Genomic DNA, 72,089 nt, shown 5'->3' with positions numbered 1-72,089 from the left:
GGCAGGCAGGCAGGCAGGCAGGCAGACAGACAGACAGACAGGCAGGCAGGCAGACAGACAGACAGACAGACAGACAGACAGACAGACAGACAGACAGACAGACAGACAGACAGACAGACAGACAGACAGACAGACAGGCGGCAGCGTTTGAACCCTGCCCATGAAGCCAACAGACTCCAGACACGTTTCAATGTTCTTCCAACTAAACCACACCATTCTTTGTAACAACACGGTTGTGCAATATTATGGGGGGGGGGGGGGGGGGGGGGGGTTGACCTGACGACCGGGTGGTTAGAGGGTCATTCTGGGGGGTTGACCTGACGGCCGGGTGGTTAGAGGGTCATTCTGGGGGGTTGACCTGACGACCGGGTGGTTAGAGGGTCATTCTGGGGGGTTGACCTGACGGCCGGGTGGTTAGAGGGTCATTCTGGGGGGTTGACCTGACGACCGGGTGGTTAGAGGGTCATTCTGGGGGGTTGACCTGACGACCGGGTGGTTAGAGGGTCATTCTGGGGGGTTGACCTGACGGCCGGGTGGTTAGCGGTTCATTCTGGGGGGTTGACCTGACGACCGGGTGGTTAGAGGGTCATTCTGGGGGGTTGACCTGACGGCCGGGTGGTTAGAGGGTCATTCTGGGGGGTTGACCTGACGGCCGGGTGGTTAGATGGTCATTCTGGGGGGTTGACCTGACGACCGGGTGGTTAGAGGGTCATTCTGGGGGGGGTTGACCTGACGACCGGGTGGTTAGAGAGTCATTCTGGGGGGGGTTGACCTGACGACCGGGTGGTTAGAGGGTCATTCTGGGGGGTTGACCTGACGACCGGGTGGTTAGAGGGTCATTCTGGGGGGGGTTGACCTGACGACCGGGTGGTTAGAGGGTCATTCTGGGGGGGGGGGGGGGGGTTGACCTGACGGCCGGGTGGTTAGAGGGTCATTCTGGGGGGGGGGGGGGGTTGACCTGACGACCGGGTGGTTAGAGGGTCATTCTGGGGGGGGGGGGGGTTGACCTGACGACCGGGTGGTTAGAGGGTCATTCTGGGGGGGGGGGGGGGGGGGGTTGACCTGACGACCGGGTGGTTAGAGGGTCATTCTGGGGGGTTGACCTGACGACCGGGTGGTTAGAGGTCATTCTGGGGGGGGGGGGGTTGACCTGACGACCGGGTGGTTAGAGGGTCATTCTGGGGGGGGGGGGGTTGACCTGACGACCGGGTGGTTAGAGGGTCATTCTGGGGGGGGGGGGGGTTGACCTGACGGCCGGGTGGTTAGAGGGTCATTCTGGGGGGGGGGGGGGGGGGGGTTGACCTGACGGCCGGGTGGTTAGAGGGTCTTTCTGGGGGGGGGGGGGGGGTTGACCTGACGACCGGGTGGTTAGAGGGTCATTCTGGGGGGTTGACCTGACGGCCGGGTGGTTAGCGGTTCATTCTGGGGGGTTGACCTGACGACCGGGTGGTTAGAGGGTCATTCTGGGGGGTTGACCTGACGGCCGGGTGGTTAGCGGTTCATTCTGGGGGGTTGACCTGACGACCGGGTGGTTAGAGGGTCATTCTGGGGGGTTGACCTGACGGCCGGGTGGTTAGAGGGTCATTCTGGGGGGTTGACCTGACGGCCGGGTGGTTAGATGGTCATTCTGGGGGGTTGACCTGACGACCGGGTGGTTAGAGGGTCATTCTGGGGGGGGTTGACCTGACGACCGGGTGGTTAGAGAGTCATTCTGGGGGGGGTTGACCTGACGACCGGGTGGTTAGAGGGTCATTCTGGGGGGTTGACCTGACGACCGGGTGGTTAGAGGGTCATTCTGGGGGGGGTTGACCTGACGACCGGGTGGTTAGAGGGTCATTCTGGGGGGGGGGGGGGGGGTTGACCTGACGGCCGGGTGGTTAGAGGGTCATTCTGGGGGGGGGGGGGGGTTGACCTGACGACCGGGTGGTTAGAGGGTCATTCTGGGGGGGGGGGGGTTGACCTGACGACCGGGTGGTTAGAGGGTCATTCTGGGGGGGGGGGGGGGGGGTTGACCTGACGACCGGGTGGTTAGAGGGTCATTCTGGGGGGTTGACCTGACGACCGGGTGGTTAGAGGTCATTCTGGGGGGGGGGGGGTTGACCTGACGACCGGGTGGTTAGAGGGTCATTCTGGGGGGGGGGGGTTGACCTGACGACCGGGTGGTTAGAGGGTCATTCTGGGGGGGGGGGGGGTTGACCTGACGGCCGGGTGGTTAGAGGGTCATTCTGGGGGGGGGGGGGGGGGGATTGACCTGACGGCCGGGTGGTTAGAGGGTCTTTCTGGGGGGGGGGGGGGGGGGGTTGACCTGACGACCGGGTGGTTAGAGGGTCATTCTGGGGGGTTGACCTGACGGCCGGGTGGTTAGCGGTTCATTCTGGGGGGTTGACCTGACGACCGGGTGGTTAGAGGGTCATTCTGGGGGGTTGACCTGACGGCCGGGTGGTTAGCGGTTCATTCTGGGGGGTTGACCTGACGACCGGGTGGTTAGAGGGTCATTCTGGGGGGTTGACCTGACGGCCGGGTGGTTAGAGGGTCATTCTGGGGGGTTGACCTGACGGCCGGGTGGTTAGATGGTCATTCTGGGGGGTTGACCTGACGACCGGGTGGTTAGAGGGTCATTCTGGGGGGGGTTGACCTGACGACCGGGTGGTTAGAGAGTCATTCTGGGGGGGGTTGACCTGACGACCGGGTGGTTAGAGGGTCATTCTGGGGGGTTGACCTGACGACCGGGTGGTTAGAGGGTCATTCTGGGGGGGGTTGACCTGACGACCGGGTGGTTAGAGGGTCATTCTGGGGGGGGGGGGGGGTTGACCTGACGGCCGGGTGGTTAGAGGGTCATTCTGGGGGGGGGGGGGGGTTGACCTGACGACCGGGTGGTTAGAGGGTCATTCTGGGGGGGGGGGGGGTTGACCTGACGACCGGGTGGTTAGAGGGTCATTCTGGGGGGGGGGGGGGGGGTTGACCTGACGACCGGGTGGTTAGAGGGTCATTCTGGGGGGTTGACCTGACGACCGGGTGGTTAGAGGTCATTCTGGGGGGGGGGGGGGTTGACCTGACGACCGGGTGGTTAGAGGGTCATTCTGGGGGGGGGGGGGTTGACCTGACGACCGGGTGGTTAGAGGGTCATTCTGGGGGGGGGGGGGGTTGACCTGACGGCCGGGTGGTTAGAGGGTCATTCTGGGGGGGGGGGGGGGGGGGGGGTTGACCTGACGGCCGGGTGGTTAGAGGGTCTTTCTGGGGGGGGGGGGGGGGTTGACCTGACGACCGGGTGGTTAGAGGGTCATTCTGGGGGGTTGACCTGACGGCCGGGTGGTTAGCGGTTCATTCTGGGGGGTTGACCTGACGACCGGGTGGTTAGAGGGTCATTCTGGGGGGTTGACCTGACGGCCGGGTGGTTAGCGGTTCATTCTGGGGGGTTGACCTGACGACCGGGTGGTTAGAGGGTCATTCTGGGGGGTTGACCTGACGGCCGGGTGGTTAGAGGGTCATTCTGGGGGGTTGACCTGACGGCCGGGTGGTTAGATGGTCATTCTGGGGGGTTGACCTGACGACCGGGTGGTTAGAGGGTCATTCTGGGGGGGGTTGACCTGACGACCGGGTGGTTAGAGAGTCATTCTGGGGGGGGTTGACCTGACGACCGGGTGGTTAGAGGGTCATTCTGGGGGGGTTGACCTGACGACCGGGTGGTTAGAGGGTCATTCTGGGGGGGGTTGACCTGACGACCGGGTGGTTAGAGGGTCATTCTGGGGGGGGGGGGGGGGTTGACCTGACGGCCGGGTGGTTAGAGGGTCATTCTGGGGGGGGGGGGGGGTTGACCTGACGACCGGGTGGTTAGAGGGTCATTCTGGGGGGGGGGGGGGTTGACCTGACGACCGGGTGGTTAGAGGGTCATTCTGGGGGGGGGGGGGGGGGGGTTGACCTGACGACCGGGTGGTTAGAGGGTCATTCTGGGGGGTTGACCTGACGACCGGGTGGTTAGAGGTCATTCTGGGGGGGGGGGGGGTTGACCTGACGACCGGGGTGGTTAGAGGGTCATTCTGGGGGGGGGGGGGGGTTGACCTGACGACCGGGTGGTTAGAGGGTCATTCTGGGGGGGGGGGGGGGTTGACCTGACGGCCGGGTGGTTAGAGGGTCATTCTGGGGGGGGGGGGGGGGGGGGGGTTGACCTGACGGCCGGGTGGTTAGAGGGTCTTTCTGGGGGGGGGGGGGGGGGGGGTTGCCCTGACGACCGGGTGGTTAGAGGGTCATTCTGGGGGGTTGACCTGACGGCCGGGTGGTTAGCGGTTCATTCTGGGGGGTTGACCTGACGACCGGGTGGTTAGAGGGTCATTCTGGGGGGTTGACCTGACGGCCGGGTGGTTAGCGGTTCATTCTGGGGGGTTGACCTGACGACCGGGTGGTTAGAGGGTCATTCTGGGGGGTTGACCTGACGGCCGGGTGGTTAGAGGGTCATTCTGGGGGGTTGACCTGACGGCCGGGTGGTTAGATGGTCATTCTGGGGGGTTGACCTGACGACCGGGTGGTTAGAGGGTCATTCTGGGGGGGGTTGACCTGACGACCGGGTGGTTAGAGAGTCATTCTGGGGGGGGTTGACCTGACGACCGGGTGGTTAGAGGGTCATTCTGGGGGGTTGACCTGACGACCGGGTGGTTAGAGGGTCATTCTGGGGGGGGTTGACCTGACGACCGGGTGGTTAGAGGGTCATTCTGGGGGGGGGGGGGGGGTTGACCTGACGGCCGGGTGGTTAGAGGGTCATTCTGGGGGGGGGGGGGGGGTTGACCTGACGACCGGGGTGGTTAGAGGGTCATTCTGGGGGGGGGGGGGGTTGACCTGACGACCGGGTGGTTAGAGGGTCATTCTGGGGGGGGGGGGGGGGGGTTGACCTGACGACCGGGTGGTTAGAGGGTCATTCTGGGGGGTTGACCTGACGACCGGGTGGTTAGAGGTCATTCTGGGGGGGGGGGGGTTGACCTGACGACCGGGTGGTTAGAGGGTCATTCTGGGGGGGGGGGGGGTTGACCTGACGACCGGGTGGTTAGAGGGTCATTCTGGGGGGGGGGGGGGGGTTGACCTGACGGCCGGGTGGTTAGAGGGTCATTCTGGGGGGGGGGGGGGGGGGGGTTGACCTGACGGCCGGGGTGGTTAGAGGTCATTCTGGGGGGTTGACCTGACGACCGGGTGGTTAGAGGGTCATTCTGGGGGGTTGACCTGACGACCGGGTGGTTAGAGGGTCATTCTGGGGGGTTGACCTGACGGCCGGGTGGTTAGAGGGTCATTCTGGGGGGGGGGGGTTGACCTGACGACCGGGTGGTTAGAGGGTCATTCTGGGGGGGGGTTGACCTGACGACCGGGTGGTTAGAGGTCATTCTGGGGGGTTGACCTGACGACCGGGTGGTTAGAGGGTCATTCTGGGGGGTTGACCTGACGACCGGGTGGTTAGAGGTCATTCTGGGGGGGTTGACCTGACGGCCGGGTGGTTAGAGGGTCATTCTGGGGGGGGGGGGGGGGGGGGGGTTGACCTGACGACCGGGTGGTTAGAGGGTCATTCTGGGGGGGGGGGGGGGGGTTGACCTGACGACCGGGTGGTTAGAGGGTCATTCTGGGGGGGGGGGGGGGGGGGGGGGGGGGTTGACCTGACGACCGGGTGGTTAGATGGTCATTCTGGGGGGTTGACCTGACGACCGGGTGGTTAGAGGGTCATTCTGGGGGGGGGGGGGTTGACCTGACGGCCGGGTGGTTAGAGGGTCATTCTGGGGGGGGGGGGGGGTTGACCTGACGACCGGGGTGGTTAGAGGGTCATTCTGGGGGGGGGGGGGGGTTGACCTGACGACCGGGTGGTTAGAGGGTCATTCTGGGGGGGGGGGGTTGACCTGACGACCGGGTGGTTAGAGGGTCATTCTGGGGGGGGGGGGGTTGACCTGACGACCGGGTGGTTAGAGGGTCATTCTGGGGGGGGGGGGGGGGTTGACCTGACGACCGGGTGGTTAGAGTTCATTCTGGGGGGGTTGACCTGACGGCCGGGTGGTTAGAGGGTCATTCTGGGGGGGTTGACCTGACGGCCGGGTGGTTAGAGGGTCATTCTGGGGGGGTTGACCTGACGGCCGGGTGGTTAGATGGTCATTCTGGGGGGTTGACCTGACGACCGGGTGGTTAGAGGGTCATTCTGGGGGGGGGTTGACCTGACGACCGGGTGGTTAGAGAGTCATTCTGGGGGGGGTTGACCTGACGACCGGGTGGTTAGAGGGTCATTCTGGGGGGTTGACCTGACGACCGGGGTGGTTAGAGGGTCATTCTGGGGGGGGTTGACCTGACGACCGGGTGGTTAGAGGGTCATTCTGGGGGGGGGGGGGGGGGTTGACCTGACGGCCGGGTGGTTAGAGGGTCATTCTGGGGGGGGGGGGGGGTTGACCTGACGACCGGGTGGTTAGAGGGTCATTCTGGGGGGGGGGGGGGTTGACCTGACGACCGGGTGGTTAGAGGGTCATTCTGGGGGGGGGGGGGGGGGTTGACCTGACGACCGGGTGGTTAGAGGGTCATTCTGGGGGGTTGACCTGACGACCGGGTGGTTAGAGGTCATTCTGGGGGGGGGGGGGGTTGACCTGACGACCGGGTGGTTAGAGGGTCATTCTGGGGGGGGGGGGGGTTGACCTGACGACCGGGTGGTTAGAGGGTCATTCTGGGGGGGGGGGGGGGTTGACCTGACGGCCGGGTGGTTAGAGGGTCATTCTGGGGGGGGGGGGGTGGGGGTTGACCTGACGGCCGGGTGGTTAGAGGTCATTCTGGGGGGGTTGACCTGACGACCGGGTGGTTAGAGGGTCATTCTGGGGGGTTGACCTGACGACCGGGTGGTTAGAGGGTCATTCTGGGGGGTTGACCTGACGGCCGGGTGGTTAGAGGGTCATTCTGGGGGGGGGGGGTTGACCTGACGACCGGGTGGTTAGAGGGTCATTCTGGGGGGGGTTGACCTGACGACCGGGTGGTTAGAGGTCATTCTGGGGGGGTTGACCTGACGACCGGGTGGTTAGAGGGTCATTCTGGGGGGTTGACCTGACGACCGGGTGGTTAGAGGTCATTCTGGGGGGTTGACCTGACGGCCGGGTGGTTAGAGGGTCATTCTGGGGGGGGGGGGGGGGGGGGTTGACCTGACGACCGGGTGGTTAGAGGGTCATTCTGGGGGGGGGGGGGGGGGTTGACCTGACGACCGGGTGGTTAGAGGGTCATTCTGGGGGGGGGGGGGGGGGGGGGGGGGGGTTGACCTGACGACCGGGTGGTTAGATGGTCATTCTGGGGGGTTGACCTGACGACCGGGTGGTTAGAGGGTCATTCTGGGGGGGGGGGGGGTTGACCTGACGGCCGGGTGGTTAGAGGGTCATTCTGGGGGGGGGGGGGGTTGACCTGACGACCGGGTGGTTAGAGGGTCATTCTGGGGGGGGGGGGGGGTTGACCTGACGACCGGGTGGTTAGAGGGTCATTCTGGGGGGGGGGGGTTGACCTGACGACCGGGTGGTTAGAGGGTCATTCTGGGGGGGGGGGGGGGTTGACCTGACGACCGGGTGGTTAGAGGGTCATTCTGGGGGGGGGGGGGGGGGGGTTGACCTGACGACCGGGTGGTTAGAGTTCATTCTGGGGGGTTGACCTGACGGCCGGGTGGTTAGAGGGTCATTCTGGGGGGTTGACCTGACGGCCGGGTGGTTAGAGGGTCATTCTGGGGGGTTGACCTGACGACCGGGTGGTTAGAGGGTCATTCTGGGGGGGTTGACCTGACGGCCGGGTGGTTAGAGGTCATTCTGGGGGGGTTGACCTGACGACCGGGTGGTTAGAGGTCATTCTGGGGGGTTGACCTGACGACCGGGTGGTTAGAGGTCATTCTGGGGGGTTGACCTGACGACCGGGTGGTTAGAGGGTCATTCTGGGGGGTTGACCTGACGGCCGGGTGGTTAGCGGTTCATTCTGGGGGGTTGACCTGACGACCGGGTGGTTAGAGGGTCATTCTGGGGGGTTGACCTGACGGCCGGGTGGTTAGAGGGTCATTCTGGGGGGTTGACCTGACGGCCGGGTGGTTAGATGGTCATTCTGGGGGGTTGACCTGACGACCGGGTGGTTAGAGGGTCATTCTGGGGGGGGTTGACCTGACGACCGGGTGGTTAGAGAGTCATTCTGGGGGGGGTTGACCTGACGACCGGGTGGTTAGAGGGTCATTCTGGGGGGTTGACCTGACGACCGGGTGGTTAGAGGGTCATTCTGGGGGGGGTTGACCTGACGACCGGGTGGTTAGAGGGTCATTCTGGGGGGGGGGGGGTTGACCTGACGGCCGGGTGGTTAGAGGGTCATTCTGGGGGGGGGGGGGGTTGACCTGACGACCGGGTGGTTAGAGGGTCATTCTGGGGGGGGGGGGGGTTGACCTGACGACCGGGTGGTTAGAGGGTCATTCTGGGGGGGGGGGGGGGGGTTGACCTGACGACCGGGTGGTTAGAGGGTCATTCTGGGGGGTTGACCTGACGACCGGGTGGTTAGAGGTCATTCTGGGGGGGGGGGGGTTGACCTGACGACCGGGTGGTTAGAGGGTCATTCTGGGGGGGGGGGGGTTGACCTGACGACCGGGTGGTTAGAGGGTCATTCTGGGGGGGGGGGGGGTTGACCTGACGGCCGGGTGGTTAGAGGGTCATTCTGGGGGGGGGGGGGGGGGGGGGTTGACCTGACGGCCGGGTGGTTAGAGGGTCTTTCTGGGGGGGGGGGGGGGGGTTGACCTGACGACCGGGTGGTTAGAGGGTCATTCTGGGGGGTTGACCTGACGGCCGGGTGGTTAGCGGTTCATTCTGGGGGGTTGACCTGACGACCGGGGTGGTTAGAGGGTCATTCTGGGGGGTTGACCTGACGGCCGGGTGGTTAGCGGTTCATTCTGGGGGGTTGACCTGACGACCGGGTGGTTAGAGGGTCATTCTGGGGGGTTGACCTGACGGCCGGGTGGTTAGAGGGTCATTCTGGGGGGGGGGGGGGGTTGACCTGACGACCGGGTGGTTAGAGGGTCATTCTGGGGGGGGGGGGGGGGGGTTGACCTGACGACCGGGTGGTTAGAGGGTCATTCTGGGGGGTTGACCTGACGACCGGGTGGTTAGAGGTCATTCTGGGGGGGGGGGGGGTTGACCTGACGACCGGGTGGTTAGAGGGTCATTCTGGGGGGGGGGGGGGTTGACCTGACGACCGGGTGGTTAGAGGGTCATTCTGGGGGGGGGGGGGGTTGACCTGACGGCCGGGTGGTTAGAGGGTCATTCTGGGGGGGGGGGGGGGGGGGGTTGACCTGACGGCCGGGTGGTTAGAGGGTCTTTCTGGGGGGGGGGGGGGGGGGGTTGACCTGACGACCGGGTGGTTAGAGGGTCATTCTGGGGGGTTGACCTGACGGCCGGGTGGTTAGCGGTTCATTCTGGGGGGTTGACCTGACGACCGGGTGGTTAGAGGGTCATTCTGGGGGGTTGACCTGACGGCCGGGTGGTTAGCGGTTCATTCTGGGGGGTTGACCTGACGACCGGGTGGTTAGAGGGTCATTCTGGGGGGTTGACCTGACGGCCGGGTGGTTAGAGGGTCATTCTGGGGGGTTGACCTGACGGCCGGGTGGTTAGATGGTCATTCTGGGGGGTTGACCTGACGACCGGGTGGTTAGAGGGTCATTCTGGGGGGGGTTGACCTGACGACCGGGTGGTTAGAGAGTCATTCTGGGGGGGGTTGACCTGACGACCGGGTGGTTAGAGGGTCATTCTGGGGGGTTGACCTGACGACCGGGTGGTTAGAGGGTCATTCTGGGGGGGGTTGACCTGACGACCGGGTGGTTAGAGGGTCATTCTGGGGGGGGGGGGGGGTTGACCTGACGGCCGGGTGGTTAGAGGGTCATTCTGGGGGGGGGGGGGGGGTTGACCTGACGACCGGGTGGTTAGAGGGTCATTCTGGGGGGGGGGGGGGTTGACCTGACGACCGGGTGGTTAGAGGGTCATTCTGGGGGGGGGGGGGGGGGTTGACCTGACGACCGGGTGGTTAGAGGGTCATTCTGGGGGGTTGACCTGACGACCGGGTGGTTAGAGGTCATTCTGGGGGGGGGGGGGTTGACCTGACGACCGGGTGGTTAGAGGGTCATTCTGGGGGGGGGGGGGGTTGACCTGACGACCGGGTGGTTAGAGGGTCATTCTGGGGGGGGGGGGGGTTGACCTGACGGCCGGGTGGTTAGAGGGTCATTCTGGGGGGGGGGGGGGGGGGGTTGACCTGACGGCCGGGTGGTTAGAGGTCATTCTGGGGGGTTGACCTGACGACCGGGTGGTTAGAGGGTCATTCTGGGGGGTTGACCTGACGACCGGGTGGTTAGAGGGTCATTCTGGGGGGTTGACCTGACGGCCGGGTGGTTAGAGGGTCATTCTGGGGGGGGGGGGGTTGACCTGACGACCGGGTGGTTAGAGGGTCATTCTGGGGGGGGTTGACCTGACGACCGGGTGGTTAGAGGTCATTCTGGGGGGTTGACCTGACGACCGGGTGGTTAGAGGGTCATTCTGGGGGGTTGACCTGACGACCGGGTGGTTAGAGGTCATTCTGGGGGGTTGACCTGACGGCCGGGTGGTTAGATGGTCATTCTGGGGGGTTGACCTGACGACCGGGTGGTTAGAGGGTCATTCTGGGGGGGGGGGGGTTGACCTGACGGCCGGGTGGTTAGAGGGTCATTCTGGGGGGGGGGGGGGGTTGACCTGACGACCGGGTGGTTAGAGGGTCATTCTGGGGGGGGGGGGGTTGACCTGACGACCGGGTGGTTAGAGGGTCATTCTGGGGGGGGGGGGTTGACCTGACGACCGGGTGGTTAGAGGGTCATTCTGGGGGGGGGGGGGGTTGACCTGACGACCGGGTGGTTAGAGGGTCATTCTGGGGGGGGGGGGGGGGTTGACCTGACGACCGGGTGGTTAGAGTTCATTCTGGGGGGTTGACCTGACGGCCGGGTGGTTAGAGGGTCATTCTGGGGGGTTGACCTGACGGCCGGGTGGTTAGAGGGTCATTCTGGGGGGTTGACCTGACGGCCGGGTGGTTAGATGGTCATTCTGGGGGGTTGACCTGACGACCGGGTGGTTAGAGGGTCATTCTGGGGGGGGTTGACCTGACGACCGGGTGGTTAGAGAGTCATTCTGGGGGGGGTTGACCTGACGACCGGGTGGTTAGAGGGTCATTCTGGGGGGTTGACCTGACGACCGGGTGGTTAGAGGGTCATTCTGGGGGGGGTTGACCTGACGACCGGGTGGTTAGAGGGTCATTCTGGGGGGGGGGGGGGGGTTGACCTGACGGCCGGGTGGTTAGAGGGTCATTCTGGGGGGGGGGGGGGGTTGACCTGACGACCGGGTGGTTAGAGGGTCATTCTGGGGGGGGGGGGGGGTTGACCTGACGACCGGGTGGTTAGAGGGTCATTCTGGGGGGGGGGGGGGGGGGTTGACCTGACGACCGGGTGGTTAGAGGGTCATTCTGGGGGGTTGACCTGACGACCGGGTGGTTAGAGGTCATTCTGGGGGGGGGGGGGGTTGACCTGACGACCGGGTGGTTAGAGGGTCATTCTGGGGGGGGGGGGGTTGACCTGACGACCGGGTGGTTAGAGGGTCATTCTGGGGGGGGGGGGGGGGGGGTTGACCTGACGACCGGGTGGTTAGAGGGTCATTCTGGGGGGTTGACCTGACGACCGGGTGGTTAGAGGTCATTCTGGGGGGGGGGGGGTTGACCTGACGACCGGGTGGTTAGAGGGTCATTCTGGGGGGGGGGGGGTTGACCTGACGACCGGGTGGTTAGAGGGTCATTCTGGGGGGGGGGGGGGTTGACCTGACGGCCGGGTGGTTAGAGGGTCATTCTGGGGGGGGGGGGGGGGGTTGACCTGACGGCCGGGTGGTTAGAGGTCATTCTGGGGGGTTGACCTGACGACCGGGTGGTTAGAGGGTCATTCTGGGGGGTTGACCTGACGACCGGGTGGTTAGAGGGTCATTCTGGGGGGTTGACCTGACGGCCGGGTGGTTAGAGGGTCATTCTGGGGGGGGGGGTTGACCTGACGACCGGGTGGTTAGAGGGTCATTCTGGGGGGGGTTGACCTGACGACCGGGTGGTTAGAGGTCATTCTGGGGGGTTGACCTGACGACCGGGTGGTTAGAGGGTCATTCTGGGGGGTTGACCTGACGACCGGGTGGTTAGAGGTCATTCTGGGGGGTTGACCTGACGGCCGGGTGGTTAGAGGGTCATTCTGGGGGGGGGGGGGGGGGGTTGACCTGACGACCGGGTGGTTAGAGGGTCATTCTGGGGGGGGGGGGGGGTTGACCTGACGACCGGGTGGTTAGAGGGTCATTCTGGGGGGGGGGGGGGGGGGGGGGGGGTTGACCTGACGACCGGGTGGTTAGATGGTCATTCTGGGGGGTTGACCTGACGACCGGGTGGTTAGAGGGTCATTCTGGGGGGGGGGGGGTTGACCTGACGGCCGGGTGGTTAGAGGGTCATTCTGGGGGGGGGGGGGGGTTGACCTGACGACCGGGTGGTTAGAGGGTCATTCTGGGGGGGGGGGGGGGTTGACCTGACGACCGGGTGGTTAGAGGGTCATTCTGGGGGGGGGGGGTTGACCTGACGACCGGGTGGTTAGAGGGTCATTCTGGGGGGGGGGGGGGGTTGACCTGACGACCGGGTGGTTAGAGGGTCATTCTGGGGGGGGGGGGGGGTTGACCTGACGACCGGGTGGTTAGAGTTCATTCTGGGGGGTTGACCTGACGGCCGGGTGGTTAGAGGGTCATTCTGGGGGGTTGACCTGACGGCCGGGTGGTTAGAGGGTCATTCTGGGGGGTTGACCTGACGACCGGGTGGTTAGAGGGTCATTCTGGGGGGTTGACCTGACGGCCGGGTGGTTAGAGGTCATTCTGGGGGGTTGACCTGACGACCGGGTGGTTAGAGGTCATTCTGGGGGGTTGACCTGACGACCGGGTGGTTAGAGGTCATTCTGGGGGGTTGACCTGACGACCGGGTGGTTAGAGGGTCATTCTGGGGGGTTGACCTGACGACCGGGTGGTTAGAGGGTCATTCTGGGGGGTTGACCTGACGGCCGGGTGGTTAGAGGTAATTCTGGGGGGGGGGTTGACCTGACGACCGGGTGGTTAGAGGGTCATTCTGGGGGGGGGGGGTTGACCTGACGACCGGGTGGTTAGAGGGTCATTCTGGGGGGGGGGGGGGTTGACCTGACGACCGGGTGGTTAGAGGGTCATTCTGGGGGGGGGGGGGGGGTTGACCTGACGACCGGGTGGTTAGAGTTCATTCTGGGGGGTTGACCTGACGGCCGGGTGGTTAGAGGGTCATTCTGGGGGGTTGACCTGACGGCCGGGTGGTTAGAGGGTCATTCTGGGGGGTTGACCTGACGACCGGGTGGTTAGAGGGTCATTCTGGGGGGTTGACCTGACGGCCGGGTGGTTAGAGGTCATTCTGGGGGGTTGACCTGACGACCGGGTGGTTAGAGGTCATTCTGGGGGGTTGACCTGACGACCGGGTGGTTAGAGGTCATTCTGGGGGGTTGACCTGACGACCGGGTGGTTAGAGGGTCATTCTGGGGGGTTGACCTGACGACCGGGTGGTTAGAGGGTCATTCTGGGGGGTTGACCTGACGGCCGGGTGGTTAGAGGTCATTCTGGGGGGGGGGGGGGGGGGGGGGGGGGTTGACCTGACGGCCGGGTGGTTAGAGGGTCATTCTGGGGGGTTGACCTGACGACCGGGTGGTTAGAGGGTCATTCTGGGGGGTTGACCTGACGACCGGGTGGTTAGAGGGTCATTCTGGGGGGTTGACCTGACGACCGGGTGGTTAGAGGGTCATTCTGGGGGGGGTTGACCTGACGACCGGGTGGTTAGAGGGTCATTCTGGGGGGTTGACCTGACGACCGGGTGGTTAGAGGGTCATTCTGGGGGGGGTTGACCTGACGGCCGGGTGGTTAGAGGGTGCATACCGGTATGCATTTTTAGATAAACTGTTTCCCTTTTAAATGTGTTATTCTGTATTATTTATGTAGGCCTATGTTAGGGCATTAAGCAACTAGTCGACTAGTAAATCCACTAGTGGACCTTGTTGGTACTAGTTGACTAGTAGCAGTACTAGTTTTTTTCCCCCGATTTTGTAAGCCTCAAGATTAGGTAGATCATAGTTATAGTCACCAATGTACACAGTTTTTTTTAACATAATCGACTAGTAAAGATTTGTGCCGCATTTTCACGATTTAAAAAAAATAGCAGACCTACAAGTTCGTAGCGCGGCACTCGGTGCCGCACTATGAGCTTGTAGATCTGCTATTTTTCAATAGCTAAACTATAACATAATGCTTAAAACACCAAAAGTGGTTCCCGCCCAAAAATGAGAAGAAACCAATTATTCTGGGTGATCTGGGCTAAGTCAGACGACCTTGCTCTCAGTCTCAACAGTTTCATGGAATAATTTGTTTCTCTCATTCTAAAACCAAAATGTTTTAGTAAATAGCTGAAGAATCCTAAACTGTTGGAGACTCCCTGGAACCCCCCCAAGAACCCCTGGGGGTCCCTGGAACCCCCTCAAGGACCCCTGGAGGTCCCTGGAACCCCCTCAAGGACCCCTGGAACCCCCCCAAGGACCCCTGGGGGTCCCTGGACCACTGAAATAAAGTGCTTGAGGTGACATTTACCACCCACTAGAATAATTATTCTCATGTCTAGAACACAAGCACCACCTACTGGTTAAAGATGATAATGCATGCAAGAGCGCATTACAAAGCTCTTGTGTGAGATGGAAATAAATTCATTCATATTTTGTATGATAATTAGAGTCAGCCTCGACGACCTTGCAGCCGTATACAAAGGCTAACATTATGTAATTTAGATAGCATTATTACGTAGACATACTAGTAGGCTATACTCTTGTAGCCTACTATGTCTACAACGTACACTAATTATTGAGTGGCATGGACCACAATGGAAACTAGGCATTTTGTTTTATCCTTTTAGCATAACTTTTGACTCTACTCATGTCAGTGTTAAAGGGATATTCTCACACACACACACACACACACACACACACACACACACACACACACACACACACACACACACACACACACACACACACACACACACACACACACACACACACACACACACACACACACACACACACACACACACACACACACACACACTTTTCACCCCTTTTACAACCAGATCATGTCATGGACACAGAGCTCACTTCCTTCCTGGACTACAATCCCCATACTGCTTTTGGTCCACTGCTCCTCCTTGTAGTCCAGGAAGTAAGTGAGCCCAGTGTCCATGACATCATGGAGCCCATGGACACGTTTGTCCATTTCTGACCACGGTGAAATGTTCAAAACGAGTCAGGGTCGCTCGCGTTTAGGGTTTAGGTGTAGTATAGGTATAGCATAGTATAGCATAGTATAGTATATATGCATAGTTAATATGTATAGTGTCATTATATAGATATGTTCTAGTTACGTTCTTAGCTTACGCATGTTTCTTGATAAATGCATTTTATATATGTGATGTATTCCCATACTTTTGTTCCTGCCTAATGTAAGTCGCTCTGGATTAAGAGCGTCTGCTAAATGCCTAAATTGTAAATTGTAAATTGTAGTCGACTAGTCGTTTAGGGTTTAGGTGTAGTCGACTAGTCGTTTAGGGTTTAGGTGTAGTCGACTAGTCGTTTAGGGTTTAGGTGTAGTCGACTAGTCGTTTAGGGTTTAGGTGTAGTCGACTAGTCGTGATGACATTTTCCAGAGTCTGTTGGAGTGATGACATCATCGAGTGTCCTATGTAATGACATCACCACAATGACTTCATCGCCACCGTGTCCTTTAAAATGAAACGTAAACTCAACTAAATGTAATTTGGACGCTTTTAAAGACGCAGCCTAGACGGAACCTGCACTGGACTGGTTGGTGTTGTGCTCGCGATCAATTCACTTTCAACTTCCTCGAGTCACCAGACTCGCTGTCTTTGTGTCTTAAGACGCCACTGAACCTGATATAAGCGACGGCCCGCGCATCAGGACTCTTTTAACCCTTAGACAGATTACTACTGGAAAACACGTGGAGTTTTGCATTAGTCTTTTCTGCCCTGTACGTGATTTTCCGTAGTTCTCTTTTTTTATTAATACCAATATATTAATTCGGTCCGCACCTCTGTATATAGTATTGAGCATAAATATCAACTACATTTCCCAGAATTCCCGTGTCACGTGACACACGTGTATGCTTTCCTATTGGAAACTGACGCCCAGCCCCCAGTGAACAGGGGGGTTGGTTGACTCCTCCGAGGTGGGCACTGGAGGAAGAGTTTTTCAGCCAGGTTTGCAGTCGCCGCAAAAAAAACAACCTGAAAAATGATCCATCCGTGTCCAGTGGCATTCTCCAGTCCCAGACCGTTGGCCGGGCTGCAACATCCACCCTCGCGGATTACACGTGTGCAATGTTTTTTCTTCTCCCCACCGGAGTTACCACCAAGGCTGATGCCTTCGCTAAAAGGTAATTTTATTGTATTCGAAAATGCCCTAATATGACATGTCTAGTAAGACGATCCCTATATTTGGCCCGAGCCGACCTAGTGCTGATATCAGATAGATGTGGTAGAACCATATATGGATAGATCTAACTGGTTTAGTCATCGTGACATGCATAGTCGGAGAATATATAACAAGGGTCGGTACTATAGGTGATCGACGTAGCTAACAAAAACATCTGATCAAATGAATGTATTGTACTGTGTCTTTGTGGGCCGAATCGTGGCATCGTGGCATACAAATAGATGTTTGTATAATTAGTATCACGATAAAATAATATGGCGACGTTAGAATGACACCACCAATGAGTGATCGCGTGTAATGTAGCTGCCCAGCGTATATCCAGCACCATCACGTCACCACATTCCACTGGCTGTTGGCTAGTAGTAGTTGCTAACAAACACTGCACAAATGGTACTGGCTATTGGCCGGGCCACAAGCCCGGGCAATAGCCAGTACCAATGTTGCTGGATGATTGCGACGCAATGGTGCTGGATATACCCTGGGCAGCTAGCTACATTACCACCGATCACTCATTGGTGTTTCATTCTAACGTTGCCATATTATTTTATCGTGATACTACTTATACAAGCATCTATTTGTATTTGTCATGCCACGACTCGGCCCACAAAGACACTGCACAATAAAATCATTGATCGCCAGCAGCCGGGTAAAACGCCATGTAATAGTAGCGTGCACTGACTACAGCTAAAATGTTTATTTCTTTTTATATATTTAGAACTGGCATCAGATGAGGAGGAGGAGGAGGAGGATGAAGAGTCAAGACTGCGATGGCGTTCTCCGACACTGAACCGGATTCATTCATTCATTCATTTCAGGGGGGGCAGTTTTTGGGTGTTTTTTTTATTTAGCCTACTCACACATAACCTGACTCCGCCAGATGGGGCAGCAGAGAGTACACTGGGTTCCCCCCTCCTGCTCCCATCTGGGAACTCTCAGGCAGACTTGATGCCCGGCCACAAAACGGCCTGGCCAATCAGCAGCAGCTAGAAGCGAAGTTGCTCACAAAACGGCCTGGCCAATCAGCAGCAGCTAGTAGAAGCTAGAAGCTGCTGCTAGAAGTTGCTAGAAGCTGCTGCTGATTGGCCAGGCCGTTTTGTGGCCGGGCATCAAGTCTGCCTGAGAGTTCCCAGATGGGAGCAGGAGGGGGGAACACAGTGTACACTCTGCTGCCCCATATGGCGGAGTCAGGTTAACTCACACACACACACACCGTCAAGGACTGGGTTTGGGGACATTTGGGAGGAGTAGCTCTGATCCATAGCTCTAAATGCGCATTTAGAGCTATGGATCAGAGCTAGGGGAGGAGTAACTGTTTTGTATGTAGGCCTATTTATTTTCTGTAATATTTATCATTTTATTATGTTAGTAGTCGTAAAAAATAAAAGACGCTTTTACAATGAGTTAGACCTGTCATGACTATTTTGTTCACTATTGTGAGGTTTATTGTATATGACTAAGCAAGTTTCAACTGTGATTTACTCTGTAACGGTAGATGGTAATAACTCAATTTCTTTTTTATAATACAGTATACATTCAAGTCTATATTTTGATACATATCATGGGCACCAAGTCATATCAAAACAATGTCCTTGGATGTGTTTTTTATCAAAACTGTGTTTCTTCATAACAGGTTTTTGAGATACATGCATGAATAGACAAGGTACTGGTAAGACTATGTAAACATGGTATATATCAAAATGTGCGTTAGAATGTCTAATTTTACCCCAAAAAAGAATTGAGTTTATATGATGTTCCAATTTCAGAGCTATGGGGACTTTTAGCTGGATAGGTCAGATTGATCATGACTGACCATGCTATTTATAGATGGCAAAATATCTACAGTGGTACATGTGAGAAACTTTTTATTTTATTTTAATTGAACTAGACAACTCACCCTTTAAAATGAGATATTGCATGGCTATGTATGCCCAGCAGAAAAAAAGTTATTTAGAAAATAAAACTTCAACCGGGCATAACTTTTTTTGGTTGTCCTAGAAACAGAAACAGTGTAAATGCAGGCTCTTTTAAATGGCTTCCAACACAAGAACTAAACATTTTATCAACTCAGTTAATTTTTTTCCTGTAAGCAGACAAGTCAAGCTTTCTCTGAAGGTCTTTCGTTGTCACACATTCACAACAGAGAATTTTCAATAAATCATTCAAAAACGCCATTCTGGCCATAGAGAAGTCTACCTACTATATAGAAATCCTTGAAACGCTCAAAGAGTTAACGGAGCGAGACTTCAACCGGTCGGTGTGAGAAATGTTCTGCTGGACGCTGCATCTGAGGGGAGGAACGGAACGAGACGATGACGCTGCCGTTGCAGTGGAGAACAAGGTGTACTGCTTTGGAGGATCCTACCATGGCGACAAGAGTCAGATTGAGGTGAATGTCTTCAACACAGTGACTTTACGCTGGAAGAAGTTGCCCCGAGTGACAGGTGGGGGAGGAGAACGCCACCTTGAGGTTCCCTCCTGGCACCACGGCCACACAGCTGTGTTGGTAGAAGACACAGTCTACATCTGGGGAGGATATAACAGCGTTAGCAGGGAGGACGTCAGCGTGCTCTATGCCTTTGACGTGGACGACCACAGCTGGTTTAAACCCCAGGTTGCTGGGACTGTTCCGGAGGCGTGGGGGCGGAACCACTCAGCGTGCGTGTTGGAGAAGGTCATGTTTATCTATGGAGGAGACACCAAGCGGGCTAGTTGGACTGATGACATGTACAAGTTGGACACCAGCACAATGGTCTGGTCTTCAATTAACACCAGAGGAACTCCACCTCCTGCTACAGGATGTCACTCTGTCACCATCATCGGGACAAAGATGTTTGTATGTGCGTTTTACGACAACAGCATCAGAGTGTTTGACACAGAGAACGACCTCTGGCTGAGCACACCTTCTGCACAGCTTGTTCCAGGACGCTGTGGTCACTCAGCATTTACCTACAATGGAGAGCTGTACATATCTGGTGGCTGGAGGCAGGGCCAGGCCCTCAACGATGTGTGGAAATTCAGTCCAGAGACCTTCACCTGGAAGAAGGTTGAGCCCAAGGGGAAACCGGGTCTGATGCACGGCAATGCGGGCTGTTGCATTGTGGGAGATCGCATCATCCTCTTTGGAGGACATGACCTGCATATCTTAGACTTGAGTCCTAGCCTGAAGACGTTATGTGAGCTAGCAGTTATCCAGCACGGTCTGGAGCAGTCTGGGCTCCCACACAATGTCAGATGGGAAGTAGCGGCCATGACTAGTACCAACAACTGACAAAATAAAATAAAATAAAGAAAGAAAACAGTTCACTGCAGAAACTAACGAGGATAAATTGCATATTCGTTTGCCGTTTGTGATAATAGGGATGTTTTTTTTCCCACTACTCAAGCTCATCTCTTTTTTATATATATATATATATATAATTTTTATCCCACAATTTTGTAACCCCTTTTTCACCCCTGTGTCAATTATCTAATGTGATCCTGGGCTCTACACACCCTCCGCCAACCTGGGGAGAGCAACGGACTTGAACTCATGCTTCCTTCATGCATGAGTGTCCTTTACACCTGACAGGGGGGAGTTATTCCAACCAGTTCCTTTCCCCTCCATCAGGCGCCCCGGCTGGCCAGGGGGAGGAAGATTAGTGACCAGGATTACTGCATGTTTTTTGTGAGGGTACCTACCCTAGGGGACACGGGGAGAACATTATAACACTTTTCCAAGTGCTCAAAGCGCTTTGAAATGGTTCTTTCATTCATACATTGGGAGGTGAAGCGGCGAACAGTCGACGCCAGCGTCCTCACACATTCACACATTTTGTATTTAAGCATATATATTTTAATATATTACTGGTATTTTTGTGTTTACATGTCCGATTCATGTCCGATTCTTGAAATTAGGGGAAGTTCTTGATAAGCCTTTTGGCCTTGAACTTCTCCTGCACAATAATAATACATGTATGTATGTATGTCTACACGTCTTAGCACGGAAAGCTGCAACACGATAACTCTGTCATTTCTTGACCGTTTCGGATGCGGGAAGGCTCACCGGAACAGGCCCGGCCCCTGGCTGTGTTCCTGGGGGCCCGGATGTTCCGGGGACCCCCACACGGTAACTTTGTCATTTCTCGACCGTTTCGGACGCGGGAAAGCTCGCCGGAACCGGGCAGGTCCCCTGGGTGCGTTCCTGGGGGATGCACACACAGATTAGACACACCAACGGACCGACATGCGGAAACAACGATCGGACATGCGCTGCTCCCGTGGTTGCGGTTAGAGTTAGGTTAGGGTTTGAGGTAGGTTGTCGGTCTAATGACAGTCGGACCAATAGTATGTCTAAACCAGAGTGTAGAGTAGGAGAGTAGCGACACTCTTTGATCTCGCCGCAAAGCGGGTGCCTATGGGCTATAGTTCCAAACATTGCTCCTATGGCTGGAACTATCCCATTGAGACAAAGCGGGTGCCTATGGGCTATAGTTCCAAACATTGCTCCTATGGCTGGAACTATCCCATTGAGACAAAGCGGGTGCCTATGGGCTATAGTTCCAAACATTGCTCCTATGGCTGGAACTATCCCATTGAGACAAAGCGGGTGCCTATGGGCTATAGTTCCACACATTGCTCCTATGGCTGGAACTATTCCATTGAGACAAAGCGGGTGCCTATGGGCTATAGTTCCGAACATTGCTCCTATTGGCTGGAACTATTCCATTGAGATAGAATGAGCACTTCCGCATTCCATTGTTACAATGGGAGTCAACGCTAGTGTCGCCACTCTCTTACTAGATTACTCTGGTCTAAACTAAAGCCTGTACCCGTTCCTGGGGGTCTGGATGTTGTGGGGACCCCCCAGGGACCCCCCCGGGGGACCCCCACACAGTACAGTTGCACCGCTCACTTCACACAGGTGTGATTTCTAATCATTAAATGCATCATTAACCCCTTCAGTGAAGAACAGTGCTTTATTGAACGGAATCTCCTCCTCAGACATACATTCATAATGTACTTACTGTACATACTTAACACTGTACAGTAGAGTTCAGTCATCATATTCATAAGCAACACAATCTCACAGAAATACGTAAATATGTACAGAATAGCAATTCCGTGGCGTGGCTTTCACTAGTATGGAAGTGCTATAGAGCGTTGCAGTCCCGCCCCCTGTCATGATGACGCCAGGCCCAGTCCCGCCCCCTGTCATGATGACGCCAGGCCCAGTCCCGCCCCCTGTCATGACGACGCCAGGCCCAGTCCCGCCCCCTGTCATGACGACGCCAGGCCCAGTCCCGCCCCCTGTCATGACGACGCCAGGCCCAGTAAATATTTCCCAATGCATTTTCCCCATAGACATTTCAAAACGTATTTATTTAAAGACCTTATAAGTGTCGTACAAAGCCAACTGGAGTTGTGACAAATCATGACAACAAACACAATATTTTGGACCAAACAAATAATTACAAAGAATAAAAACACAAAAAGTGTTGTAACCTGCAGTTTGCAAAACTGCAAAACTCAAGTTGGCTTTGTCCGCAGCGTAAACGTCTTTACATAAATACTTTTTGAAAAGTCTATGAGGTCTCTTGAGGGGGCGGGACTGCGACACTCTATTTCAGGGGTTCTCAACGTTTTTGGCCGGGGACCCCCGAAAATGCTTTGGCAACGTCTCGGGACCCCCGCCCCGCCCCCTCCCGACCCCCAATATAAATTGACTGCTACAATAACCTTAACCCATTTTGGGCGGGAACCCCTTTTGGTGTTTTAAGCATTATGTTATAATTTAGCCATTGAAAAATAGCAGATCTACAAGCTCATAGCGCGCCACCGAGTGGCGCGCTATGAGCTTGTAGGTCTGCTATTTTTGAAAACTCGTGAAAATATATATATATTTTTTTAAATAATTTGGGGACCCCCTACAATAATTTGGCGACCCCCCGAGGGGTCGCGACCCACGGGTTGAGAACCCCTGCTCTATTTCACCGTGGCTGGGTCGGGCTGGGTCGGGCTGGGTCAGGGTGGGTCGGGCTGGGTCGGGCTGGGTCGGGCTGGGTCGTGGCTGGGTCGGGCTGGGTCGGGCTGGGTCGGGCTGGGTCAGGGTGGGTCAGGGTGGGTCGGGGTGGGTCGGGCTGGGTCGGGCTGGGTCGTGGCTGGGTCGGGCTGGGTCGGGCTGGGTCGGCACGATGAGTTCGGGTTTCACATAAATTTGCTATTCTGTCCATATGGGGTTCCGACTCGGACGGTGCCGAGTCGGCTCTACCTGAACTTCACAACGCTCGACACGGTGGCGTCTCCCACTGCGTGAAAAGAGGAGTTAACGGGAAATTATGGGCACTAGATTTGCCCGTAAACCTCAAGTTTAGCAGCATATACAGTTAATATAGGCTACAGGTGTGATGGTACAAATCGGGAGTTTATACCGGAGTTTGTTGGAAAGTTTAACGGGAGTTTCCTGTAATATACACATCACTTTTTTGGGCACTTCCGTCAGGCTTCAAAGCTTCAAAGCTTCAAAGCTTGTCGGCTTTTTTGGTCACTCCCGTGGCTCAAGTTGGGTAGAGGCGGCGCCCCTCCGTCATCGTCTACGGGAAGGATTTCAGTGTCATACTGTATGTACAGTAGATTTTGGCGCGTATGTATGTACGGAATTACAATTCTGTACATATCTACGTATAGTTCTGAGGGACTGGGTAGCAAAAACACACAGTGTTCATCAATCAATGCATACAGTCAGTCAGTCCAACAACTAATAACAGACTGTGAACACAGTCCTGTTGGAAAGGCCTCTTCCCAGGCGCTCTGGAGGCTTTACCACGGCGCCATCTAGTGGTGGAGCAGTGGTCAAGTCCCCGTTGCATTTGTGGGTTCGATTCCAACATGATGCATCCAGCTTTGTAAGGCGTCACCGCGAACACATTTCTCAAAATAAAGAAACCTTGAACCTTGAACACTGATTGGCCCGAGTTCGGGGGAGGGAAGCCAGGCGGGGAGGGCGGTACAGTAATCTTATGGGCTTGGGGGGGAGGTATACATTGGCATAATTACTACATTGGGGAGAAAGAGGACATAAAAATATATTTGACTACTCGAAATAAAAAAATAAAAAAAACATAAAAAATAAACAAGGCCTCTTCCCAGGTTGTGGGCCATACTGGACCCGGTCCATTTCATTCAACATCAGGGCTTTTGCCTTTTATAACCAGTAGAAAACACTGGTTCTCAAACATTTCCGTGTGAAGGACCCCCATATCGATGGGTATTTGGATGTGCCAGGGACCCCCATATCGATGGGTATTTGGACGTGCCAGGGACCCCCATATCGATGGGTATTTGGATGTGCCAGGGACCCCCATATCGATGGGTATTTGGATGTGCCAGGGACCCCCATATCGATGGGTATTTGGACGTGCCAGGGACCCCCATATCGATGGGTATTTGGACGTGCCAGGGAGCCCCATATCGATGGGTATTTGGACGTGCCAGGGACCCCCATATCGATGGGTATTTGGACGTAGACCACCGTTGGGCCAGGGAGGGACCCTCATAAGACAATACCTGTCGACTCTCTAAGGCAATCGTTTGTGTTGTGCATAATTCCAGAGCAGGTCTCCATCAGCGAGAGAAGAGGTTTAAGGAGAAGGAGAGGCAGAACAGACTACAGACGGATGGACAGAGAGAGAGAGGGACGGACAGAGGGACAGACAGACAGACAGACAGACAGACAGAGAGAGGGACGGATAGAGAGAGGGACGGACAGACAGAGAGAGGGATGGATAGAGAGGGATGGACAGAGGGACAGACCGACAGAGAGAGGGACAGACAGACAGAGGGACAGACAGACAGAGAGGGATGGACAGAGAGAGGGACAAATGTGATTATTATTATTATTGGGGGGGGGGGGGGGGCAATTCAAATATGATTATTTTGGGTGGTCACGGCCAGGAAAGGTTGAGAACCAGTGAGCTCTGTAATCAGTCCTTCTGCTACTGCTTTGGGATCACTTAAAATCGTGGAGTTAGTTTAGTTTATTTCTTTTTTGCTGCTCTCTCCCTTCTCTGCTGTCGTCTACGACTTCACAACTAAATTCAACTACAATGTATTTTGGCGGGCCTTGATGGCATCGTAAATGGCAGGTTTTAGACTTGGTTGCATGCTGAAAATAGCCGATCTACAAGCTCACAACACGTCGCACTTCGACGCGTTTTGACTTGTGAGCTTGTAGATCGGCCATTTTCAGCACGCAACCAAACGTAAAATGACTTGTCTTTTTAGTTCTACTGGATGCCTTTTCTCCACTAGTCCCTCTCTAACATGTCCCACTAGTCCCTCTCTAACATGTCCCACTAGTCCCTCTCTAACATGTCCCACTAGTCCCTCTCTAACATGTCCCACTAGTCCCTCTCTAACATGTCCCACTAGTCCCTCTCTAACATGTCCCACTAGTCCCTCTCTAACATGTCCCACTAGTCCCTCTCTAACATGTCCCACTAGTCCCTCTAACATGTCCCACTAGTCCCTCTCTAACATGTCCCACTAGTCCCTCTCTAACATGTCCCACTAGTCCCTCTCTAACATGTCCCACTAGTCCCTCTAACATGTCCCACTAGTCCCTCTCCAACATGTCCCACTAGTCCCTCTCCAACATGTCCCACTAGTCCCTCTCCAACATGTCCCACTAGTCCCTCTAACATGTCCCACTAGTCCCTCTCCAACATGTCCCACTAGTCCCTCTCCAACATGTCCCACTAGTCCCTCTAACATGTCCCACTAGTCCCTCTCTAACATGTCCCACTAGTCCCTCTCTAACATGTTAGTCTAGTTCTTATTCGTTGATGAAACTGTCAATACATTTAGTCTTAGTTTTAGTCGCCATAGCTTAGTTTTTATTTATCGTCATAGCTTAGTTTTTACGTATTATTTATTTTGTTTTCCTCAGTGAAAAAGTTTCGCCATAGTTTTAGTCGACGGAATGGACACTACTTCTCAACTGTTTCTGTCTCTGCTGCTGCTCCGTCCTTCTCAGCCGTCGTGACGACCTTCTTTGCCGCCGCCTCTAACTTCTTAGCCGCCGCACTTCCTTTCTTCGCCGCTCGTTTCTCCACGCTCGCATCTCCCTCCTCGCCCGCCGCCGCCTCTAACTTCTTCGCCGCCGCACTTCCTTTCTTCGCCGCTCGTTTCTCCACGCTCGCATCTCCTTCCTCGACCGCCGTCGTCTCCGACTTCGTCTCCGCAGCCTCTCCTTTCTTTGCGTTTTTCTTCTTCATCGCAGCTGTCGTGGGCTCCTTGGCGGCGCCGCCCTCCGCCTTCTTCAGCTTCTTGTTCTTGGGCGCGGCGAAGGTGAGCGAGTCCTTCTGGAACTCCAGCGGGAAGATGCCCACGTCTCCGTCGTAGCGGTTCTTGGTGACCTGCAGCGACCTCCGTCCGGGTGAGGTCACCAGCTTCTTCTCCTGCAGGATCAGCACGTTGTCCGCCTCCTGGCTGGCCTGCAGGGAGGAGGGGTCAGGGGGAAAAGGTCAAATCCAAGTATCGGGCGTGCGGGTCAGAAAAGGGGCCCCGTAAACTTAAGGGCCAATAGGCCTTATGCAGCCGACACTTCCGCGTTCAGTTTGGGCCGCCGGAACGCTTCCGGTCGGGAGAAACTCATTCACTGTGAACGTACGGTCGTGATTTTGTAGGAATAAAGTTCAGTACTTTATACAATACTATTTCATTTGATAATGTGATGCCATAGTTTTTCATAGTTTGTATTATTTGTGTTGCGACGTTGACATGATGACATGAGTTAGAAACGTCTTAAATCTCCTGTTAAAAACGAGAGCTTTTCTCCGTTGTTGCCATGTCCGCTTGTTATAAGCGAATTGGGGCTTGGCTTCTTTTCATAGACCTGATTGCTTATTTCTCTCACACAATTTGGCGACACCTACCTCTCGTCTCCAGCTGTTATACACAGCAGTGTAAACAACCGGTGTTGCCAGATTGTGTGAGAGAAATAAGCAGGTCTATGAAAAGAAGCCAAGTCCCAAGTCGCTTATAACAAGCGGACATGGCAACAACGGAGAAATACATGAAGAGCTCTCGTTTTTAACAGGAGATTTAAGACGTTTCTAACTCATGTCATCATGTCAACGTCGCAACACAAATAATACAAACTATGAAAAACTATGGCATCACATTATCAAATGAAATAGTGTTGTATAAAGTACTGAACTTTATTCCTACAAAATCACGACCGTACGTTCACAGTGAATGAGTTTCTCCCGACCGGAAGCGTTCCGGCGGCCCAAGCTGAACGCGGAAGTGTCGGCTGCATAAGGCCTATTCAATCTCTGGGGCCATGCATGATGCCATGTGGTTAACACTAATTAAGCCTTGGACGTGTATCTTTAGGGCTTTTTTTATTTCCTTCTGCACCGTACTTGGTTTCACGTATGCGCGCTGCCGTTCACTTCCTTGTTTACAGCTCCAAAAGAATTGCTCGTAACTCCTAATCTAGGGAGCTCTCCATGGTTTTGACCAGAAGGACAATGTTCTGTCTTCATTACTGGAATATTAACGCTTCTAGAGAGACTTCAGCATGCCTCTCGTTGGGAATATTAACGCTTCTAGAGAGACTTCAGCCTCTCGTTGGGAATATTAACGCTTCTAGAGAGACTTCAGCATGCCTCTCGTTGGGAATATTAACGCTTCTAGAGAGACTTCAGCATGCCTCTCGTTAGGAATATTAACGCTTCTAGAGAGACTTCAGCATGCCTCTCGTTGGGAATATTAACGCTTCTAGAGAGACTTCAGCATGCCTCTCGTTGGGAATATTAACGCTGCTAGAGAGACTTCAGCATGCCTCTCGTTGGGAATATTAACGCTTCTAGAGAGACTTCAGCATGCCTCTCGTTGGGAATATTAACGCTTCTAGAGAGACTTCAGCATGCCTCTCGTTAGGAATATTAACGCTTCTAGAGAGACTTCAGCATGCCTCTCGTTGGGAATATTAACGCTTCTAGAGAGACTTCAGCATGCCTCTCGTTGGGAATATTAACGCTTCTAGAGAGACTTCAGCATGCCTCTCGTTGGGAATATTAACGCTTCTAGAGAGACTTCAGCATGCCTCTCGTTTGGAATATTAACGCTTCTAGAGAGACTTCAGCATGCCTCTCGTTGGGAATATTAACGCTTCTAGAGAGACTTCAGCATGCCTCTCGTTAGGAATATTAACGCTTCTAGAGAGACTTCAGCATGCCTCTCGTTGGGAATATTAACGCTTCTAGAGAGACTTCAGCATGCCTCTCGTTGGGAATATTAACGCTTCTAGAGAGACTTCAGCATGCCTCTCGTTGGGAATATTAACGCTGCTAGAGAGACTTCAGCATGCCTCTCGTTTGGAACATTAACGCTTCTAGAGAGACTTCAGCATGCCTCTCGTTGGGAATATTAACGCTTCTAGAGAGACTTCAGCATGCCTCTCGTTGGGAATATTAACGCTTCTAGAGAGACTTCAGCATGCCTCTCGTTAGGAATATTAACGCTTCTAGAGAGACTTCAGCATGCCTCTCGTTGGGAATATTAACGCTTCTAGAGAGACTTCAGCATGCCTCTCGTTAGGAATATTAACGCTTCTAGAGAGACTTCAGCATGCCTCTCGTTGGGAATATTAACGCTGCTAGAGAGACTTCAGCATGCCTCTCGTTTGGAACATTAACGCTTCTAGAGAGACTTCAGCATGCCTCTCGTTGGGAATATTAACGCTTCTAGAGAGACTTCAGCATGCCTCTCGTTAGGAATATTAACGCTTCTAGAGAGACTTCAGCATGCCTCTCGTTTGGAACATTAACGCTTCTAGAGAGACTTCAGCATGCCTCTCGTTGGGAATATTAACGCTGCTAGAGAGACTTCAGCATGCCTCTCGTTGGGAATATTAACGCTGCTAGAGAGACTTCAGCATGCCTCTCGTTAGGAATATTAACGCTGCTAGAGAGACTTCAGCATGCCTCTCGTTGGGAATATTAACGCTTCTAGAGAGACTTCAGCATGCCTCTCGTTAGGAATATTAACGCTGCTAGAGAGACTTCAGCATGCCTCTCGTTAGGAATATTAACGCTGCTAGAGAGACTTCAGCATGCCTCTCGTTAGGAATATTAACGCTTCTAGAGAGACTTCAGCATGCCTCTCGTTGGGAATATTAACGCTGCTAGAGAGACTTCAGCATGCCTCTCGTTAGGAATATTAACGCTTCTAGAGAGACTTCAGCATGCCTCTCGTTAGGAATATTAACGCTTCTAGAGAGACTTCAGCATGCCTCTCGTTTGGAATATTAACGCTTCTAGAGAGACTTCAGCATGCCTCTCGTTAGGAATATTAACGCTTCTAGAGAGACTTCAGCATGCCTCTCGTTGGGAATATTAACGCTTCTAGAGAGACTTCAGCATGCCTCTCGTTTGGAATATTAACGCTTCTAGAGAGACTTCAGCATGCCTCTCGTTGGGAATATTAACGCTTCTAGAGAGACTTCAGCATGCCTCTCGTTAGGAATATTAACGCTTCTAGAGAGACTTCAGCATGCCTCTCGTTAGGAATATTAACGCTTCTAGAGAGACTTCAGCATGCCTCTCGTTTGGAACATTAACGCTTCTAGAGAGACTTCAGCATGCCTCTCGTTGGGAATATTAACGCTGCTAGAGAGACTTCAGCATGCCTCTCGTTAGGAATATTAACGCTTCTAGAGAGACTTCAGCATGCCTCTCGTTGGGAATATAAACGCTTCTAGAGAGACTTCAGCATGCCTCTCGTTTGGAACATTAACGCTTCTAGAGAGACTTCAGCATGCCTCTCGTTGGGAATATTAACGCTTCTAGAGAGACTTCAGCATGCCTCTCGTTGGGAATATTAACGCTTCTAGAGAGACTTCAGCATGCCTCTCGTTGGGAATATAAACGCTTCTAGAGAGACTTCAGCATGCCTCTCGTTTGGAACATTAACGCTTCTAGAGAGACTTCAGCATGCCTCTCGTTGGGAATATTAACGCTTCTAGAGAGACTTCAGCATGCCTCTCGTTGGGAATATTAACGCTTCTAGAGAGACTTCAGCATGCCTCTCGTTTGGAATATTAACGCTGCTAGAGAGACTTCAGCATGCCTCTCGTTAGGAATATTAACGCTTCTAGAGAGACTTCAGCATGCCTCTCGTTGGGAATATTAACGCTTCTAGAGAGACTTCAGCATGCCTCTCGTTTGGAACATTAACGCTTCTAGAGAGACTTCAGCATGCCTCTCGTTAGGAATATTAACGCTTCTAGAGAGACTTCAGCATGCCTCTCGTTAGGAATATTAACGCTTCTAGAGAGAATTCAGCATGCCTCTCGTTGGGAACATTAACGCTGCTAGAGAGACTTCAGCATGCCTCTCGTTGGGAATATTAACGCTGCTAGAGAGACTTCAGCATGCCTCTCGTTTGGAACATTAACGCTTCTAGAGAGACTTCAGCATGCCTCTCGTTGGGAATATTAACACTTCTAGAGAGACTTCAGCATGCCTCTCGTTAGGAATATTAACGCTTCTAGAGAGACTTCAGCATGCCTCTCGTTGGGAATATTAACGCTTCTAGAGAGACTTCAGCATGCCTCTCGTTAGGAACATTAACGCTTCTAGAGAGACTTCAGCATGCCTCTCGTTAGGAATATTAACGCTGCTAGAGAGACTTCAGCATGCCTCTCGTTGGGAATATTAACGCTTCTAGAGAGACTTCAGCATGCCTCTCGTTAGGAATATTAACGCTGCTAGAGAGACTTCAGCATGCCTCTCGTTGGGAATATTAACGCTTCTAGAGAGACTTCAGCATGCCTCTCGTTAGGAATATTAACGCTTCTAGAGAGACTTCAGCATGCCTCTCGTTTGGAACATTAACGCTTCTAGAGAGACTTCAGCATGCCTCTCGTTGGGAATATTAACGCTTCTAGAGAGACTTCAGCATGCCTCTCGTTGGGAATATTAACGCTTCTAGAGAGACTTCAGCATGCCTCTCGTTAGGAATATTAACGCTTCTAGAGAGACTTCAGCATGCCTCTCGTTGGGAACATTAACGCTTCTAGAGAGACTTCAGCATGCCTCTCGTTGGGAATATTAACGCTTCTAGAGAGACTTCAGCATGCCTCTCGTTGGGAACATTAACGCTTCTAGAGAGACTTCAGCATGCCTCTCGTTGGGAATATTAACGCTTCTAGAGAGACTTCAGCATGCCTCTCGTTGGGAATATTAACGCTGCTAGAGAGACTTCAGCATGCCTCTCGTTAGGAATATTAACGCTTCTAGAGAGACTTCAGCATGCCTCTCGTTAGGAATATTAACGCTTCTAGAGAGACTTCAGCATGCCTCTCGTTGGGAATATTAACGCTGCTAGAGAGACTTCAGCATGCCTCTCGTTTGGAATATTAACACTTCTAGAGAGACTTCAGCATGCCTCTCGTTAGGAATATTAACGCTTCTAGAGAGACTTCAGCATGCCTCTCGTTAGGAATATTAACGCTTCTAGAGAGACTTCAGCATGCCTCTCGTTAGGAATATTAACGCTTCTAGAGAGACTTCAGCATGCCTCTCGTTAGGAATATTAACGCTTCTAGAGAGACTTCAGCATGCCTCTCGTTAGGAATATTAACGCTTCTAGAGAGACTTCAGCATGCCTCTCGTTGGGAATATTAACGCTGCTAGAGAGACTTCAGCATGCCTCTCGTTTGGAATATTAACGCTTCTAGAGAGACTTCAGCATGCCTCTCGTTTGGAACATTAACGCTTCTAGAGAGACTTCAGCATGCCTCTCGTTTGGAACATTAACGCTTCTAGAGAGACTTCAGCATGCCTCTCGTTTGGAACATTAACGCTGCTAGAGAGACTTCAGCATGCCTCTCGTTAGGAATATTAACGCTGCTAGAGAGACTTCAGCATGCCTCTCGTTGGGAATATTAACGCTGCTAGAGAGACTTCAGCATGCCTCTCGTTAGGAATATTAACGCTGCTAGAGAGACTTCAGCATGCCTCTCGTTGGGAATATTAACGCTGCTAGAGAGACTTCAGCATGCCTCTCGTTAGGAATATTAACGCTGCTAGAGAGACTTCAGCATGCCTCTCGTTGGGAATATTAACGCTGCTAGAGAGACTTCAGCATGCCTCTCGTTAGGAATATTAACGCTTCTAGAGAGACTTCAGCATGCCTCTCGTTTGGAATATTAACGCTTCTAGAGAGACTTCAGCATGCCTCTCGTTTGGAACATTAACGCTTCTAGAGAGACTTCAGCATGCCTCTCGTTAGGAATATTAACGCTTCTAGAGAGACTTCAGCATGCCTCTCGTTAGGAATATTAACGCTTCTAGAGAGACTTCAGCATGCCTCTCGTTGGGAACATTAACGCTTCTAGAGAGACTTCAGCATGCCTCTCGTTGGGAATATTAACGCTTCTAGAGAGACTTCAGCATGCCTCTCGTTGGGAATATTAACGCTTCTAGAGAGACTTCAGCATGCCTCTCGTTGGGAACATTAACGCTTCTAGAGAGACTTCAGCATGCCTCTCGTTGGGAATATTAACGCTTCTAGAGAGACTTCAGCATGCCTCTCGTTGGGAATATTAACGCTTCTAGAGAGACTTCAGCATGCCTCTCGTTAGGAATATTAACGCTTCTAGAGAGACTTCAGCATGCCTCCCGTTGGGAATATTAACGCTGCTAGAGAGACTTCAGCATGCCTCTCGTTGGGAATATTAACGCTGCTAGAGAGACTTCAGCATGCCTCTCGTTGGGAATATTAACGCTGCTAGAGAGACTTCAGCATGCCTCTCGTTAGGAATATTAACGCTTCTAGAGAGACTTCAGCATGCCTCTCGTTAGGAATATTAACGCTTCTAGAGAGACTTCAGCATGCCTCTCGTTGGGAACATTAACGCTTCTAGAGAGACTTCAGCATGCCTCTCGTTGGGAATATTAACGCTTCTAGAGAGACTTCAGCATGCCTCTCGTTGGGAATATTAACGCTGCTAGAGAGACTTCAGCATGCCTCTCGTTAGGAATATTAACGCTTCTAGAGAGACTTCAGCATGCCTCTCGTTGGGAATATTAACGCTTCTAGAGAGACTTCAGCATGCCTCTCGTTGGGAATATTAACGCTGCTAGAGAGACTTCAGCATGCCTCTCGTTGGGAATATTAACGCTTCTAGAGAGACTTCAGCATGCCTCTCGTTGGGAATATTAACGCTGCTAGAGAGACTTCAGCATGCCTCTCGTTGGGAATATTAACGCTTCTAGAGAGACTTCAGCATGCCTCTCGTTGGGAATATTAACGCTGCTAGAGAGACTTCAGCATGCCTCTCGTTAGGAATATTAACGCTTCTAGAGAGACTTCAGCATGCCTCTCGTTAGGAATATTAACGCTTCTAGAGAGACTTCAGCATGCCTCTCGTTGGGAACATTAACGCTTCTAGAGAGACTTCAGCATGCCTCTCGTTGGGAATATTAACGCTTCTAGAGAGACTTCAGCATGCCTCTCGTTGGGAATATTAACGCTTCTAGAGAGACTTCAGCATGCCTCTCGTTGGGAACATTAACGCTTCTAGAGAGACTTCAGCATGCCTCTCGTTGGGAATATTAACGCTTCTAGAGAGACTTCAGCATGCCTCTCGTTTGGAATATTAACGCTTCTAGAGAGACTTCAGCATGCCTCTCGTTAGGAATATTAACGCTTCTAGAGAGACTTCAGCATGCCTCTCGTTAGGAATATTAACGCTTCTAGAGAGACTTCAGCATGCCTCTCGTTGGGAATATTAACGCTTCTAGAGAGACTTCAGCATGCCTCTCGTTAGGAATATTAACGCTTCTAGAGAGACTTCAGCATGCCTATCGTTAGGAATATTAACGCTTCTAGAGAGACTTCAGCATGCCTCTCGTTAGGAATATTAACGCTTCTAGAGAGACTTCAGCATGCCTCTCGTTAGGAATATTAACGCTTCTAGAGAGACTTCAGCATGCCTCTCGTTGGGAATATTAACGCTTCTAGAGAGACTTCAGCATGCCTCTCGTTGGGAACATTAACGCTTCTAGAGAGACTTCAGCATGCCTCTCGTTGGGAATATTAACGCTTCTAGAGAGACTTCAGCATGCCTCTCGTTGGGAATATTAACGCTTCTAGAGAGACTTCAGCATGCCTCTCGTTGGGAACATTAACGCTTCTAGAGAGACTTCAGCATGCCTCTCGTTGGGAATATTAACGCTTCTAGAGAGACCTCAGCATGCCTCTCGTTAGGAATATTAACGCTTCTAGAGAGACTTCAGCATGCCTCTCGTTGGGAATATTAACGCTTCTAGAGAGACTTCAGCATGCCTCTCGTTTGGAATATTAACGCTTCTAGAGAGACTTCAGCATGCCTCTCGTTAGGAATATTAACGCTTCTAGAGAGACTTCAGCATGCCTCTCGTTGGGAATATTAACGCTTCTAGAGAGACTTCAGCATGCCTCTCGTTTGGAATATTAACGCTGCTAGAGAGACTTCAGCATGCCTCTCGTTGGGAATATTAACGCTTCTAGAGAGACTTCAGCATGCCTCTCGTTGGGAATATTAACGCTGCTAGAGAGACTTCAGCATGCCTCTCGTTGGGAATATTAACGCTGCTAGAGAGACTTCAGCATGCCTCTCGTTGGGAATATTAACGCTGCTAGAGAGACTTCAGCATGCCTCTCGTTGGGAATATTAACGCTTCTAGAGAGACTTCAGCATGCCTCTCGTTGGGAATATTAACGCTGCTAGAGAGACTTCAGCATGCCTCTCGTTGGGAATATTAACGCTTCTAGAGAGACTTCAGCATGCCTCTCGTTGGGAATATTAACGCTTCTAGAGAGACTTCAGCATGCCTCTCGTTTTAAATATTAACGCTGCTAGAGAGACTTCAGCATGCCTCTCGTTAGGAATATTAACGCTTCTAGAGAGACTTCAGCGTGACCAGCGCGAGGCAAGAACGTAAGATTATGCCTCCCGGTTTTAGGGGGAAAGGAAGGGAGGGGCTTTTCAGAGTAAAATCTGCCATAACTGCTGGCACTCTACTGCCTTTATTTTGAAGAATTCCCCGGCAAATTACTGTGTGAGAGGAGAATTAAGGTGGAGCTGCTTGGTCAAAAGCACAGAATGCCCTATGCCACACTGTAAGGGCCCTATGCCACACTGTAAGGCCGTAGAAACAATAAGAATGCCCTATGCCACACTGTAAGGCCGTAGAAACAATAAGAATGCCCTATGGCACACTGTAAGGGCCCTATGCCACACTGTAAGGGCCCTATGCCACACTGTAAGGCTGTAGAAACAATAAGAATGCCCTATGGCACACTGTAAGGGCCCTATGCCACACTGTAAGGGCCCTATGCCACACTGTAAGGCTGTAGAAACAATAAGAATGCCCTATGGCACACTGTAAGGCTGTAGAAACAATAAGAATGCCCTATGGCACACTGTAAGGGCCCTATGCCACACTGTAAGGGCCCTATGCCACACTGTAAGGGCCCTATGCCACACTGTAAGGGCCCTATGCCACACTGTAAGGGCCCTATGGCACACTGTAAGGGCCCTATGGCACACTGTAAGGCCGTAGAAACAATAACACAGAGTTCCCTATGCCACACTGTAAGGCCGTAGAAACAATAAGAATGCCCTATGGCACACTGTAAGGGCCCTATGCCACACTGTAAGGGCCCTATGCCACACTGTAAGGCCGTAGAAACAATAAGAATGCCCTATGGCACACTGTAAGGGCCCTATGCCACACTGTAAGGGCCCTATGCCACACTGTAAGGGCCCTATGCCACACTGTAAGGCCGTAGAAACAATAAGAATGCCCTATGGCACACCGTAAAGGGCCTTTCACAGAATGCCCTATGCCACACTGTAAGGGCCCTATGCCACACTGTAAGGGCCCTATGCCACACTGTAAGGGCCCTATGGCACACTGTAAGGGCCCTATGCCACACTGTAAGGGCCCTATGGCACACTGTAAGGGCCCTATGCCACACTGTAAGGGCCCTATGGCACACTGTAAGGGCCCTATGCCACACTGTAAGGGCCCTATGGCACACTGTAAGGGCCCTATGCCACACTGTAAGGGCCCTATGCCACACTGTAAGGGCCCTATGGCACACTGTAAGGGCCCTATGCCACACTGTAAGGGCCCTATGCCACACTGTAAGGCCGTAGAAACAATAACACATTTACTAATAGATGGATGGGAACCGTGAGGTAGTTCGATCCCTGTGGGCTTCCCCAGAGTTAGTGTCAAAGTGTCCTTGAGCAAGACTCTGAACCCCTGATTGAAGTGTCCTTGAGCAAGACTCTGAACCCCTGATTGAAGTGTCCTTGAGCAAGACTCTGAACCCCTGATTGAAGTGTCCTTGAGCAAGACTCTGAACCCCTGATTGAAGTGTCCTTGAGCAAGACTCTGAACCCCTGATTGAAGTGTCCTTGAGCAAGACTCTGAACCCCTGATTGAAGTGTCCTTGAGCAAGACTCTGAACCCCTGATTGAAGTGTCCTTGAGCAAGACTCTGAACCCCTGATTGAAGTGTCCTTGAGCAAGACTCTGAACCCCTGATTGAAGTGTCCTTGAGCAAGACTCTGAACCCCTGATTGAAGTGTCCTTGAGCAAGACTCTGAACCCCTGATTGCTCCTGATGAGCAGGTTGGTGCCTTGCATGGTTTCCTCCACCATCGGTGTGTGAGTGTGTGAATGTGATGTTCTATATGTAAAGCACTTTGGACACCACTGTTCAGGGTGGGATCTCTGTCGGGTCTCTGCTCTACATGTAAAGTGTCTTGAGACAACTTCTTGTGATTTGAAACTTTAATAAAATTGAATTGAATATAAGTGCTCCATAAATGCACCATTTACCATTCAAGGTGCCATGCCAAAGACACATTTTGTATGACAATTTTAATTGCGCAAAAGAAAACCATGATTTGTTCTGGTTGTGTATATGTGTGACATTTTATTTTATATTTTTTCAGGCATGTTTTCAGGCAGGTGAAAGTGAACTTAAAAAAGGAAAAACTGAAACGAACGCACCCAAAATTTAATTGGCCCAAAGTCACTTTATGTTTAGCTTGTCAATCAAAGAGACGGAAGTGTAGCTATAGAGGCGGGTTTGTTATTGTCTGTAATAGGCTGCTGTTGCCTTCGAGAAGTGACGGGTTATTACCATAATAAACATATGCATAGGCTACTAAATGACTGCTTGTATAAAAAGTCCAACACTGCTGTTTACATGCAGACTGGCAGAGGGTGGACAGAACTACCCATGCATGTGTGCGTTTTGTACACATAAAGACCTATAGGTTAGCTATTCAGCTAGCCAAGATGGATAGCAGCTCCGTTTTTAGATTGAAGGCATACAAAAGTTGAACCGAGTCAGTATCACATTGCTCATATCTCGATCTGGATGGCGTAAATATTATTAATAAATGATAATAAAACTTTATTTATATAGCACCTTTTAAATTTGCATTACAAAGTGCTTTACATAGACAAACAGAAAAATATGCAGCAGAAGACATTTCACACATTTTCAAACAAAATATAATAAGCAGCAGGGGAAAATAAATATATATACAGGTATACTAAAGTATTAGATTGGCAGTGAAGGCTAATCTATAAAAGTGTGTTTTCAAGAGGGATTTAAAACAGGACACTGATTCAGCGCGTTTGATCTGTAAGGGCAGTGTGTTCCAAAGTTTAGGCGCTACGGTTCTGAAAGCCCGATCTCCTTTGGACTTTAGCCGACAAGTTTGGGGATCAAGAAGCTCTTTGGTTGAGGATCTCAGGGAGCGGGTTGGGACATAGGGGGAGATTATATCAGCGACGTAGGGTGGAGCGAGACCGGACCTGGCCTTGTATATGGTGAGAAGGAGTTTGAAATCGACTCTGAAGGAGATTGGGAGCCAGTGCAGGGACGCTAGAACGGGGGTGATATGGTCGAATTTCCTGGAGCCAGTTAAACGGCGAGGAGCAGCATTCTGTACTAGTTGGAGACGATTAATGAATTATTTTTGTGAGGCAGGTATACAGGGAGCCAGGCCAACTGTCCTCACCTTAGCGGATCCAAAGATGGAGGCGGTCTGCAGGTCCTTGTCGTCCTCCTCCTTCCTGGGGTGGATGATCAGGGTGATGTGGCAGCTGCTGTCCGTGGCGAACTTCCTGAACGCTCCCACCACGTGGTCCTGGACAGAGAGCCTGAACACACCATCACTCTGTTAGTTTAATAGAGAGAACCTGAACGCACCATCACTCTGTTAGGTTAATGTCCTGGAGAGAGAACCTGAACACACCATGGTCCTCATTCACAACGGCGTTTACGCCAGAGTGTAACGGAAGCGTATACAGATACTAAATATCATCGTATTTCTCTGTCCGATCACGCTGCGATTTGCTCCCGTCTTATTCAGGGAAGCTGGTGTAATCACTTCATTTGTGCGGATCGCAGAGTGTAGCCTTTCCGCATTTTTCCCAAGCGATTCGCCTGGTGTCGCCTGGTTAGAACGCCCATCCCACACCATATAAGGCAACAGGAAATAACGAAATACGTCATCATAGCCTGCACCGGGCTTTAAATTATATACAACAGCCGCGATGAGCTTGTAGAGCAGTTAATTTTGACAGGCGGGTCTCTGCACGGACAGATCTTCAAGCAAACAGCGCGAGTTTTGTATATAATTATAAACGAAACTTGCCAACTTGGCACGCATTGCTTCACTCCTTGTTAAATGTCAGAACGTTAATAAGTTAACTGATGTTACAGTTACTTTCACATAATGAGAAAGAAGTTAATTTGTACTGTTCACCACACAACCAAATGCTATATTAAAACTCGGCAATGATAAAAGGCCCTATTGATTAGTCTACTGCGGTGATTGATTCCCTGCCCTGCACTGTCGGATTTGGAAAGCAAATATATGGACATGCATGGACACAGGACATATTTTCTTTCTTTTTTTTCTTGTGGGATTTGGACTTAAGGCTATATTTCATCCGATCCAACTACGTTGTATGTTTCCTCAGCTGCAGGTAAGAGTTGGCTATTCTGTGTGGCGTCCGCATGTGATCAATATACATATTATAAATTAATACCACGACGCAAATGGAGGCAGATAGGTGCTTGCAGCAAATGCATTTAGGCCTACGTGAAACTTTAATTGGCTGAGTCTCTGTCAACATGCTGATCAGCGAGTTACAGTGGTAATAATAATCATCATCAACAGCCTTTCTTGTCTGTCTGTCCGTCATGTTTGTGAACAAGCGCGAGTGGAGGTGAGCTGGCTTAAAACTATGATATGACTGGCCGACTTTCAAACACGCTGATGCCATTCATTCAAATAGGCTAATGTGGTCTTCTATTTTTTATATAGGGCTAATGCTAGAAATATCCTAATAAATAAATAAAAAAGGTGTCGGGCTTGCAGGGGCAGTTTCTGTATGGCACTCTAGGCTAACCTGCCTCTAGGATGCATGCATTTAGGCATACAAGTGATACTTGGCTTTTATATAGGCTATAATTTTTTTATGTGCGACCAATGTTGGGGACACATGCCTACATATTTTATCTGAGATTTGGGGACTTTTAATTGATTCAGCATGAAGACTAAAGCCTTCTTAATAAATCTACGCAAGCCGTACACGACTATGAGAGGTGGCGCAGCTTTCAGCGGAATTTCCGACCAACCCACGTCACCGTCAAGTTCACGTTCAAGTTCATGAATTCCCACGTAATGTGGGAATCCACGTAAATGCCTGTCCGCTCACGCTCCGCTCACGTAACGTCACTTTATGAGCGTAAACGCCGTTGTGAATGAGGACCCATGAATCTATTAGTTTACAATGACAAACATTGACGATGATGTTTGCATGTTCTCCCCGTGTCTCCTAGTAGGTACGCTCACACAAAACATGCAGTAATCCTGGTCTCTATAATGGCCAGCCAGGGGGATGCATTTCAGATTTTTTTCAACATGGATACAAATATGACAAAATAATTGTGATTAGACTATTATGTAAGGATTGTGACAGGCCCAGGTCCTATAGGGCAAACCTGACATCACAATAAACCTGTTAGTTCACGTGTCACGTGTTAAACCTTCAACGTTTTCCAGGTCAAGGGCCCCTTAGCTGAGAGAGATGAACACCACACCAAACCTATTTGGCCGGAAATAGCCGATCTACAAGCTCATCACAGCGCCTCGGCATCTGACCGCTAAACACATTGTTCAGGAGCACAGCGTGTGTGTTGATTACCACTCACTTGTCCATGGAGTTGTTCTCCTGACCCATCATGAACTGCAGGTTGTCGATGATGACGTGGTTGATGTCGTACATGTACACCGCATGCTGCATGGTGTCCAGCACCGTCCTGAACATGGAGAGAGAGAGAGGGTTACACCGCATGCTGCATGGTGTCCAGCACCGTCCTGAACATGGAGAGAGAGAGAGGGTTACACCGCATGCTGCATGGTGTCCAGCACCGTCCTGAACATGGAGAGAGAGAGAGGGTTACACCGCATGCTGCATGGTGTCCAGCACCGTCCTGAACATGGAGAGAGAGAGAGGGTTACACCGCATGCTGCATGGTGTCCAGCACCGTCCTGAACATGGAGAGAGAGAGGGTTACACCGCATGCTGCATGGTGTCCAGCACCGTCCTGGACATGGAGAGAGAGAGGGTTACACCGCATGCTGCATGGTGTCCAGCACCGTCCTGGACATGGAGAGAGAGAGGGTTAGCATGCTGCATGGTGTCCAGCACCGTCCTGAACATGGAGAGAGAGAGGGTTAGCATGCTGCATGGTGTCCAGCACCGTCCTGAACATGGAGAGAGAGAGGGTTAGCATGCTGCATGGTGTCCAGCACCGTCCTGAACATGGAGAGAGAGAGGGTTAGCCAATAGACAGAACACCGTCCTGAACATGGAGAGAGAGAGGGTTACACCGCATGCTGCATGGTGTCCAGCACCGTCCTGAACATGGAGAGAGAGAGGGTTAGCCAATAGACAGAACACCGTCCTGAACATGGAGAGAGAGAGAGGGTTAGCCAATAGACAGAACATGGAGAGAGAGAGAGGGTTAGCCAATAGACAGAACGCAGACTTACTTGAGGCCGTGCTGCCAGTGGAAGTAGTGCTGCACGATTAATCGAAAAAAGATCTAGATTCAGACACCTATGCAATCTCATTTCTAAATAGCACTAGTGGCTGTCCAATTCATTTTAGTGACTCTTGTGTTTTTGCTACAAGAGAGACTTTAAGAGACGTTTAAGTCGAACACTTTGATGTCTGTTTAAAGCCACAGTAGTTATGGCTCCAGGTGCCACATTTTGAATGTAGTTAATGTTCAGCAACTACAGACTGTGATCTCAACTCTTGTGGAGGAACATCAAGATTCACATTTTAGCAAGAATCGTGGAAGGTCATGGAAGGTCATGAACTAGACATGAAGCAGACCAACTTGAGGTGGTGCTGGCCATGGGAGGTCATGAACTAGACATAAAGCAGACCTACTTGAGGTGGTGCTGGCCATGGAAGGTCATGAACTAGACATGAAGCAGACCTACTTGAGGTGGTGCTGGCCGTGGAAGGTCATGAACTAGACATGAAGCAGACCTACTTGAGGTGGTGCTGGCCGTGGAAGGTCATGAACTAGACATGAAGCAGACCTACTTGAGGTGGTGCTGGCCGTGGAAGGTCATGAACTAGACATGAAGCAGACCTACTTGAGGTGGTGCTGGCCATGGAAGGTCATGAACTAGACATGAAGCAGACCTACTTGAGGTGGTGCTGGCCATGGAAGGTCATGAACTAGACATGAAGCAGACCTACTTGAGGTGGTGCTGGCCATGGAAGGTCATGAACTAGACATGAAGCAGACCTACTTGAGGTGGTGCTGGCCATGGAAGGTCATGAAGTAGACATAAAGCTAACATACTTGAGGTGGTGCTGGCCGTGGAAGGTCATGAAGTAGACATAAAGCTAACATACTTGAGGTGGTGCTGGCCATGGAAGGTCATGAAGGAGACATAAAGCTAACATACTTGAGGTGGTGCTGGCCGTGGAAGGTCATGAAGTAGAGCGGCAGCTCCTCGAAGCGGTCGGCCCAGTAGTCGTAGCGATCCAGGTTGTCCTCCAGCCTCTGCATAGAGAACTGGGTGAGCATGATCTTGGCCAGACGCACGTTGTTGATCTCGAAGCTCCCCCACAGCGTGTTGACGCCCTGCATGCACAGGTCCAACGCCACCTCGCTGATCAGGGTGGTCTTCCCACTGCCCGTAGGACCTGGGGGATAAGAGGAGAGGAATGACAGTCTGTGTCGCGTCGGGGGGAATTATGTCCAAAACTGTTACTTTTCAGAAGTAAAGTTTAAAAGTAGCAGATCCACAAGCTCGAAATGGTTATGGTTGTTTTGTTTTGGGCATGTCTTATAGGTGAAAATTGTCAAGAATGGTCAAACACTCAAAATAGAGGGTATGCGCGTGACATCCTCATCATACCCAGAAGTAATGCGGGAACGCCTACTGAGTGGCAAAAAACTACTTTCTGGCCTTGACAGCCCATACATCCAAACAGAAAGGTCTTATTTGATTGCATTAAATGTCTTTAATGCAATCACTTTGTCACTCGATCTGCTATTCACTTTATGCCTGCGCATACCCTCTATAGCTTGTTAGATCAGATATTCTTGCCATTCTAGTCCAGTAATAATGTAATTTGACCTCTAACTAATTGCAAAAAAACCAAACTCAACTGATTTTGCATCTTCAATATATCCTGAATAACAGAAAGAAAGTTGCCTGGAATTGTCTGAGGGGAACGTGTTGAAAATGGCCTGTACAGTATGGCCACCATTGACATCCTATTATAAGGCAATATTTTCTAAATTGCCTTATGCTTTAAGTAGCATGTGACATATCAAACTAGGTTGTTGTCATGATGCTGAAGCCATTCCAAGCATTCGTTTTGCATAAAAACACTCATTGGGCTAAATTTGGCCATAGCAACTTGCCAAAATGTAATGAGGTCAGCACATTTGGGCAAGTTGCTATGGCCAATTTAGCCCAATGAGTGTTTTTATGCAAAACTAATGCTTGGAATGGATTCAGCATCATGAAAACCCCCTAGTTTGATATGTCACATGCTACTTAAAGCATGAGGACATTTAGAAAATATTACCTTATAATAGGATGTCAATGGTGGCCACACTGTACAGGCTATTTTCAACACTTTCCCCAGGCAACTTTTTTTCTGTTATTCAGGATATATTGAAGATGCAAAATCAGCTGAGTTCGGTTTTTTTGCAATTAGTTAGAGGTTGATCCTGTATTTTCCATAGATTTCCTGTACTATTCATCCTACAACAAAGTACATACTAACTGTAGTGTAGTTTGCTGAAGTAGAACTGACTAGAATGACTGAGTAGAATGACTCTCTCACACACCTGTGAAGATGGTGAGCTCTCCCTTGCGGTGCCCCTTCAGGATCCTGTTGAGCTCGAGGAAGCGCGTCCACTTCACCCCGGCCACCTGCTCCACGTTGGCCAGCTCCCCGTACACCTCGTCTCGGAGCTGACGGAAGGACACGATGGACTTGTGCTCGGACGGGATGGAGGCCTTGAGGATGCGCTCCAGGCTCCGCCCCTGGGACAGCGCCTCGGCGGCGCCCGGCTGCTCCTCGCCGGGACGCACCAGGGAGCAGCGCTTCAGGCCCAGCTTCCGGGAGAAGATCTTGGACGCCTCCCAGGAGCGCATGTCGCCTCCCAGCCACAGCGTGACTCGCTTGAACTATGGAGAACACGATGGGACGATATGGAAATGATTACATGTCTCCTCCCAGCCACAGGGTGACTCGCTTGAACTATGGAGGACACGACGATGGGACGATATGGAAATTATTACATGTCTCCTCCCAGCCACAGGGTGACTCGCTTGAACTATGGAGAACACGACGATGGGACGATTTGGAAATTATAATTGTGGCAAAGATATTTAGCCATTAACGCCATTGTCGCGATAATCAAATTATGCTTGAAACTCAAAATGCCTCTTGAATCTCCAGCATCTTTATTCTGGGCGGGTTTGCCAAAATCTCCGATCTACAAGCTTGTGAACTTGTACTGTAGATCAGCTATTGAGCTTGTAGATCAGCAATGTTTTGCCGAATCGATTTGTGTAGAGTGAAATACGAGCGCACCAAGTGTGCTTTCTACAGGTCTGTTTTATCAAGTAAAGAGTAGGTTTAAGTGGTACTGAATTTCTACAGGTCTGTTTTATCAAGTAAAGAGTAGGTTTAAGTGGTACTGAATTTGCAGCTCAACAAAACTATAGGTTACGAAGGTAACCCTGGTTAATTAAATAAACAAGCGAGGAAGCTCGCTATGAAGATTGCGTCTTCTGACGTGATCACAGAAGCATTCTAATACACTCACAGGCAATCCATTGGCTGGGTCTGGGACTAAGGTGCACCTTGACCACCCCCCCAGGTAAAGGTGATAAAGGTGCCAATAAACCAATTAGTCCCCACTTCAAACATGTGGAACCTTCTCATGAGGCATTGCCTACAAGAAGGGCGTTTTGGCGAGCTTCCTCGCTTGTTTATTTAATTAACCAGGGTTACCTTCGTAACCTATAGTTAATTTAAACTAAACTGCACGAGGAAGCTCGCTATGAAGACCCGATACACTCCCTTCTTGCCACCACAAAGTCTAGACTCACGGGTCCCGACCTCTGCCTGTAGGGTGACGGGAGCGAAAAACCACCCGGCTCAAAAAGCCGGCGGAAAAAGGAAGGAACCTCGGACCCAGGGCCACTCCACTCAGAGGCCCGACAGATCCAAACCTTACTTTGAAGCCACGCTGAGGACAGCATGCGCCACTGGCGCAGCCGTCACATCCAATCTGTAAAAATTGGCAAACGTCGAGGAGGATGCCCAGCTCGCAGCCGTACACACCTCCTGGATAGACACTCCCCTGGAGAGAGCCCAGGACGTCGCCATACCCCTCGTGGAGTGCGCCTTCACCCTTATGGGAGGCTGCAAACCCCTGGCCGAGTAAGATCGTTCTATGGCTTCCACTATCCATCCTCACCTTGGATACTGCCTTCCCCAAGGTCTTGGGGGCCCAGGACACAAACAACTGAGTTGTCTTCCTGTGTGCCGCCGTCCTGTCCATGTAAGTTCGTAAAACCCGTACAGGGCACAGAGTATGCCTCCTCTCATCCTCTGCCGAGGAAAAAGGAGGAGGACAGAATTCCACCAGGTCCACCGGTATACAGGTGGTCAACTGGTTCTTAGGCACAAAAGCCGGGTTGGTCGTAATGACCACCCTCGTCCTGTCCACGGAAAAACGTGTGCACTCCTCGCTCACTGAAAAAGCGTGAATGTCACCGACCCGTTTAGCAGTCACCAACGCCAGCAGTAGCGCCGTTTTCAACGACAAAAACTGCAGCCCCACTGACGCCAATGGCTCGAATGGCGGTCGAGACAAGGAGTCCAAAACCAGCGCGAGGTCCCACGAAGGAACCATAGACTTCGGTACCTGGAGGAGGCGCATCGCACCAGCCATATACCGACGCACTAGAGGGTGCACCCAGACAGTGCCATTCCCGAATCCAACATGGCAGGCCGAAATAGCCGCCAGGTAGACCTTCAGGGAGTTGTAAGACAGGCCCTTGTCCATCAGACTCTGAAGGAAAGACAGAATCACTTTCACAGATGCCTGAAAAGGCACCGCCTGCGTCTGTAGACACCATTTCTCAAACGCACGCCACCTCCCGTCGTAGGCCTCCCTGGTTGACCGAGCTCTCGCACTCTGTATAGTGTCGATGACACTCTGCGGCAGGCCTTCCGCGTCAAGGTTCATCCTCTCACGGGCCAAGCCCATAGATCCAGGTCTTCCGGCCGTGGATGGAAGATTTCCCCCTTCGCTTGCGTCAGCAGATCCCTGCGCAGCGGGAGCTGCCACGGATGGTCGTAGAGGAGAGGTGATATCTCCGACCTCCAAGAGCCCCACCCTGGAGCTATCAGTATTACCGCTAGGCCCTGGGTTCTCACTCTCTCCAGGACTGGAGATATCAGGGAAATGGGAGGGAACGCGTACAGCAGACTTCCGGGCCAGACGTGCGCTAGCGCGTCTAGGCCCAGAGACTCCTGTCCCGCTATGGAGAAGAACTCCGGGCATTTCGCGTTCTCCCCCGAGGCGAACAGGTCCACTTGTGGTCGGCCGAACCTGTCCCAGAGCTGAGCTGCCACCGCGTCGTGTAGGGACCAGTCCGCATAGTGGCACCTCCCTCTGGACAGAAGATCCGCTCCCCTGTTCAGTATCCCCGGGACGTGGGAGGCTCTGATTGACCTCAAATGTGTGTCGCACCACAGAGTCAGGTCTTGTGCTAGTGCATGCAGCAGGCGGGATCGCAGTCCCCCTTGCTTGTTGACGTAGCACATGGTCGTCGTATTGTCCGTCCTGACCAGGACGTGACAATCCTTGATGAGGGGTTCGAAGTGTCGTACGGCTAACCATACTGCCATCAGCTCTAGATAGTTGATGTGGGCGGTCCTCAGTTCGTCGCCCCACACTCCCCTGGCAGTTCTGCCCTCGTGGGTGGCGCCCCACCCAGTCATACTGGCATCCGTAGTGATGATCTTCCTCGACACGACCAGACCCATGGACACTCCTTCGGAAAGAAATGACCTGTCTCTCCATGGATGCAGCGCCGATATACACTCCGTTTGGACTGTAACCAGGCGATGACGGCGATCGTTGGGCACCCTGAGTGAGAGCATCCACCTCTGAAAAGGTCTCATGTACAGTCTGCCTAACCGTAACACGGTTATAGCGGAAGCCATGAGTCCCGCCATTTTCTGGCACGTACGAAAAGGGACCCTGCGTCCCACCTGGAACGAGCTCGCGCACTTCAGAACGGAAGTCATTCTGTCCTGTGACAGCCGAGCCGTGAGGGAGACAGAGTTCAGTGTTAAACCTATGAAGTCTGTTGACCTCGCTGGTATGAGCACGCTCTTTTCGTAGTTCAGACTGAAACCCAGAGACTGCAGGTGACTCACTACCCAGCTGGTGTGGAGTCGTGCCTCGCTTTCCGACTGCGCAAGCAGGAGCCAGTCGTCGATATAGCTCGCTATGCGAACTCCCCGTTGTCTCAAAGGGGCTATGGCCGCTTGAGTACACTTCACAAACACTCGGGGGCTCAAGGACATCCCGAAAGGGAGAACTAGGTATTCGTAAACCCGTCCTCCGAACCCGAACCGCAGGAACTTCCTGTGCGGCGGGTAAATCGGGACATGAAAATAGGCGTCCTTGAGGTCCACTGACGTGAACCAATCCCCTTTGCGTATCATGCGTAACAGTGCCGCATTTGTCAGCATCTTGAAACGAAAATCCTTCAGATATCGGTTGAGGGCTCGGAGGTCCAGAATAGGACGCATCCCCCCCCCCTTTTTCTTTACCAGAAAATACCGACTGTAGAAACCGTTTAGGCTCTGATCTGGAGGTACTTCCTGAATGGCATTCTTGGCCAGCAGGGAAATTATTTCGTTTCGCAAAATGACGGCTGCCTGTCCGCTTGCCTGAGAGAATATTATCTTCTCGAATGTGGGTGGTTCTGCGGAGAACTGCAGCTTGTAGCCTTTTCTCACGGTGTCCACCACCCAGGTGTGTGCGCCGCACTCTATCCATTTTGAAACGCACCGCGTCAGAGGATTTATTGTCAGCCCTACTCTTTTTTGAGTTAGAGTGGGTGCCTCCCGCGGCAGGCATTGTGTTACCTTGGTTAACACTGGCACCATGTTCAGCCGTGGTAAAACGGCGCCCCCTAGCGACGGGGCCATCAAACTGGCATGGTGCTTGTGCCTTTTTGCAGCGCTCTGATGCGCTGTCAAAATATCTGCGTTTCGTCCCACTGCCGCGGGTCGTTTCATTGACCTGCGTGGCAGTGGGCTCATACCCCGTGTGTTCTGGCAAGGATTCAAACATTTTGTTCCACACAACATTTTTATTTGAATCAGGGAGGGGGACAGGGGAGGTACAGTATGCAACGACATTTTTTTCGCAAAAATCGGTGCAACAACGCTCATTCTGTCGTCCGGTGCCCTCTGCGCTAGTGGCGTAAAGCCCGAGGCTACTACGCCGCCAGCGTAAGCTCTTCCCAGAACGTGGGGGCGGAGGGAGACGGATTGCATCAACGTCTCCCCGAGGCTCGGCGCAATGTCATTTACGCTGCTGCTTGTTGTTGTTGTGCGCGTGGCGTTGACGCTTCCGTCCCGCCGCCGCGGAAGGAGGCTGACCGTGAGGCCCGGTGTCCTTCTTGCGATCCTGCTGTGACTGTTGTCGGTGTTGGTACTGGCCTCCCGAAGCAGAGGGGGCTCTGGCAGCCGCTGGAGCCTTGAAAGGAGGCCTGGAGCCGCGCTCCCTCTCGTTGTCCCTCCGGTTCATAGAGCGGCCGTACGAGGATCTATTTCTTTTGTTACCTGGCGGAGGCTTTTTCTCCGTCGGCATGAAAGCCTGCGCCGCCTGCTTCTTTTTCTCTCTGTCTTCGTGTCTGGCCGTGAGATCGGCCACCGTGCCAGAGAAAAGATTGTCTTGCAGGATGGGTTGGTCCAGGAGAGAGGCTCTCTCTTTGGTCTCGGAGTGGTTTAGCCATCTAGCCCGTTCTAATACCACTAGAGTAGCCATTGCCTTTCCCGTCATCTCCGTGTTGTACCTTGTCAGCGCGAGCGCCTCTTTATGGAGCCTCCGTAGCTCGTAGAGCTGCTCCAGATTCAATGCCTCTCCCGATGTTTTGAAAATGTGGGAGACAGAGCCCTGGAGTAGTGTGATGGCGTTAATGGCCTTCACGGAGCCCGTAAGCGTCGCGTATGCCTTCTTCACCATTGTGGACATGTCGTTTTCCTGTGTGAGAGCGAATTTCGGCTCCTTCGGTGGGGCGACTTCGGGGACATGTAGGAGATGAGAAGCCAGGAATCTGTCCATCTCGGGCAGAGATTCCAGACCCACTTTCTTCATGGCGACACAATCAAGCTCTTTCTTATGTGTGGGTAGGAAGGAGTGGGTGTAGGGGTGCTCCCAGGATTCACCGAGCGCCCCCGTGAAACCCTTAGCCAAGGGTAGGATCTGTTTGGCTCGGGGAGCGTCCGGATCCTTACCGAAATCATCCCAGGCCGTGTCCGTCGCAGCCGCCGCCGGAGTAGCTTCAGCTGGCCACGTTAGACCGCTGCGTTCAGTAGCCCTCTTGAAGACATCAATCAGCTCTGACTTGTCCATCTCGAGGACGACTCGGGACCGAGCAGGGGCTCGGTTCTGAACATCGGTCTGGGGTGCCGTGTCAGGCACCGCCGTGCTCTGTGGCTCGGTTACATCCGGAGCTGTTGTAGCCAGAGCCTCAGTCCCAGCCCGGGGCTCGGGCTCAGTCCGGGCCGCCGTCTGAGGCTGCATTCCTGCGATGAGAGTGGCTCTGAGGCGTCCCTCAGACTCCGATTCTGACTCACTCTCAGAAGAGCCCTCAGAGTAGGAAGAAGAGGAGCTACCGCTGGAGCTCTGGCTCTGATCTCCCTCCGAGGACTGTTCTTCATCGCCGGCGTGTTGCTCGACGGGGGAAGGACGATCTGTGCGCCTCGTACGTTGGCGAGGCGGGGAGTGCGGGATTTCGGCAGCCGCTGGAGCCGTAACCTCGTCAGCCAGAGCTTTCCTAGCTGCTTGTTTGGCTTTCTTAACCGCCCGCTTCGCGCGGGAAGTAGACGGTAGGTCGGCATAATCACCCTCAGAGTAACGAGCGGGGTCCAATGCGTCCCGTCTCTCCTCCGCCAATTGATCGGCCACCTCTCGGTCGTCTGCCGGTTCTGGTTGTCGGATGGCTCCGTCGAAGAACTGCTTAGCACGCACTAGCCTGCGGGTTATGATGCGTGCGTCGACGCCGTCACACAGGGAGCAGGCACCCGGGTTATGAACGGCGTCGAAAGCGTGCTGCAGGCCCAAACAACGGACACAGTCCTCGTGTTTGTCCTCGCCGGCCATCCAGTTGGAGCATGTCTCACAGTGCTTCTGCAGCACCGCGGGCTTATCGTTAGCCTTGCGACGTTGGTTTCTGCTCTTCCCCGACATCACTGCTTTGGCGTTCTGCAGGCCGTTAGCAGGAGTAGTACAAGGGGAGGGTAGCTTAGCGGGATGCTAACAATAGCTAACACCGGGCGTCCTTTTGCAGGAACCACGCTAAGTTGTTATTAGCTTAGCTTCAGCAGGCTTGTGGCTAGTCAGGGCCGTGTGCTGGCCGTCCAACTAGTAGCCAGCGTAGCTGTAGCTAGTAGCTAGCCTAGCTGTCACTAGAATATAGTGTAGCTGTAGCTGCTAGATTTATAATCAGGGCCGTTTGCTGGCCGTCCGATTAACAATAGAATTTTATAGTGCAAGGAAATTCTTAACCCCAAAGTCATGAACTCACCAGTGGTGCAGTTTGTGGAACCAGAATTCGCTCCTGTCCTAGTAAACTCAAACACACTGAAATCAAGACTTTGTAGCAATGCATGTGATCTTCATGAGAAGTTACACAGAAGTGGGGACTAATTGGTTTATTGGCACCTTTATCACCTTTACCTGGGGGGGTGGTCAAGGTGCACCTTAGTCCCAGACCCAGCCAATGGATTGCCTGTGAGTGTATTAGAATGCTTCTGTGATCACGTCAGAAGACGCAATCTTCATAGCGAGCTTCCTCGTGCAGTTTAGTTTAAATTAACTCTGAGTTAAAGAGTCGTCAGGGTCCAAATGGAACGATGTTGCACCACCCGACCTGACACTGAGAACAAGAAGTCTAAATAACATGCTCAATAACATGCTCAATAACATGCTCAATAACATGCTCAAATTCTTACATTCGTGGTCGAGTATTAATACAAGGTTGTGTTAACTTTTTTCTGGTTGGATGATTATGAAAAACTTATAACACTAATAAACACTAATTTTTGTTTTAGGAAAGGTATTTTTGTTTTAGCAGATTTCTTATGTAAAGCTTGGGAAACAAGGCAGAGCTCGAAAAAGTTTTCATTTTATTGTACATTTTATTGTACAAATTTCTTTCCAAATTCAAAACGATTCTCGATTCAATACATAGGATTTAATCACAATCTACTCCAGCCAACTTAAGTGACTACAGTATACTACAGTAACTTGAAAATGACTGAAGACATGCGGTTTACTGTGATTAGGGTAAGCTTACATTTCATATCACAAACACCATGTAGTGAAAACTCCTGTAACTGTAACCAGAATTAAAAAAAAAAAAAAAAAGATTTTTGGAAATTATGAATCGATTTTGAATCGTTCATAACGGGAATCGCGATTCTAATTTGAATCGATTTTTTTTTGACACCCCTAATTTGTATGGTGTGTCCTATAAGTCCATGTGGGCTGGGCACCTCTGGTGCATGACACATTAATACAGTATCTATCTATCTATCTATCTATCTATCTATCCATCTATCTATCTATCTATCTATCTATCTATCAAAGTATCTATCAAAGTATCTATCTATCTATCTATCTATCTATCTATCTATCTATCTATCTATCTATCTATCTATCTATCAAAGTATCTATCTATCTATCTATCTATCTATCTATCTATCTATCTATCTATCAAAGTATCTATCTATCTATCTATCTATCAATCTATCTATCTATCTATCAAAGTATCTATCTATCTATCTATCAAAGTATCTATCTATCTATCTATCTATCTATCAAAGTATCTATCTATCTATCTATCTATCAAAGTATCTATCTATCTATCTATCAAAGTATCTATCTATCTATCTATCTATCTATCTATCTATCTATCTATCTATCAAAGTATCTATCAAAGTATCTATCTATCTATCTATCTATCTATCTATCTATCTATCAAAGTATCTATCTATCTATCTATCTATCAAAGTATCTATCTATCTATCTATCAAAGTATCTATCTATCTATCTATCTATCTATCTATCTATCTATCTATCTATCTATCTATCAAAGTATCTATCTATCTATCTATCTATCTATCTATCTATCTATCTATCTATCTATCTATCTATCAAAGTATCTATCTATCTATCTATCTATCTATCTATCTATCTATCTATCAATCAAAGTATCTATCTATCTATCTATCTATCTATCTATCTATCAATCAAAGTATCTATCTATCTATCTATCTATCTATCAAAGTATCTATCTATCTATCTATGTGCTCACCTGCTCCAGGTACGGCAGCAGCGCGGGGGGCAGGCAGCTGAAGCCGCGGGGCAGAGCCACGCTGGGCAGCCCCGTGGCCTGGCTCACGGCCAGCGTGTCCAGCTCGTTGCCCGTCAGCACCACCTGGGAGTCGGCCCGGCCCACCAGGGGCATGCCGAACAGGCTGTGGTAGGAGGAGGGCTTGGGGACGGTGACGTCCGTGTACCGGACCTTCCCGGCCTCGTCGATCTGGGCCGAGAGGAGCTTGACCCCCTTCAGCTCCGAGGAGGAAGGACCCCCGAACCAGGGGAACACCAGGCACTTGGTGGGCTTGAAGATCTGCACCCGGAACCGCTTGAGGGTGGAGTTGGAGATGTTGGTGATCTGAAAGCACACAATATGACATGTACAGTAGGTCAGCTACTGTATATCTATCTCCCAGACACAGAAAACACACTTAAAGGAGCATTCAGTGATTGTGGGTGATTTGGAAAACCACCCAGTCCGCCCCGGTAACAAAATGTGCACATGCACGCTCTACAGTGGGGGGAAGTGCAACAGGCCAACAGCATGTGCACCAAGGCCCGCCCCCACTCGATCATGATTGGAGGAAGGCCCCACTCATCCTGATTGGATGAAGGCTTTGCCACCCGCCACCAAAACTGAAACTAGGGTTTTTTGACCCCAGGGGCTCACTGGGGACAGGGAGGAACTCCTTATATGGTCAGCACACTCTATAGTAGGGCGGATTATCCAGAAAAAAAAGGGAAAAAAAGTGATATTTGAATTAAGTCAAATCACTGAATATACCTTTAAGAGATCTCATATATTACTACATACATAGTATCAATTCATTAATTCATTATATTTAAGAGATCTCAAATAAATAGTATGAATTACATACAGTAAAGATATATCATATCTCTGCTGTCGGGAGGAAACCTCATAACTCCAAAATGTTCATTTTTCAGGAAATGAAAAATAAAAATAAAGAAAACCTTATATTTTTAAAACAAAGCAATACAGCCTCATCAAAGTTGGTGTTGTAACTTTATATATTGTCAATTACTTCCATGAGAGGCTCAGGGGGAGAGGTGGTGGATTTAGCTGCTTTAGCAGACAGTTTGAGGGTCCAATGGAGTTAAGAGGTTTTGTCCAAAGCACTTTTTACTACTTTCCATTGGTTCAATATTTTCGAAACAACACACAGACGTAAAGGGTGTTCAATAGCACCGATTTAAAAAATCAAAAACCTCAAAAATGAACCCCATGTTTCTATGTCAGTGGTTCTCACACTATTTCATGTCAAGGACCCCAACAATTATACAAGCTACAAGCTTGTAGATCTGCTATTTTCCAATAGCTAAAGTATAACATAATGCTTAAAAACACCAAAAGGGGTTCCCGTTCTGAAGGGGTTAAGCCGGCCGACTCTGGGCCTACAACACAGTACCTGAAACATGGTTTTGATGAGCTGGACCTCCTCCTCGTGGAGGTCATCCAGCGGTACGGAGCTGTTCCAGATCCTCTCCGCCTCGCCCTGCTCCCTCCGCCTCTCCTCCATCTCCTCCTGGCTCTCCAGGTATCCCAGCAGGCCGCTGGGCTTCAGGAAGGTCTTCCCCTCCTTGGCCATCAGCTCCAGGCAGTCCTGGAGGAGCAGAGCCGTTGAAATACCACAAGAGTTACCACAACTCCTCCGTTCACTCCATGGGGCTTCAGTCCAATGGGCGGCTCTTCTACATAGACTTCTATGACTGCCTGCCTAAATATTCTACATAGACCTACATGACTGCCTGCCTAAATATGTCCCAAACCGCCCCCTAAGGTCTTCCACTGCTGGCCTGCTCGCTTTGCCTACAAAAAAATACGGGGAAGCAGCTTTTTGCTTCTATGGGCCGACGGCGTGGAACAAACTCCCACTGTACCTTCGACAGGCAGCTTCTGTAGACATTTTTAAAGCACAGCTCAAGACCCACTTCTACACTATTGCTTTTAATTGATCGTTATTCATGTCCTCACTGTATTGCATTACTGCTATTATTTTTTAATGTTTATTCCTAGCTTTTCTTTTCTTTCTTTCTCTCTCCATTGCTCTGTAAATCACTTTCAGCTGCATTTCATGTCATGAAAGGTGCTATACAAATAAAGTTTTATTATTTATTATTGGCGAAGAGAAGAGTAGCCCCAGAAACCCTGACGTTTTTATTTCCAGGAAGAAAAGAAAAAAGTCTGGGGTCGAGTCCACTTCAATTCGGCATACAGTAACACCTACGTCGCTCTCTCTGTGCTGATTTCTGGTCCTCTGCAGCACAACACGCACACACGCCTCTCTCTCTCTCTATCGCTCTAATTCATGACTTTGCATGTCCTGCAGCTGCGTCTAGTTTCTCCCGGCGGATCCTGCCGGGAGCTGCCTATGCCATAGAAATCATAGACAGTCCAGTCTAGGAGAAGTTGGCAGAATGCACTGGACTCAGGCAACAGCCCAGCTGTAATGATCTTAAATTCCTTTATGTTGTAATCGTTTTTTGTAGTAATAGTACAACATAAACATTACTGAGACTTTAGTCGTCACTGTGCAATACTTTAAAACAGTTGTCATGTTGCACACATGCTGATATACTATCATACAGTCTGGAGCAACGGAAAAGCTATCACGAGTAAAATATAAAGCGGACGTGGAGCCTCGATCCTCCCCACTTCTGTTTCCTCTTTACAGTCGCGCAAATTTATCCTAATATAAATAGATTCGGAGAATGTGGAATAGTTGTCTGGCTACGCGAGACTACTCTTTATGTGCTAATACATAAAACTGAAACGACTGTAAGCGTTCTTGTCATCGCGACAAACGATATTAACAACAACTATGGTTCCCATGCCGTACGATGCGTACCTGCAGGTCCTCCCAGCTGCCCTCCATCATCGTGTCCGTGCACAGGAACTGTCCCGTGGTCTTGTCGATGAACATGTTGAAGCCCTCCTTCCCCCCCACCCCCACCCCGGCCCCCTCCTTCTTCCGCCCTGAAGTCCCCTCGGGGTCCAGGAAGACGCTGGGCGCGTGCAGGCAGCTGTGGCCGTCGTGGAACGGGATGTTCTTGGAGAGCAGGTAGAGTTTGATGTCGGTCACGGTGACGGGGTTGGCGGGAGGGAACACCATCATGGAGCTGGTGTCGCTCCGGTACCTCCTGGACACATTATTACATGGGTTGTCATGATGATTACGTAGTAATATTACATGGCTTGGTTGAATGCTTGATTCTGATTGGTCAATCGTTGAATTCAGCGGTCTGTTATTTCTGGATAATGACCGCTCTATAACAGACCGCTGTCTAATCAAACCCTCGGAGCACCTGCTGCGCCCCGCTTGATTTACTGCTGTACATGACAGCCATGTAAACACACACACAATGTCATTTACAGCTAAACATTGCTCTCAAAAATGTTTTTGAAAACATTTGAGCGAGAAATAGATGAAGATTGGATTCTATTTGATCAACTCACTTCCTTGTTTTCCGAATATGGAATACTTTTTTTGTTGTGTTTTGGGTCAATTTATTAATTTATGTTAGCGTTTGTCTCGGTGGTTAAACTCCCTGTCGGTGAATTATCACCCGACAATTACCACCTAAGCCAGATATTATCCCTTACATAATCGCCCAATCACAATTATTTGAGATAATCGCCAATTTATTTTGTCATAATCGACATATTCATTTCCATGTGGAAAGATGTTCATACATAACAAAAGCAGAAAAAGCAGATCTGCAAGTTTATTATAACATTTTAATTTAATTATTTGCACTGACAATTAAAGCATCAACTTAAATTATGTGATGATGGAGACAGCCTCTCGTACCTGGACACAGCGGCGAGGGCCAGGGGGGGGTCGCTGCCCAGACGCCGTCGGTGTGAGAAGGACGCCGCATGGCGCGTCGTACTACTAGCGTAGCGGTGGTAGCCGCACGCCCCCCGAGCGCCGCGCCGCTCCCGCGTCAGGACTCTCACCACGGACCACGAGCAGTGGCGCTTAATATGGACGGGAAGACGTCCCGCCGCCTCCAACCACCAGGTGGAGGCCTTGAGCAGAGAGCTGCTCCACATGAGGACGATCTGGTGTTCCAAGAAGACATCCGACCTGCCGAAAACAAAACAAGATTATTTATTTATTTATTATTTAGTTATTTAAGTCGAGTAGACCTGTCGTTCTCAAACTTTTTCATGTCAAGGACCCCCAAATTGACATTTATCAGCCTGCGGATCCCCATTTTGTAGGGCTCTAGCAGTTATTTTCAACCGTTTTCATTTGAAGGACCCCCAGTTTGACCTGCATTATTAACCTACAGATGCCCATTTTAACTATCTACTACTACTACTTCTATCTCTGGGACCCCAATTTATATTGTAAAATCAAAGTTAATTTACTCTGAGAGTGTACAAATGGATGTCTATGCAGTCAACTGGATGCGTGTCACAATGACAATACCCCTCGTTCACAATGACGATACCCCTCGTTCACAATGACGATACCCCTCGTTCACAATGACGATACCCCTCGTTCACAATGACGATACCCCTCGTTCACAATGACGATACCCCTCGTTCACAATGACGATACCCCTCGTTCACAATGACAATACCCCTCGATAACCATATAAGGAGCAGGCAGCATCGAGGAGGCTGACAATAAGTCAATCTGACGTCATAGGCGGTACACACACCATATATGGACATACACAAGGTACCACCATGTGACCTCCATATATAGGGTCACGTGAAGAGGTTCTTCTGACATCAGCAGAATGATGTGACCTCATCATCTCTCCAGGAGAGAATTATAAGACCTGTCACTAGTCACCGCCAGTAGTTCAGTTGGAGCATGAGGACACACTGAGGAATTCTCACCCAGGTTCTGAGAACTCTACTTTCACTGACCAGAGCAAGTAGGACACAACAGTGGACCTCTCACAGAACAGAACCAACTAGAACTCTAGATTAAATATCTCACAGACCAGAACCAGTAGAACATTGAGCTGATATCGAGGCTACATGTATTCAGTCGTGTTGCAGACTCCTCCAGACTGGGCCAAAAACAACAACAACAACAACAACAACAACAACCTCCAACACATTATATACACAAGGTAAGACATAATACAAGTTGTAATGCAAACAAATAATACTAAAAAAAAGTGTGAAGTGAGGGACGCTCTTATACGTCCCGAGCTGAATTAAAAGTCAAATGGTAAATGGTGCATTTATATAGCGCCTTTTATCCAAGGCGCTTTACAGAGATTGTGCATTACATTCACCCATTCACACACACATTCATACACCTTTACATAGATTGTGCATTACATTCACCCATTCACACACACATTCATACACCTTTACAGAGATTGTGCATTACATTCACCCATTCACACACACATTCATACACCTTTACAGAGATTGTGCATTACATTCACCCATTCACACACACATTCATACACCTTTACAGAGATTGTGCATTACATTCACCCATTCACACACACATTCATACACCTTTACAGAGATTGTGCATTACATTCACCCATTCATACACACATTCATACACCTTTACAGAGATTGTGCATTACATTCACCCATTCACACACACATTCATACACCGATGGCGGCGGAAACCATGCAAGGCACCAACCTGCACATCAGGAGCAATTAGGGGTTCAGAGTCTTGCTCAAGAACACTTCGACACTAACTCTGGGGGAGCCCACAGGGTTCGAACTGGCAACCTTGCGGTTACCATCCGGACACTCTACCCCTGAGCCACCACCACCACCACAGTTGCACTGTGTTCAAAAAAGCCAATTTGCTCAGACACACATGACGTAAATTCTCCTTTCATTGTCAACGGACAAATGTGACATGAGTTGGGTTGTGACAAAAAGCAGCTTTATAGCCTCAAAAAGTAGGTTAGAAGTTGTAGAAAATAACAGCATTTTAATATTTCCAAAATTATTATATGTCAAAACCAACGTCAAAACTGTTCCTGTGTGTGTGTGTGTGTGTGTGTGTGTGTGTGTGTGTGTGTGTGTGTGTGTGTGTGTGTGTGTGTGTGTGTGTGTGTGTGTGGAGGAGGAGGAGGAAGGGGAGAATGTTTAGGCCTGTCACAAAGATGCAACATTATATTATACAATATGACATTTATACAACTTAAATGGTGTAAAAGACCAGTTCCTCCAGATAGGGTGATTACCGATCAGAGTGAATATTGGCCGATATGGCCAATGACCGATCACTGGCCGATTATCAGAGCATCTCCAGTATACACATTAGCTACACAGTGAATGGCCATACTAATAGATCGTTGCTGTCTAAACTACACAGTGAATGGCCATACTAATAGATCGTTGCTGTCTAAACTACACAGTGAATGGCCATACTAATAGATTGTTGCTGTCTAAACTACACAGTGAATGGCCATACTAATAGATCGTTGCTGTCTAAACTACACAGTGAATGGCCATACTAATAGATCGTTGCTGTCTAAACTACACAGTGAATGGCCATACTAATAGATCGTTGCTGTCTAAACTACACAGTGAATGGCCATACTAATAGATCGTTGCTGTCTAAACTTCTCCATGGTAGACTTTTTTTCCTTCATACGCTAAGTCTCTGCTTCATACAAGAGACTAATGTCACACAGACCCAAGTAGTAAAAATAGCAGATGTACAAGCTTGTGGATGGGCTGTGGTTACCTTTGTATATTATGATGAAATTAAAAAGCAACGTTATTAATTTATTTTTGACATACAAGGTTTCCACCCAGGACAAAGTAAGTGGCCTTGCCGAGCCATGAGGCCCATAGGGCAGGAGCCTATCTCCTGTTTCTGTAGCGTGAGGCAGCTTGATGTACAAGTACACCCCCTGGACATGACGCTAGTATGTCGCAGGGACTTACCCCCAATCCAACCCTTGATGCTGAGTGTCAAGCAGGGAGCAGGTGTCAAGCAGGGAGGCACTGGGTCCCATTTTTTTTGAGTCTTTGGTATGACCCGGCTGGGGATCGAACCCCGACCTCCCAGTCACAGGGCGGACACTCTAACCACAAGGCCACTGAGCTGGTCCACCCAGGACAGCGACGATATTATCATTTACAATTTCATCTTCTCATGTTTACTGCCTGCTGGGTTATTTGGGGACGTGTGTGTGTGTGTGTGTGTGTGTGTGGCAGGCAGCCAGGAAAATACTCAGAAAATAGAACACGGCAGACGGCACACAGAATATAAATGTGAGAATCCATTAGCCAACGAGCAGCTCAGATATACACAACAAATCATGTATAATTTGTACTATAAGACAATGTAACAAACAGCATTATGTAGTACACCTGCTGCTACACCTACACTACACAATGACATGTTATACTCATTATGCAGTACACCTGCTGCTACACCTACACTGCACTATGACATGTTATACTCATAACATCATTATGCAGTACACCTGCTGCTACACCTACACTACACAATGACATGTTATACTCATTATGCAGTACAGCTGCTGCTACACCTACACTGCACAATGACATGTTATACTCATTATGCAGTACACCTGCTGCTACACCTACACTGCACAATGACATGTTATACTCATTATGCAGTACACCTGCTGCTACACCTACACTGCACAATAACATGTTATACTCATTATGCAGTACAGCTGCTGCTACACCTACACTGCACTATGACATGTTATACTCATTATGCAGTACACCTGCTGCTACACCTACACTGCACTATGACATGTTATACTCATTATGCAGTACACCTGCTGCTACACCTACACTGCACAATGACATGTTATACTCATTATGCAGTACACCTGCTGCTACACCTACACTACACTATGACATGTTATACTCATTATGCAGTACACCTGCTGCTACACCTACACTACACTATGACATGTTATACTCATTATGCAGTACACCTGCTGCTACACCTACACTGCACTATGACATGTTATACTCATTATGCAGTACACCTGCTGCTACACCTACACTACACAATGACATGTTATACTCATTATGCAGTACACCTGCTGCTACACCTACACTACACAACGACATGTTATACTCATTATGCAGTACACCTGCTGCTACACCTACACTGCACAACGACATGTTATACTCATTATGCAGTACACCTGCTGCTACACCTACACTACACAATGACATGTTATACTCATTATGCAGTACACCTGCTGCTACACCTACACTACACAATGACATGTTATACTCATTATGCAGTACACCTGCTGCTACACCTACACTACACAACGACATGTTATACTCATTATGCAGTACACCTGCTGCTACACCTACACTGCACTATGACATGTTATACTCATTATGCAGTACACCTGCTGCTACACCTACACTACACAATGACATGTTATACTCATTATGCAGTACACCTGCTGCTACACCTACACTGCACAACGACATGTTATACTCATTATGCAGTACACCTGCTGCTACACCTACACTGCACTATGACATGTTATACTCATTATGCAGTACACCTGCTGCTACACCTACACTACACAATGACATGTTATACTCATTATGCAGTACACCTGCTGCTACACCTACACTGCACTATGACATGTTATACTCATTATGCAGTACAGCTGCTGCTACACCTACACTACACAATGACATGTTATACTCATTATGCAGTACAGCTGCTGCTACACCTACACTACACAATGACATGTTATACTCATTATGCAGTACACCTGCTGCTACACCTACACTGCACTATGACATGTTATACTCATTATGCAGTACACCTGCTGCTACACCTACACTGCACAATGACATGTTATACTCATTATGCAGTACACCTGCTGCTACACCTACACTGCACAATGACATGTTATACTCATTATGCAGTACACCTGCTGCTACACCTACACTGCACAATAACATGTTATACTCATTATGCAGTACACCTGCTGCTACACCTACACTGCACAATGACATGTTATACTCATTATGCAGTACACCTGCTGCTACACCTACACTGCACAATGACATGTTATACTCATTATGCAGTACAGCTGCTGCTACACCTACACTGCACAATGACATGTTATACTCATTATGCAGTACACCTGCTGCTACACCTACACTGCACTATGACATGTTATACTCATTATGCAGTACACCTGCTGCTACACCTACACTACACAATGACATGTTATACTCATTATGCAGTACAGCTGCTGCTACACCTACACTACACAATGACATGTTATACTCATTATGCAGTACACCTGCTGCTACACCTACACTGCACAATGACATGTTATACTCATTATGCAGTACACCTGCTGCTACACCTACACTGCACAATGACATGTTATACTCATTATGCAGTACACCTGCTGCTACACCTACACTGCACAATGACATGTTATACTCATTATGCAGTACACCTGCTGCTACACCTACACTGCACAATGACATGTTATACTCATTATGCAGTACAGCTGCTGCTACACCTACACTGCACAATGACATGTTATACTCATTATGCAGTACACCTGCTGCTACACCTACACTACACTATGACATGTTATACTCATTATGCAGTACACCTGCTGCTACACCTACACTGCACAACGACATGTTATACTCATTATGCAGTACAGCTGCTGCTACACCTACACTGCACAATGACATGTTATACTCATTATGCAGTACAGCTGCTGCTACACCTACACTGCACAATAACATGTTATACTCATTATGCAGTACAGCTGCTGCTACACCTACACTACACAATGACATGTTATACTCATTATGCAGTACACCTGCTGCTACACCTACACTGCACTATGACATGTTATACTCATTATGCAGTACACCTGCTGCTACACCTACACTGCACAATAACATGTTATACTCATTATGCAGTACACCTGCTGCTACACCTACACTGCACAATGACATGTTATACTCATTATGCAGTACACCTGCTGCTACACCTACACTGCACAATGACATGTTATACTCATTATGCAGTACACCTGCTGCTACACCTACACTGCACAATGACATGTTATACTCATTATGCAGTACAGCTGCTACACCTACACTGCACTATGACATGTTATACTCATTATGCAGTACACCTGCTGCTACACCTACACTGCACTATGACATGTTATACTCATTATGCAGTACACCTGCTGCTACACCTACACTGCACAATGACATGTTATACTCATTATGCAGTACACCTGCTGCTACACCTACACTGCACAATAACATGTTATACTCAGAAGTCATAAGTGTTAAACCAAAGTTCTTTTAGCTGTTGAGAGTGTAAGAAAGATGACACCAAATGGACCCTGAGTTTCATGTTACGCTCTCGAGACTTACATTGTTAAAACATCTGCACTACTTCATTTTAGAAGAAGTCTACACACAAGTAGATCATGTAGAAGAAGAATTGTGATTTTTATCGTTTGTTTGCCTGTTATCTCTCCTAAATGGCAACAACAAACACATCAACAACACAGCAGTGGCTCAGGGGTAGAGTGGTCGATAGAACGACTGGGACTGGATGGGAATTCTGTGAGGTTCCCAGTTCGATCCCGGGCTCCCCCAGAGTTAGAGTTAGTGTTGACGTGTCCTTGAGCAAGACACTGAACCCCTAAATTGCTCCTGATGTGCAGGTTGGTTCCTTGCATGGTTTCCACTGCCATTGGTGTGTGAATGGGTGAATGTAATGCACAATCTATGTAAAGCGCTTTGGATAAAAGCGCTATATAAATGCACCATTTACCATCAATACAGCATGGGAATGAGGACAGAATCTCATCCAATCTTAGGTTTTGGGGTCTGAGTGAGAAGCTAAAGGTCATCAAACGGTGGTCCGTGGCTCAAATGCCACATAAATATGGACCTTATTCATATGAAAAGGGTTGAAAACCACTGCTTAGTCCAGTCAGTGTGGATTGGAAGGTCAGATAAAATGTGCTACATCTCCATCTGGTTTGTTTTCCATAAGAGAGATAGGCCTATACATCATATTGCAATCAGTACATGCATGAATATGCTCCTCTACAAAGCCACGTTCAATGAATAGCCCATAAAAACACTGTCAAATGTAGATAAATGTCATAGTTTCTACTCACACAACACAGCAGTGTTACTGCAGCCTCTCCTCCATGCTGGCTCTGAGACCCGGGCTTTTCGGTGCGTCTCCAAAATAAGTCCGTGTGGAAACCGTCGACGACCAGACCAGAGTACCGTTTTACAAACAAATAAATCATACAACAAACGTTTCGGCAACCAATTCCGTCACACACCGTGGGATCAACAAAACACACGTTTTAATATGTATTCTGATTAAAGTATAATGGCATGTGGGAAAAAAAACACAAATAAAGAAAATACTACTTGCAGTCATAGGCGAGTTAAAAGAAAATAGTGTACATGTTTCAGTCCGGAACCAATTCTCAGACGGACCACATCATGTACTGTCATGGCGGCCACCACTAGCAGTGTGTCCTCTGAATCTGATTTACTGTAGATTTGTATTATTAACAAGACAACATTCACACTGATCCCTCCGTGGGTTTAAAGTTTAGTCTAAGTGTGAAGCGGACACTTATACATTAAGACTAAACAGGTTATTTGTCCACCAGTCGAGGTTGAGGCTTCATCGTGAGTTTTGCCAGGGGTTACTTGCTCTTATGTCTTCATGTCGACTTTATGTAGCTCTGGTCCATAGCTCTAATGGCTTTGCATTAATAAAAGGCATTAGAGCTATGGACCGGAGCTAGTCTATACATATGTATGTAATCTTTTTGTTCTTTGTGCTACTTGTAGCTTTGTGTACTGTGTAGCGTACTAGTAGTATGTGTTCTGCATATGGATGCTGAGTCGCAATCTGACACATTTCAGTGCTGTGAACTGACTAAAGTAGGCCTATATATAGATCAGTCAACCCTTTTCATATCAAGGTCCATTATGTATTCACCGTTTGAGCCACAGACCACCATTTTAGTCAGTCAGACCCAAAACTAAGAATATTTTGTCCACAATTCCATGCTGTATTGATGTGGTACCAACAACAGGCAAACGTTGGTCAAACTAACAATTCTTCCGAATTCTCTTGCCCAATTATGTAGATTTCTTGTAAATTAAGTAATGCAACAATAATTTAACTTACTCTTGAGAGCACTTTACGCTCTCAAGAGTTAAAGATCTAATTGGGGTCCATTTGGTTACCAACTCTCCATTTAGCTGGGGACCACCTGGACCAATTGGACCACTGGTGTTCCCCCAGACCACCGGTTGAAAACCCCTGATTTTATTATGTATAATTAACAGCTTGCTGTGGTTGTATTCCTAGTTGTGCCACCACCGCTGCCACCACCATGACAGCCAGAGGCACTGCCAGTCGCTTCCTGCAGAGCGTGCTCCACAACGGGGTGGGCAGATACGTGAGTCAGCTCAAGAGGGTCTCCATCTGCTTCTGTAAGAAGAACCCAGCCTCACGAGGGGCCCGGTGAGTGTTGAGGCACTGATTGAATACTTTATTAAACAGTTTGTAAATGGTACAAGTGGCGAGATTATATACAATGAATATGATGCTTGTTATATCTTGTCTGAAATAATCACTGTCTAAAAGGATAACACAACAACAAGTCCTTGGCCTTGTTTCCATTGTGGTTTTTAGTACCATAAATAGAGAGTAGTATTTCACAAGTTTTCCAAAAAAAATATCTTTTAAAAATAGCAGATCTATATAAACTCACAAAACGCGGACATACAGCTTCAACAAATCCAGATTTACAAGCTTGTAGGTTTGGTATTTTCAGGTTGGATTAACGTTATTTTCTCGTGTCCTCGGCAGGGAGTTCATCGAGGAAGGAGTGGTGGATTACGCCAGGAAGAACCCTGGAACCGTGGTGTACGTGTCTCCCCAGACCTCGGGTGTTCCAAAGCTCCTGGCAGAATACTGTAAGTAAAGAAACGCATACGTTAGATTATACCATGCATGGGCAACATGCGGCCCTCACCTTCACTTAATGTGGCCCTCATGCAGGTTAATATCAGAATACTGATATACCGGTACTATTGATTTCAGTTGTTACAATTCCAAACATGACCCGCTTTAATTACTTCAGTCTATATGACTACTGCTATATGAGTAGCTGAATGACTAGTATTTGAATTTTATTATTCCAATTCAAACACAGCAAAAACAAGTCAGGATTTTAATTCAAATATAGCAAAAATAGCTGATCTACAAGCTCAAAAGTTGTGAGTTTGGAGATCGGCCTCTGTGTCATTATTTAGGGTTATTATTTATATATAATAAGGCTCTTTTTCCTTTGCGTCCCCTGCAGTGAACGGCAAGGTGAAGGAGGTACCCATCGACAACAAGACGTCCCAGCAGATCGGCGAGCTCGTGACCAAGCTGAGCGATCAGTCTGGCCTGGACATCATCCGCATCCGCAAGCCTTTCCACACAGACAACCCCAGCATCCAGGGGCAGTGGCACCCCTTCACCAACAGACCACCTTGCATAGGCCCCATCAAACCACAGCCACAATAACTCACTGAGACCCATTGTACAAAATGTCTTCTAAAAATACCAACAGTTTCTGAAAAAAAAATTATGTTTCTATATCGGTGGTGCTCAAACTTGCTCATGTCAAGGACCCCCAAAATTATGTATTTGGCCGCCGACCCCCATCTCAAAATATGTTGTTCCAGGGACCCCAGATGATTTTTTTTTTAAATAACAGATCAAAGTGCTATGAGCTTGAGCTTGTACAGCCACAGTATAAAATCATGCTTTTTAGCTCAAATCTAAAATGACCACAAATGCTTTCCTTGCTAGAGACTGAATGTTAATTCTTAGTGATGGGCATCATGTGTACTTGATTTGAACGTCGGTATTCTGGTCAACATGTAGAGTCCTGGTAATCATTTATTTTTTTCTTTTGCTTTGTAAAAAATGTAATAAACCTCATTATTTATATAATACATCTTATCTTAATCTTTCCTTGTTCTTGTGCCGGTGAACCCTCGCCACACATGTCTGTGTTGCCTACTGGCTCACCTGCCAGTGAGGAGCCCCCACCGGGAGGACGTAGTACTGTGTCCTACTGGCTCACCTGCCAGTGAGGAGCCCCCACTGGGAGGACGTAGTACTGTGTCCTACTGACTCACCTGCCAGTGAGGAGCCCCCACCGGGAGGACGTAGTACTGTGTCCTGACTCACCTGCCAGTGAGGAGCCCCCACCGGGAGGACGTAGTACTGAGTCACCTGCCAGTGAGGAGCCCCCACCGGGAGGACGTACTGTTATGTTGTCCTACTGGCTCACCTGCCAGTGAGGAGCCCCCACCGGGAGGACGTAGTACTGTGTCCTACTGACTCACCTGCCAGTGAGGAGCCCCCACCGGGAGGACGTAGTACTGTGTCCTACTGACTCACCTGCCAGTGAGGAGCCCCCACCGGGAGGACGTAGTGTTATGTCCTACTGACTCACCTGCCAGTGAGGAGCCCCCACCGGGAGGACGTAGTGCCTCCAATGCCTCCATCCTCCTACTCCTATTCAACAACCCGGGGCCAGGTGCCACTATAGTGCTGCATGATTGATTAAAAAAACCATTGATCTAGATTCAGACAGCTATGCAAGCTCATTTCTACATTTAAACAAGAATCGTGCAGCACTAGTTGGCTGTCCAATGCATTGTATTTACTCTTATGTACAAGAGAGACTTTAAGAGACGTTTAAGTCGAACACTTTGATGTCTGTTTAACCCATTCAGGCCTGACGTCGAAATTTAAAAAAAAAAGTTTTCTAAATCATGACAATTTTCGGAAAGATTTGAGGCACATTTTAAAGATTTTTCAAAAATAGCAGACCTACAAGCTCATAGCGCGCCACTCGGTGGCGCGCTATGAGCTTGTAGATCTGCTATTTTTCAATAGCTAAATTATAACATGTTTAAAACGCTAACGCTAACGTGACATGGATGCGTTCCAGGTCTCAATGGATTAAAGCCACAGTAGTTATAGCTCCAGGTGACACATTTTTAATGTAGTAATTAATGTACAGCAACTACAGACCAAAGACAACAAATATTTTTCATGGAAAAAATGAGAATCGTGTGAGACTATCTCAATTCTTGAGGAGGCAAATCGAGATTCACATTTGCGCAAGAATACTGTAGGTGCCAGTGAAGTTGACATTGTGTTGTACGCAGAAGCAGTGTACCTGACCAGGCATAACTACTGTATGCAAATAACAAATGTAGTCACTAAAGCACTCATAAGTTGAGTGGATAAAAAAGCACAGCATTTACCTCTGATGTAAGTGTAACGTATTGAGGAGAAATGTGATATACACAAATTCATTAAATGTACACATAGTACTTGAGATACTTTCCACCACTGAGAATAATTCAGGAACTAATGAATAATAGTCCAGATTAGATCTGTTTGTGTTAATATATCCATTCAATGTTATACATACAGGATACAGGACTATAAGCTACGTGTAGTCAAAGAGTTTGTCAATCCTTTGTATAAATAAACAAAGACAAACCGTGACTACACTCTTCTTCCAGCAGGGGGCAGTAACTGCACATGATAAAACCCCTACACTAATTTAGTTTTGGGTGACCAATACATTGACATGTGAGTTTCAACTACTGGTGTAACATTGGAAAGTGTAGAACAATTACATTTGTGGTGGTAATGTGTGTGCATGGTTGTACGCATTGTTTTTGGCGACACATTTTGATTTTTGTTTTAGTCTTAGTCTCTTGAATAGTTTTCATTTAGTTTTAGTCACCTGGAATGTTTTAGTCGACTAAACCATCATAAGATTTTAATCGACTAAATCTACAGTTGATTTAGTCGACTAAAATGTATCCTGGCGGGCCTTGATGCCGTAATGGCTGATTTTACACTTGAAAATAGCCGATCTACAAGCTCACGTGTTGCAGATTGTAGATCTGCTATTTTCAGCATGCAACCAAGTGTAAAATGACTTATACTGGATCTCTTGTCCACTAGTCCCTTCCTAACATTTTAGTCTAGTTTTTGTTGATAACATTGTCACTATATTTAATCTTAGTTTTAGTCATCGTAGCTTAGTTTTTATTTAGTTTCCATTTAGTTTTCCTCAGTGGAAAAAGGTAGTCGACGAACATTTTTCTACAGTTAGTTTTAGTCGACGAAATCAACACTGAAAGAAACCATTGGAAAGGGTATAACAATTCAATTTGCAGTGAAACACTACCTGGTGGTAATGTGTGAAATGAAATGAAATGATTACTATATTTACCCAGGGTATCTGGGCTAAGCTCAAGAACTGTGTGTGCATGGTTGTACGGTAATGTCGGACGGTAATGATTACCATGTCAAAGCCAACATTTACATGTGTGGTTTCTGTTGGCTATTCTCAGGTTTGAGTAAAGCAGTGGTTCTCAAAGTGGGGTCCGGGGACCCCCAGGGGTCCTTGAGCGAGTTCCAGGGGGTCCCCAGCTAAATGATAGTTTGGAACCAAGGGTCTGTAACTCTGAGAGTGTACAAATGGACCCTAACCGGTCCATTTGGTTCCATTTGTACACTCGGAATTCAAAATGTGCTTGAGTAAAAGTGCAAAAGTATATTGGCATCAAAATGTACTTAAAGTACCAAAAGTGAAAGTACTCGTGATGCACAAATGTCCCATTTTTCAAGTTTTCAAATGAATAACAAAGTTTTGAGAATAGCAGATCTACAAGCTCACAATGTGTCTGTCGCATGTTATTTTCAAATAGGCCTACCGGTAGTCTAAAATAAAATAGGGCTGAAGTAGATAAAGTACTTTATAGTAACTAAAGTTTTCAAATGTTTGTAGTGGAGTAAAGGGCGGCTGTGGCTCAGGAGGTAGAGCAGGTCGTCCAATGATCCCTGGGTCGGCGGTTCGAATCCCGGCTCCTCCTCCTGTCCACATGTCAAAGTGTCCTTGGGCAAAGACACTGAACTACATTGCCTGCAGTGAGTCGATCGGTGCTAACTCGAATGTGGGAAGTGAGGACGCTGGTTTTGACTGTTTGCCGCTTCACCTCCCAATGTATGAATGTATGAACCATTGTAAAGCGCTTTGAGAACTTGGAAAAGTGCTATGAAAATGCAATTAATTATTATTAAAAGTACAATTTGCCGGCCTGGGCCGTGGCTCAGCGGTCCAGGCACATTGGACGGCCTTTACTGCATGTCACTCCCCATCTCTCTCCCCCATTTCCTGTCAGCCTACTGTCTGTCCCTCTATAAAAAATATCAAATAAAGGCGAAAGTCACAAAAACAAACATTACAAAAAAATAAAAATACAATTTGCCTGGCTCTGAGATAGTAAGATGTAGTGGAGTAGAAGTAAAAAATATAGGAAACGGGACATTTCTAACCAGTGGTGAGAGGCGGAGTTGAATGAAACCTGGAGGCGGAGTTGAATGAAACCTGGGAAATGAATGATAGACAAGAAGGCAAAGGCAGGGGGAAGAAAACAGAAAATACAAACACAATGTCTGCCTGACAGACAGTGGTGGAAAAACTACTCACATTTTGTACCTGAGTAACAAGTAAATATACTGTGTGTTCATTGGTCTGACATCATCATGACACAAATAATCAAGCACACAAAGCTGTCAGGTTTTCCACTGTGACACTGACTGACATGTGTTCTCTGAGCCGTCATCTTCTTTAGCCCTGAATCCACAACTTCCATCACGATCAGATCAGAAAAGATGCTTCCTGACAAACTCTTCAGCCTTCAGCCCAGGAGCTGTTTACTGTCTGTCTGTCTGTCTGTCTGACAGACATGCAGACAGACAGACAGACAGACAGACAGACAGACAGACAGACAGACTGCAAAGAGTGTTAGAGGGGCAGGGGCTGAAATCCCATATAAAGAGGGCACTTAATTTTGGACAAAAATAGCGAAAATAGCTGATCTACAAGCTCTCAACGCGTCGCGCTGCGACGCGTTGAGAGCTTGTAAATCAGCTATTTTCGGGCCGCAACCCAGCACTCTTTAGCTAGTGGAGATATGGTGTAACAACATGGATTTCTAAACAAATTTGATCAACGCAAAATACTGTGTTCCAATTCAGGAGACTTCGGGAAAAAAAGGAATTCTCCTGAATGCTGCAGGCATGGAGAGGAGAGGAGGGCATTTGCATTTCTTCCACCATAGCAAATGCTGCATTCGTGGTCTGGAGAGGGCAGTTGTTTTACAGACGGGTAAAAGGGCTATGTGTGCACCATGTGTGTCCATGGAGAGCATCCTAACGGGTGGAACCATCGTGTGGTACGGGAGCTGCACTGTCCGCCAGCAGAAGGCACTACAGAGGGTAGTGAAAGCAGCCCAGCGTATAATTGGAGGTGAGCTTCCCTCTCTCCAGGGAATATACGAAAGCCGATGCGTGGCCAAGGCGAAACGGATCATCGCAGCCACAGCCTGTTCGAGCCATCTAGGCGGCCACGGCCAGGCAACCAGTTCCTCAGCCTCGCCAGCCGCACACAGAGACTACGGACCGGTTCCTCAGCCTCGCCAGCCGCACACAGAGACTACGGACCGGTTCCTCAGCCTCGCCAGCCGCACACAGAGACTACGGACCGGTTCCTCAGCCTCGCCAGCCGCACACAGAGACTATGGAACACGTTCTTCTTCTCCGCCATCAGACTCATGAACTTTCAGTAGTTGTTTAGAGATGTTCGTTTTAACCTGCTTAGTTCTTTACACAGAGTATTTGACACTAGACTGTAGCTGACTTTACCCTGTAACTGGTATTGTTGACAATAAAGTTGAACCTTGAACGCCCCTGGTAACCATGGTGGATAAGCTGGGGCAGCGGTGGCCGAACGGTTTGCGGAGCGGTCTTGTTATCGGAAGGTCGCCAGTTTGAATCCCCGGACCGGCACGTCAAAATTACCACCGCTGAAGTGCCCTTGAGCAAGGCATTGAACCCCTACCATGAAATGTTCTATGAGCAGGGTCTGGCTGTAAACAAGCATCTCGAGCTTAGTCCATTCACCCTGGGTAAACAAAGAACTTAGTCCATTCACCCTGGGTAAACAAAGAACTTAGTCCATTCACCCTGGGTAAACAAAGAACTTAGTCCATTCACCCTGGGTAAACAAAGAACTTAGTCCATTCACCCTGGGTAAACAAAGAACTTAGTCCATTCACCCTGGGTAAACAAAGAACTTAGTCCATTCACCCTGGGTAAACAAAGAACTTAGTCCATTCACCCTGGGTAAACAAAGAACTTAGTCCATTCACCCTGGGTAAACAAAGAGCTTAGTCCATTCACCCTGGGTAAACAAAGAGCTTAGTCCATTCACCCCCTGGGTAAACAAAGAGCTTAGTCCATTCACCCTGGGTAAACAAAGAGCTTAGTCCATTCACCCCCTGGGTAAACAAAGAGCTTAGTCCATTCACCCTGGGTAAACAAAGAACTTAGTCCATTCACCCTGGGTAAACAAAGAACTTAGTCCATTCACCCTGGGTAAACAAAGAACTTAGTCCATTCACCCTGGGTAAACAAAGAGCTTAGTCCATTCACCCCCTGGGTAAACAAAGAGCTTAGTCCATTCACCCTGGGTAAACAAAGAACTTAGTCCATTCACCCTGGGTAAACAAAGAGCTTAGTCCATTCACCCCCTGGGTAAACAAAGAGCTTAGTCCATTCACCCTGGGTAAACAAAGAACTTAGTCCATTCACCCTGGGTAAACAAAGAACTTAGTCCATTCACCCTGGGTAAACAAAGAGCTTAGTCCATTCACCCTGGGTAAACAAAGAACTTAGTCCATTCACCCTGGGTAAACAAAGAACTTAGTCCATTCACCCTGGGTAAACAAAGAACTTAGTCCATTCACCCTGGGTAAACAAAGAGCTTAGTCCATTCACCCTGGGTAAACAAAGAACTTTGCTTTGCTTTGCTGCATGCCTCCTCCGCATCTCTCCCCCTGAAGACGAGACATTTCATTATGCAACACCTGAAAAACAGAAGGAAGGCAAAACATAGCCAGATCTACACGGATGTTTTTTGGTGAATGCCCCCACCCTCAGAATAGATGTGACGAGATTTGACGGAGGGGCTGCCATCGCGCAACCTCCAGCTTTTCACCAGAGACAGAAAGACTATTATTATTCTTTTTTTATCCAAAATGAGGTAATAGCACTGCA

At 49.7% G+C, this 72,089-nt stretch overlaps 2 protein-coding genes across 3 annotated transcripts; one reads left to right on the top strand and one right to left on the bottom strand.

Annotated features, from left to right (window-relative positions):
- Positions 1-25,276: 25,276 nt before the first annotated feature.
- twnk (twinkle mtDNA helicase) lies at positions 25,277-63,117 on the bottom strand. Its single transcript, XM_079491938.1, has 10 exons — positions 63,022-63,117; positions 55,686-55,964; positions 54,723-55,014; positions 53,283-53,477; positions 51,851-52,213; positions 43,057-43,399; positions 41,657-41,897; positions 39,877-39,984; positions 37,673-37,814; positions 25,277-26,061 (listed from the first exon to the last, which is right to left on the bottom strand). Exons 2-10 carry the CDS (start codon positions 55,928-55,930, stop codon positions 25,555-25,557), a joined length of 2,436 nt encoding a protein of 811 aa, XP_079348064.1. The 5' UTR covers positions 55,931-55,964; positions 63,022-63,117; the 3' UTR covers positions 25,277-25,554.
- A 233-nt stretch (positions 63,118-63,350) lies between these two features.
- Positions 63,351-66,032, top strand: mrpl43 (mitochondrial ribosomal protein L43). Of its 2 annotated transcripts, none has more exons than XM_079491942.1 (4): positions 63,351-63,553; positions 64,245-64,400; positions 64,749-64,855; positions 65,245-66,032. In XM_079491942.1, exons 2-4 carry the CDS (start codon positions 64,270-64,272, stop codon positions 65,451-65,453), a joined length of 447 nt encoding a protein of 148 aa, XP_079348068.1. In that variant the 5' UTR covers positions 63,351-63,553; positions 64,245-64,269; the 3' UTR covers positions 65,454-66,032. The 2 variants fall into 2 exon arrangements, with proteins under 2 accessions (XP_079348068.1, XP_079348067.1); XM_079491941.1 differs by having other exon boundaries at positions 63,351-63,569.
- Positions 66,033-72,089: the final 6,057 nt, after the last annotated feature.

The sequence above is a fragment of the Electrona antarctica genome (genome assembly GCF_951216825.1).
Source record: "Electrona antarctica genome assembly, chromosome: 22".
Lineage (NCBI taxonomy): Eukaryota > Metazoa > Chordata > Actinopteri > Myctophiformes > Myctophidae > Electrona > Electrona antarctica.
This window is presented reverse-complemented; position numbering and strand designations above follow the sequence as displayed.

Bases quoted from the DNA above. Each gene is read 5' to 3' on its own strand.
- twnk (XM_079491938.1), bottom strand. From the start codon at position 55,930: ATGTGGAGCAGCTCTCTGCTCAAGGCCTCCACCTGGTGGTTGGAGGCG. The intron at 37,815-39,876 runs GTGAGTGGTAAT...TGGTGTGTTCAG, and splicing joins GAGAACAACTCCATGGACAA to GCTCTCTGTCCAGGACCACG. The intron at 26,062-37,672 runs GTGAGGACAGTT...TCCTCCCTGCAG, and splicing joins CCATCTTTGGATCCGCTAAG to GCCAGCCAGGAGGCGGACAA.
- mrpl43 (XM_079491942.1), top strand. From the start codon at position 64,270: ATGACAGCCAGAGGCACTGCCAGTCGCTTCCTGCAGAGCGTGCTCCAC. The intron at 64,401-64,748 runs GTGAGTGTTGAG...TGTCCTCGGCAG, and splicing joins CCAGCCTCACGAGGGGCCCG to GGAGTTCATCGAGGAAGGAG. The intron at 64,856-65,244 runs GTAAGTAAAGAA...CGTCCCCTGCAG, and splicing joins AAAGCTCCTGGCAGAATACT to TGAACGGCAAGGTGAAGGAG.